Source organism: Strongylocentrotus purpuratus, unplaced genomic scaffold, assembly GCF_000002235.5.
Source record: "Strongylocentrotus purpuratus isolate Spur 01 unplaced genomic scaffold, Spur_5.0 spur5_scaffold_10, whole genome shotgun sequence".
NCBI lineage: Eukaryota > Metazoa > Echinodermata > Echinoidea > Camarodonta > Strongylocentrotidae > Strongylocentrotus > Strongylocentrotus purpuratus.
Window position 1 is genome coordinate 11,551,405 of NW_022145595.1, and position 72,089 is coordinate 11,623,493.

At 36.5% G+C, this 72,089-nt stretch overlaps 1 protein-coding gene and 1 long non-coding RNA gene across 2 annotated transcripts; both read right to left on the minus strand.

Annotated features, from left to right (window-relative positions):
* Nucleotides 1-453: 453 nt before the first annotated feature.
* Nucleotides 454-9,992, minus strand: LOC115921676. Its single transcript, XR_004063033.1, has 4 exons — nucleotides 9,884-9,992; nucleotides 6,557-6,692; nucleotides 6,173-6,250; nucleotides 454-633 (listed from the first exon to the last, which is right to left on the minus strand). It is a non-coding gene; the product is annotated as an uncharacterized LOC115921676 (long non-coding RNA).
* Nucleotides 9,993-13,081: 3,089 nt separating this feature from the next.
* LOC115921849 (muscarinic acetylcholine receptor M3-like) lies at nucleotides 13,082-28,182 on the minus strand. The gene is made up of 2 exons (XM_030980104.1): nucleotides 27,279-28,182; nucleotides 13,082-13,176 (listed from the first exon to the last, which is right to left on the minus strand). The coding sequence occupies exons 1-2, from the start codon at nucleotides 28,180-28,182 to the stop codon at nucleotides 13,082-13,084; spliced, it is 999 nt and encodes a 332-aa protein (XP_030835964.1).
* Between the last annotated feature and the right edge of the window lie 43,907 nt (nucleotides 28,183-72,089).

The following is a 72,089-nucleotide window of genomic DNA, read 5'->3' on the forward strand; positions in this document are numbered from 1 at the left end:
TATCTCTATTTAGTATGCCTGCTCCATTGCTATTCCTCCCTCCTCCCTCCCCTCTTCTCTCTCTCTCTCTCTCTCTCTCTCTTTTCTCTCTTTCTCTCTCCTAATTTTCATAGGTACCCCTTTCACAACATGAACAAAAGTAAGTTAACCCGAGGAGGAATTATTACGTCATTCCATTTAATGAGACAGTTTTGTGCACAATTTGTCAGAGAATAAAGCAGCTGATTAAAAATTTGACAATTTACAACTTATCAATGTATACCCCTCAATGGTTTCATTTTCACGTTTTATCTACACAGCCATGAAGAACATATGTACAAGATTGCACTCTTGAATGCATTATATCAAAACAATCAAATTTCCAGTGAATTGACTAACCTGTTGTCAACACAAAACTATATTGGGCTACATGTAGGCAAATTGTACTATATATATTTATTGAATGTTTATATTTTAGAGACAAGGTTATGAATTCGTTGGGGTTAGGGTTAAGGTCAGTGATGACTGATCACCGATGATTGTTTTTCTCGCATTAATTTGAAAAAAGTCTCAACAAACAGAGCAGACGTCTGACCACATGGAAAAGATCCAGCTAGTATACTTTCCGATCTTCTCGAAGCTACTCTTCCCCTACTGTTGAATTAAAGCAAAGAGAGAATATAAAGATTTAGTAAAAAATATTAAAACAAATTCTAAGGAATTTTGTTGACAATGTGCATGCACCGATTGCATTTCAGAAACAGTATTGTTATGTGATATGGTGTGATTCTGCTAGTGGGATAATGAAGATGTGTATAATTATGTGCACTCTTAAAGCAGTTTACAGTTGGGTACAATTTTGCAAAGAGGTTAAAATGGGAATATGCATGTTTGTTGGATGAAATGTACCCAACCTTGGTTGATTACCCAGTGTTGGCAAACTCTTACCCAATGAACTAACATGGTTCCTTTCTTCCCCTCTTATGTGTAAAATTTCACGCAACCCTAACAATTATGAAGATACATATGGGAAAAATATGGATTGGGTAGAGCCTGACTTCTATAGAAAATAAGCATGCCCTTCATAATGTTTTTAAAAAAAATGTTATGCAAAGTCTCTTTGATCGAAATTATGCGCACTTAAAAGCCTTCTTGTGTCATGATTGTTAAGTACTCCTTAATTTGTATTCTTTAAAACAACAACACATTCATTTAAAATTACAATGCCAGTGATCATGACCATCGTAAATATTACCAATAAAATTGTTTATGTCTGTACTGCACATCCACGAGTCATATATCAGCGTTAAAAGTATTGCTATTATCAACCTAATCATTACGTTCACAATGGCATTGATCATTTTGAGGCTGGTAACAGAGGTGGTAAAGATAAGAGCGAAAGAAATATATTGCCGACTTTTCAAGTTTGTCTTCCTTGACCTTTCTCATTTTCATAACTATGTGATAGAGGTGTCGTATCGAAAAATGGAGAGGTGGATTATTATCATTCATAGAAGGAGCATTCTATTTCTTATGCATTTTTTTTTAGATTTGGAAATATTGTTCATGCTTGACTTACGAAAACAACCTAGTCTAACTTTTTTTTTAAGTGCGTACACTCTATGATGCAAAAATAAAAGATTAAAAAATGATTAAAACAATAATAAATCAATAAATCAAATCGAATCAAACAAAACTTGGTTGGTAACTAAAGTTATCACGAAAGATCACCGGCAAGGATAATAAATGATAGAAAGTATTTGGTCGGATTATGTCGAAAAATCATTGTCATGTTAGCACATTTCGATAGGTAACCGCACAAGCATTTATATACGACTCTTGGAATTATAGTGCAGCGGCTTAGCAAGAAAATTGTGCACTTTTTGATAAAAGCATGAAACTTCTAGCATAGTTTGCTTTCACCATAAGATTTATTTTCAGATGTGGAGGGAAGTCAGATTTGACCTCTGATGACCCTGAGAGGTCAAATCCAAAATGGCCGCCAGGCCGCATGGTCTAATGTACAAACATGCTTAAGTTTTGAACCAAATAGTCCAGAGAAACATTTAAGGTGTCATTTCCAACTAACTTGGGGATGCCAATTCATTTTGTAATACTTTTAAGATCGCCTGAACTCAGGGTTTTGCATTTAGGTCAAGGTCAAGGTCAAAATTGACTAAAAATAGCAAGTTTTGAATGGTTACAAATGGTTAAATCTCGTTTATTTGTCATTTGTTCTCAAATTTCTTTAGGAATGGTTCCCCTGCATAGTCCTCCACCTTAATCCTTTTTAGGTAGTCTATTTCAGTTTGATTAGACCTCTGATGAAACTGAGAGGTCAAATCCAAAATGGCTGCCAGTCTGCAAGGGCTAATGTATAAACGCAGTAACTTTTGAACCAAATAATCCAGAAAAACATTTAAGGTGTCATTTCCAACTAAATTGGGGATGCCAGTTCATCTGGTAGTACATTTGAGATCGCCAGAACTCAGGGTGTGGCATTTATGTCAAGGTCGAGGTCAAAATTGACTAAAAATAGCAGGTTTTGAATGGTTACAGAAGGTTAAATCCCCATTATTTGTCATTTGTTCTCCCTAGCTATGTTCTCAAATTTATTAAGGAATGGTTCCCCTGCAGAGTTCTCCACCTTAATCCTTTTCAGTTAGTGTATTTAACAGTTTGATGTGACCTCTGATGACTCTAAGAGGTCAAATCCAAAATAGCCGCCAGTCCGCATGGTCTAATGTACAAACGTGGTAACTTTTGAACCAGTGTAGAAAAACGTTTGAGGTGTCATTTCCAACTAACTTGGGGATGCCAATTCATTACGTAATACATTGAGATCGCCAGAACTCAGGGATTTGCAATAAGGTCAAGTTAAAGGTCATATTAGGCCAAACAAGTGCTGTTTTCTTTTTTAAAATAAACTTTGCCTCTATTTTGACACTTAAGGTTTCATTATTTTAAAAATTAATAAAAAGACCCGTGTACCACCACTTTGACTATCCAGGGCCAAATTTCATAGAGCTGCTTATCGGCTGGTTCTGTGCTTACGTATTAATTTCTACTTCAAAGCACTGCTAACCGAAAGCACACGAAAATGCATTAACCTTACGCTGCTTACTGGACGAAAATGAATTTTGTAACAATGCAATCCATTGTGAACGTACAAGGTGGACGCCTTGTTTTCTTGCTAACCAAATTTGTCTGCTACAGTTATAGCACGAAAATTTGCTTACCGGTTAGCAGCTTTATGAAATTGGGCCCAGAAGACAAAAAAAGCTATTCCAAATACGACCTAAAACCTGTTCATAACCACAGCTATAGATATTTACATGAATTTAGCACTGTCCACAACTTATGCATATCCTAATGATGGTAACGATCAAAATCTAACAGTCTCCAGAACAAGATCACAGTTCAGTGCATCCTTTCTTGCAGCGACAGTGGATTATTCATGCCACAATTTTTATGCTTCCGGGAGAGTGGTCCAAAGAGGCTGCCACCCAGTTGTTTCGTTTGTCCAGCCCAAGTCAGATGGCTCTGCATCTCTGGATTCTTGGCCAATATCTGGTTTCAACAGTTGGCCTGGTAGCAAGTGCGCTTGAGGTGCTGCTTGAGTGCTGCCTGGGATGGAGGAAAGTTCTCCAGGTTTCTAGACTTCTGTGCGAAGAGCTGTTTCCTGGCATCATTCACTATCATGCTCTCACTGGTTCGGTCGTATTAGCACCACAAATCGCTCTGGCAGTAACATTGATCCTTCACTGACCTCCCTAGGCATGCACAGGAGTTCATTGAAGGAATCATTCACCTCTGGGAAAGACTTCTAAGTTTTTCCTGTGAATGTAGAAACAGTGTGACACCCGGTGAACATGAAAGATTGGAAGAGTCATACATTGTGTCAGACTCATGGTGGCAACTATCATGATTTTATGAAAAGCCTTGTACCGAAAGCTTGATCTGACACCAAAAGCGATCCCCAGCATCAGGAGCTGTCTTGCTAAATGAAGCCACGGCCAGTTCAACCGCATCAGTACCAACAATACGTATGGATACCCTTTTACACCCATTGGACAAGGCCTGCCAAGTGTGACTCAGCAGCAGAGCAGACTACTCCACTTCAATCTGTTGCATATTATACAGTTCCTTGCCCTGTGGTAGAGGAAGGTAAACGGCTTCGCGTGACATGAAATCAAACAATTCGGTTTTGTTCTCATTGAATCGAAGGAAGTCCTTCCAGCTTTCTGGCAGCAAAATAGAAGGAGCCACCCTTTTTCTGGTGCCCTTTCCCTTTTCCTGCCCTATTGAGGCTTTCAGGCTAGCAGGTAAGTATACACCATAGCCAAGGTCGATGCGGATGCGGATGCTTTTCTCGAGTTGAGCAAAGATGTATGGGGCAAACACTTTTTCTCCATACTCTTGAAATGTTCTTGATGTTCCAGGGTTGAGCATTTGAACCACAGCTTCACCATCAATAATTATTGCTTGGGCCACAGGTGCACTATTGTTTTCGAGCAGATTTGATTCCAGGCAGCGAAGTAGATCTGCTTTAACTCCAAACCGCATTTACCTCCAGTTAACAAAGCTGGCGGGACTGCCTGGTTTTCATGAGAGAAGAAATTGTCCATATCTCCATCCCTTGTCTGACACGAGATGTAAATCCTCAAAAAGTGACCACAGTCACTCTTAAGTGCTGCAAGCTGTGCCTTCTGTTTTAACATATATATATATAACCTTCGCCGGCTGCCGACTGAAAAATGGCAACTTGTTCGTATGAAGTGTTTGTGTGACAGCTAGGTGTCGTACACTGCTCTAGCCTTTCTGTCACAAACTTTGTGTACTGCTCACCTAGGGTCTCAATCCTTCTCCCCGTTTCAGCCAATTGGATGTCCATGATATGTCGCTTGTGCCAATGACTAGTATGTCTTGACTTTGTTCTAGAGATGGATTCCCCATCTCTTTCAGTACTGTCAGAAGTTCCCATGCATCCCTCAAGAATGCTGCCTGCACTCCAGGTTGCTGGTCAAGGTGATGTTTGTATAGTGTTAGCAGAAACGTTCGTTTGCTTTATGGCATGTTCCTCAAACTCTGTAGCGATTATTTAAATTACTTAAACCAAATAAAACACAAAGTAACTTAAAGAACATCTTACCAGTATTATTGAGCAGTAACGGAAAGGAGCAGTTTCCCTGACTTGAACTGAGGTTTGTACCGTATACTGCCTAGCTGCCCACTGATATGGTCAGTTACAAGACAACTACTGGTTTGGTGCTATAATTAGTGAAATAAACTAACTGACAGGGATTACGATGGAGACTATGCAGGGCCGGGAACCACTCCTAAAGAAATGTGAGAACATAGGGGGACAAATAAATGGGAAAACTTTTTGTAAACATTCAAAACTTGCTATTTTTTTAGTCAATTTTGACCTTGACCTTGACTTCATGCAAAGCCCAGAGTTCTGGCGTACCCAAAAGTATTACCAAATGAATTGGCATCCCCAACTTAGTTGGAAATGACACCTTAAACGTTTTTCTGGACTATTTAGTTCAAGAGTTAAGCGTGTTTGGACAATTATTAGACTATGCGGCGGACTGGCAGCCATTTTTGATTTGACCTCTCAGGGTCATCAGAGGTCAAATCTGATTTCGCTCTACATCTGAAAATGAATCTCATGGTCTGCAGGGGAACCACTCTAAAAGAAATTTGAGAACATAGGAGCGAACAAATGACAAATAAATGGGATTTGTTTCGTTGTAAACATTGAAAACTTGCTATTTTTAGTCAATTTTGACCTTAACCTTGACCTAAATGCCAAAGCCCAAAATCTGGCGATCTCAAAAGTATTACCAAATGCATTGGCATCCTCAATTTAGTTGGAAACGACACCTTAAATGTTTTTCTGGACTATTTGGTTCAAAAGTTAAGCGTGTTTGTACATTAGACCATGCGGACTTGCGGCCATTTTGAATTTGACCTCTCAGGGTCATCAGAGGTCAAATCTGACTTCCCTCCACATCTGAAAATGAATCTTATGGTCTAAACTAACTATGCTAGAAGTTTCATGCTTTTATCAAAAAGTGCACAATTCTCGTTATATGGGGAGCTAATCCGCTGTACTATTATAGGTCGGTCGTTTTGTAATTATCGTATTCGTTTAGTTGGTTGACAAGATTAGAAATTAATTGCTTACTTCTACTCCTGCGGGGAGTATAAGGCATGTCTTCCTCGACATCCAACTCATTATCATTGTCGATCTCATCTTCCTTGACTAAAACAATACCAAAATAAAAGACGAAAAATGATCGAAAGAATAATAAATCAACAAATCAAATTAAACGAAATTCGGTTGGCAACTCAATTTATCACAAAAAATCATCGGCAAGGAAAAAAATTGATAGAAAGTATCTTTCTTGTCAGTGCAAACTTTCTTAAAATCTGGTCGGATAATGTCGAAAAATCAATGACATGTTGGAAAATTTTAATATGTGACCGCACAAGCATGAAATTACTTGGTCGGTTGCTTTGTAATGGTATTCGTTTAGTTGGTTGACAACATTAGAAATTAATTGCTCACCGCCTTTGACGTTTTTCTCGACATTCAACGCATTAGAATTGTCGATCTCATCTTCCTCGACTAAAACACTTGCTGCCACGGCCAAGGCAATCAGAAAGTAGAGAGCAATCATGGTTTTGGACGCCATTTTTAAAGTCTAAGGAAAATGGAATAAACATGAAATACATTTTTGAGTCGGTACATAGCTACGGTGAAATTGCAACACGATTGAGAATGTCAGCATAGATTCGCGACGTACTGAAACTTTCCTTTTACCGCTCATCAAGAATGAACACAAGATAGATAGATAAATAAATAAATGGTATTTATTGATTCATTTCCATGTATCGCAGTTACAAGTAACTGAATTGTGCATGAATAAAACATTGATGGTGAAGACAATTATACATTTCAAGTGATATCACAGTAAAAAGTAACTGAATTGCACATGAGTAAATTGCTGGATAAAAGCAAGTATACATTTTAAAATGTCACACTGCAATCTACATAATTATGAAGAGCGTGAATATACTATATACCATTAATCTTTTACAATATTTCAATTTAAAAATTTGAGTTAAAAAGAAAGAGAGATGGGAAAGCAGGAGAGAGAGAAAGAAAAAGAGAAAGAGAGAGAGAGAGAAAGAGAAAGAGAAAGAGAGAGAGAGAGAGAGAGGGGAGAAAGGGGACAGATGGACAGAGAGGGAAAACAATTATGTACATGTTGATAAAATACAAAGATACATTGCAAGACAAATATGAATATTATAAGGTGAACATTAGAGATATTAAAATATAAATATAGATATATATATATATGCATCGCATTCTTCATGTCATAAAAAATTCATTGACTAACCAAGCCGAAATCGAACAATATGAAGTTATAACGGAAACTAAAGGAACAAATTGCGCTCAACTAAAGAACGGGCTTCGAGACGACAGGCTGCCTTAAAATACGGGAATTGCGGGTAGCTCTGATCAATGCAAGGGGAAGGCTTCAGAATGTCTTCATTCAATCATATTCTTTGCTTTCTGAAATCATGGACCTTCTATCAGTGGCGGATTCAGGAGGGGGGGAGGGGCTCCTCTGAGAAAAAATATAGTTAAAACACATAAATTTTACCCTTTTGTGGAGATGGCGCTCAAGGGGGGGGGGGGGTGCGATTTTTCAAATTATCGAGGGCCCCCCCCCCCCAAAAAAAAAAAAAAATTGTTCACATCCCCCCCCCCCCCCCCCCCCCCCCCAAGGAGCACCATTATTTTTTTTTTTTTCCAAAATAAATTGAAAATTGTGCCGGCCGATAATTTGCTCAGTCATCAATAACTGAGAAAATTAAAGTTTATGAAATTGTCGGTACAGTTGAAGAGGGGGTCGCAATATACGTTACAGTGTTGCCAATTTGTGTTTTAGTGATGACAACTTTAGGAAGGTACTTGTAAGTCTGTGTAATGGGCCCGTAATGGGTCGGTGACGACAAGTTCAGAAACAAAATGAAAACGAAAGAAGCTCGGATATACAGTTGAAGTCCACTTTATTATTTATAAAGTCAGCGGAAGCTCCAGTAGTTACAAACGAAGATTAATTATTTAAGAACATTTTGAAATAGCTGATTCTCTCAGAGGCTGGGCGGCCCTATAGACGAGTAAAACTAGCAGCATATCCTAAACATGGTAACGGAATGAAATAAAACTCAGCTACAAAATCCCGCACATATGGCATTTAAATACTCCGGCACCCGACGAGGCTTAAATATCACATGATAATATTAGCCAATCAGGAGGACCCTTACGAAGACAACCAATTACAAGATATGATATATAAAATAACCCTTGGGTCATCCGACCTCTAGATCAGTTCAATCCACCAATTAAAGATGAAGTTGAGTTCTGGTCATGCGATTGCATTGTGAAAGAAACGGTGTAGAATCAACCAGAAAAGGTTGATCATCCAGCATGTAAGAATTTGTGTGTATTGCAAGGTTCTGGAGTCATCAAAATGATAAGAAATTTGGCCAAGTCTTGGTAAAGTTACAAACACTGTACACAGAAAGATGTATATGGGACTACACGAACACGTGGCGTAAAAATCATACCCTGGAGTTTTACGATGTTACATGACATATTTAGAATATGAAGGCATTTGAAGAGCCATGCTTTTCAGGGAACATGTCTTATCTGATGTTCTTCCACACTTGAATGATAAGAATGATAATGCTCACAAATTATTTTTCACCTCTTCCCAAAACTCAACCTTCTCTTTAAGAGAGGAGTATTAATTAAACAATGACAAAGCATAATAGATAGAGTGACTTGAACTAGGCACCGACGAAAATGAGAGGAGTCTATAGCTTCGCGAGAATGTCAGGTCCCCAGAAAAACAGTCTATTGTCTAACGTAATTATCGAAAATGAACACCTGTAATCTAATGCAGGAATTCAAGACCAGGGGTTGTTTACCCGTTCCCGGCATACTATCGGGAACATAATTAATGCTATTCAACTTTTAGATGTATATAAAGTCAAACTAATAACCGTACAATTGATCAACTCAACCCGACTCCTATATTGCTATAGCGCCCCCTTTATTTCAATGTGTTGCCTAAATTAGCGTACCACTACATCTGTGTAAGCAAAGAGTCAGTGTAATAACTCAAGGTGAGTAATGAGGATTAATGCCTTACCAAAGGACGCCTATAGCGCCCTTTAGTGTTACGAACCCGGGACCTCCCGATTACGAGGTCACTGGGCCATCGCACCCCTCAGAGTTGCCAAAGCATAGCTCCTGATTAATGTGCACTAAAAGCCCGCTCAAAAAGAGGCGAAGAAATGTCTGAAGAAATGCAGGCAACAACTGAATATACATTAGTTATTCCCAAATCCACACCAGTCAACCACCAAAAAACACTATACAGTTGCTGCTTCAAAAACATAGAACAACATTCCCCTTTCCATCAGAGAATTAAGCTGTCTCGCCTCTTTCAAAAGACTCATTAAACATATTTCTTCTCTTAGTAATAAAGTTTGATTTACCTATTTTTGAGTTTTATGTTTCTCATCACATTATGTTACTTTGTATAGAGTAGCTTACGATTGCACCATGTGAGAGGGGGGGGGGGGGACTGGGGAGTCCTAAAAATGATTGTCGATACTCTTTCTGTCTTGAGTGTGTGTAAGCCTACTATATCTACATCACCAAGCAAGCCGATACTTAATAAGTAGCATCGAAGGTACTTTTCGTTTTAGCGCTACTAAATAATCGAAATCATTATCAATACAATTACAAACTGACGAAGTCAGAAAGACGTCTCATATGTAACAGACATAATGTAAGAGATGTTGGGCCTACCTGATTTGGATGCGGTGTTCGAGTAGATTTCGGTGAAATGATGATATGCTTTCTCGTAGCTTGATGTGACGAAGTGTCTCTATCCAGCTTCCTGTTGAAGTACTGTCAAGATAGCTTCTAGTTTTATAAAATATCTAAGCCTGCCATGACTATCTGTTCGTAACCGACAAATCACCGCAATTAAATATAGTGTTCAATTCAATTCAATTCAATTTATTTTGCCAAGCAATAAACAAGCATACAGGGTGAATAAAACAGTATACCAGATACCACACAATTACAATTAATAACAAAGTTGAACCCAGAAGAAGAAAAAAAAAATCCATTTACAAACATCAATAAATATCGTTAAAAATACAAGGAAAATTGATTAGCCTGGTAGCAGTCAGAAAAGGAGGTGGTCCTTATAATAGTAATAGTGAATAAAACAATAGACCAGATACCACACAATTACAATTAATAGCAAAGTTGAACACAGAAGAAGAAAAAAAAAATCCATTTACAAATATGAATAAATATCGTTAAAAAAAGAAGGAAAATTGCTTAGCCTGGTAGCAGTCAGAAAAGGCGGTGGTTCTTATAATAGTAATAGTGAATAAAACAATAGACCAGATACCACACAATTACAATTAATAACAAAGTTGAACAAGGAAGAAGAAAAAAAAATCCATTTACAAACATCAATAAATATCGTTAAAAATACAAGGAAAATTGCTTAGCCTGGTAGCAGTCAGAAAAGGAGGTGGTCCTTATAATAGTAATAGTGAATAAAACAATATACCAGATACCACACAATTACAATTAATAACAAAGTTGAACACAGAAGAAGAAAAAAATCCATTTACAAATATGAATAAATATCGTTAAAAACACAAGGAAAATTGCTTAGCCTGGTAGCAGTCAGAAAAGGAGGGGGTCCTTATAATAGTAATAGTGCAAATTTATAGAGCGCACACACCATCCCGGGACGCTCATGGCGCTAGCTCAGCAACAGTTCTCTTTGATACAAGTAAAGTAAATAATTTTGCAATATTTTTATAACCCATTTGAATCCTCTGCTCTGCCCGATGAGGGCCGGTGCCCTCCAACTGCTCTGTTCACTGACAATTTAAGGGACTAGCCCAGTCAGCACATTATTCACAGGAGCTCTAGCATCTGAGGCCAACAGGCCCCACACGGACAGCCAATGAGACTAAAGGGTGATAACTAATTAATTTCAGATGTATATACAAATAACATATAAATTATGGATTCATTAAAATAAACTGATACAACTTACAGATGGAATAGGCAAGTCTTAAGATGAGTTTTAAAGGTGGAGTACGTTGCAACACAGCGAAGTGATGAGGGAAGCTTATTCCATAATTTGGCTGCTGCATGCGAAAAAGCATGGTCTCCCCATGAATGACGGGTACGGGGAATTTGCAGCAAATTATCACTTCCAGATCTTAAGGTACGAGTTGGATTGTAGGGGTGTAGTGAGTCTTTAATATACTGCGCCGAAATTCCAGGGAGAGCCCGATAAACAAGTAACATAATTTTGATGTGGACCTTTTTCTGGACAGGTAGCCAGTGAAGAGAGCGTAATATAGGCGTAATAGAAGACATTCTTGGTGTGAAAGTAAGGAGTCTTGCACTGGAATTTTGGAGGGATTGCAGTCTGTCTTGCTGCTGTTTTGTGAGTCCAAATTGAATAGAATTACAACAATCTAAGCGAGATGAGATTAAAGCATGGATTAATTGTTCACATGCTTTTGAGTCAGAGATTTTCGTATGAACCCAACAAGGTTCCGCAGTTGATATCTCACAGACTTTGATGTGCTAGATACATGTTCAATAAATGACATATTATTGTCAAATATCACACCGAGGTTACGGACCTTTGAGGCTGGCTTTAGAACTTCGCCACCTACATGCAAGCTTAAATGAGGTTGATTTGCTCTCAGTAAAGAATTCTTAGAGCCCAACATGATAAACTCAGGTTTATTTTCATTTATTTTAAGACCGTTGGAATCCATCCAGCCTTTCATGTCATGAATACAGGCTTCTAAAGTTCTCCTAGCATCGGCAATTGCATCTGAGGAAGGATGTACAGAAATGAAAGTTGAATGTCATCAGCGTAACAATGATATTTTATATTATGCTTTCTAATTATTGTACTAATTGACTCAAGGTAGACAGAAAACATTAACGGGCCACCAACAGACCCTTGTGGCACACCATATGAAAGATAAGTTTTGTCGGATTAAGAGTTATTTACAGAGACATACTGGGTTCTTTTATGAATGTATGATGAAAACCACTGCAACGCAGTGCCTGTTACCCCTAAGAGACTGTAGTTTCTTAACAAGTATTGTGTGGTCAATAGTGTTGAAAGCACTTGACATATCAAGTAGCACAAGAAAAGTAATGTTACCTTTATCCATTTCAGAGAGGATACTGTCCACAGGATTAGTTAGCAGCGTTTCCATACTATGGTGTGGGCGGTAGGCAGATTGAAAATTATCAATTAAATTATGTTTTAATAAGATATGTGCGAAGACGTTAGAAAGCCACTCGTTCTGTGAGTTTGGATAGATATCAGATATAAGATATGGGACTATCCATATAATCAAATATAAAAAATCTTATGATTTAATTTAAGCTGTAATAAAAAGTAAAACAAATAACAATCACATGTAAAATATCATTATATAACAACCATATTGAAATTTTTAGCTAGCATCAATATAGGTCCATCATTTTTTTTGGTATTTACATTTAAAGTGTTTACAACATGCTGGTGAATGAAACTGTTTAAAACTGTAATAAATATGACCTCAGAACGTAATTTACAGGTGTCTCGAAGAAAGTGCATGGTACATTTGATTTTTATCTTTCATCAAGAAAATTAAAAACTCAAAATGTAAACTATAGAAAAATACATCAAAAATCAAGTATGAATTCACACCTTTTTCCAAAATACGCACGCACGCACACACGCACCACTACACCCCTACATGCACACACACACACACACATACACGCCTATCGATGCCTATATCTAAAATTACTGGTCTTGCTACTACTCGCTCTATAAAAAAGGCAAATTTCTATCACCGTTCTGAAAGTCCAGATTTTTATACAACGGTCCTTGAGCACCCCCACACCCTCCTTCCCCGCTCCCGAAGAAAATAAAAATCGAAAGGGTAGATCTGTCTAGAAGTCGCCGGCTCTAAGAGACAGCAGGTTCCTGTTACCCTGGAGACATCTGAGGCTCAGGATCCGTATGAATCCATCCTTGAACGCCTCGTCTGCAAGAGCGTAACAAATCGGGTTGATCAGGCTGTTCATATAGCCCCAAAATATCACCACCTGCGTGTCAAGAGAGAGTGCAGGAATGAGGGTGAAGCATAAGGATAATGATCAGGGGGGGGGGGGGTGTTTCACAAAGACCCTAAGTTGAACTTATGTCTAAGTTGGGCTTAACAGTTATGGAAAGCCGTTAGCAACTTTGCAAATATTGTGTAAAAGTTATTTCAAAAGGCATGAAATGTTGATTCATATCATTCATATTTTCTATTATCATGGGAGATTTCATGTTCTTGATGAAGAATTTATGAAAAGTCTAAAATACTTGAAATTTTGCTTTTGAATATATTTTATTTTAAGGCTACAAATGCTCTCCATAATTTTTAAGTCGATAATGGAGTTAAGTTCGACTTAAAATCTTTGTGAAACACCCCCTGGATGTGTGTGTAGCGCTCAGTAATAAATACCGTCTCTAAGCGCTTAAAAAATGTTGTTATTACCGAATCGGATTCATTCACGAACAATGAGCACCATCTCCACTACCTTGGGAGTATTCCAACCATATGGTTTCATAAATTAAATGGTAGAAATAAACATGAATTATATTAACAGGGACAAACAGAAGTTACGACATTATATAGATTTGTTTGCATGCATTTAATTATAAAAAGACTGAACTTAACAAAAGATTGAATTGTGGAGGGTCATATAGTAAACAAATTTACCATGCACTGAGAGGCTCTAGTTGAAATTATGGATCGAGGTGGCAGGAAAAGCACTATTTTCTGAGGGGCGTAGCCACGAAGAAAATAGTGCCATTTCTGTCGCCGAGGAATCCAAAATGTTAACTAGTGGCTTGAAAAAGTGCATGATATATTTGTTTTATATTTTTCAAACCAACCTTCATAACAATAATAATAATCATGTTAAATGTCACTGAAGTAGTGTAGAGTGCAGTGAGAGCAGCACAGACGACAATACCGCTACCGCGACCGATAGCACATTGATCTTGATCGATCGAATATATACGACGTCATCCATGGTATAGTGCCATGGTATAGTGTACTATACCATGGATGAAGTCACGGTTACATCATAGCAATGTTATGTTTTGTCGCATGATGCTATGTTGACGAATTACTGAACATGATTTTCATTGATCAAAAATATAATAAAAACTATGCTTGAGAGTTATAGGCCCAAAAGGATAGTTAATTTTAGTATAGTCTTTGAAAATAGAGGGAATGAGGAATTAATGCCAATCCCAACTGTACTATAATTCGTATTCCAGAAAAAAAGGCATGAATTTTTGCGTCACTGTAATTATAATAATTCAACATTTGGAGAAAAATAAATTACATTACATATTCAAGCCTTTACATCTATGGATTAATTTTGAAATAAAAGTCAAATATCTCGTATCATAAATGGCTGACAAAATTAACACGGGTTATCTAAAAAGAAAATAAGTTGTGACGGAAGAGCAAGTCTTCAAACTTTCGATATTTAGACTGAGCTTTTTTTATTTAAAAAAAAATATCAAAATTTGCAGTCTGAAACTGGAAAGACATTTTCAAGCCTGAGAACAAAAAGTATAATTCTTTATGGAATATTTGAACTATATTATAGCTTCTGCTGCCTTTTCTCAAAAACGTTTTAGTGAGAAAGCAACGGTACTCAGGATTCTTTTGATGAGACCCGTTTATACGAAACCATGTCCTGTTTGCCGTGGACATAATTCCCCAGGGCAATGAAAAAAAAAGGCTTAAGATGAGGCACTGCCTGTGTCTTGTTTCTTGAAGGTATCAACATCAATTTATCAATTTTTTTTATGAATCTAGTATCACAATCAGATATATCTAGATTATGAAAAGCAAATGCTTTGAAGAGATCGCAAGAATAAGTTAGTAACAATACCATATATGAGAAGAAGAAAAATGTTAACAGTTTTAATATAGCACAAGGTTTATTGAACAATAAAACACTCTCTCCGTGAAACGTAGAACTGATGACAAAGTTAGCATGTATGTATTGGATTCTGATGCTTGCTTGATAATATTTGAAATTGTTATTTTTTGGCATTTAGAAGCAGATTCCATCTTTAGCGGATACCATCCTTGAACATGTTGAAAAGATCATAAATGGATGTGCCACAAAAAAAATCAATCGAAAATGTATTCAAGAATATTTTTCCGGGCGAATTGTCGTGGGCGTTGGATCTTTCACTCGGCATAGAAATGATTTTTTTTTCAATTTATCAAACCATCGCCTTGCCCCATGAATAAAAACATCGATAACTGAACGACAGATCTGTGGCTTGGTGAAAGATAAGTTTCCTATTATAGTTAATATAGTACTACGGTTAACTTTGGTTTTAGAAAATTTACAACGCAAAAAAATACTTCGCTGGAAGAAATCGTTACTTTTCTCTTTCCTTTTTTTTTCTTCTTAAACGAGGCCTTGTGAGACTAAACAAAATGTATCAATTGCCATGCTACGATAGGGGAGAATGAACGAAGCAGCAGTCAAGACAACAGGAAGTAAACCAATGAAGAAGTTGATAAGCTCACTTGATCAACTGAACTCTCTCTGAATTTTGCACAATCGACTTTAAAAAAAATCAATCCAAGATTGAGTACCTTGGATATCAATTTACTGCATGCACCATGATGTGAAGATGCTTTTCCTGGTATTCCACATGCATCTTTCTTTGGAACTTTTTGAACTTTTTGAAAATTTTAATATTCATACTGTACAAACTATTAACAGTTATTGTGTGTTTTGTGTGTGACTGTGTGTGATTTCCACTGCTCGTGTGTGATTTTGATATTGTTGTTATACTTTTCTTTTGTCTTTTTTCTTACATTGTGAAATGGTTAATTATTGCAAGCTATGTAAAGCTCACTTTAACTCATGTTTTCAAATATCTACACATGCATCTTTCTGTACCCAGTGTAATGCTGAGATATTCCCATTTAACAACTGTTTATCAGACAATGAATTTCTCTGGAATCTATATAGTTACTTTAAACTGAATCAAAATATAGATATTGAAAGACTACAATGTCTATCAGTAAACCCTTTTGAAATGGACAATGATCTCACCAATTCTGACAATATCTTAGTTGATACTACCTTTCAATCCGAATCTGATGACTATTTTCCAGAACGTAACTGTAAATACTTGTTCCCAGATAAATTTAAATCGAAGTTTTAGAACTCAAACCAAAGTTTTTCAATTTTAAATGTAAATGCTCGAAGTCTCCCGAGAAATTTTGATGAGTTACAGTTGTTATTGACAAGTTTGAATCATGCATTTACAGCTATAGGAATAGCTGAAACCTGGTTCAGAGAAAATACTGTTGATAATATGTTTGCATTGGATGGTTATTCGCTTGTCAATACTGACAGATCTGGAAAATATGGTGGTGGTGTTGCCATTTATATCAATAATTCTTTTGAATTTGCAATTCGATCAGAACTTTGTAAAAGTACATCATACTGCGAAACTGTATTTATTGAATTACCACAAGAAAAAAAAGAAAACGATTGTTATAGGCTGTGTGTATCGGTCCCCCAGCACTGATATAACTGAATTTACTGAGACAATTGCCTATTATTTGCACAAGTTGTGTAATGAAAAAAAAAGAAAGTTACTTACTTGGGGTCTTTAATATAAATCTCCTAAATTATTCTAGTGATACTAAAACGTATGATTTCTTAAATACAATGTATTCACACTACATGTTTCCTCTGATCACAAAACCATCACGTATTACCCCAAATACAGCTACACTTATCGATAATATTTTTTACTAATTGCTTACACAACGACTTACAGAGCGGTCTAATTTATTCTGATATATCAGACCACTTCCCAGTATGGTGTGTGAACAATACACAGATTATTGAATATGCAAGTGTCAACACCACCCCAATGGTAGACTTATTAATAATAATCAACTTTTACAATTTAAATACAAACTCTTGAATGTTGATTGGACTCCAGTTCAAAATACTATAGATGCAAACAAATCATATGACTTATTTATTCATATATTATCCAATTTGTATAATGAATGTTTCCCTATTGTTCAGAGGCGTAACTCTAAATTGAAGTGTAAAAGACCATGGATTACAACTGGTATATCAAAATCAATTCATGTCAAACAGAAATTATATCATAAATACTTGAAAAAATCTGTAAGTAAGAGAAAATATGTAAAACATAAAAACTCACTTACTGCTACTATAAGATCTTCTAAAAAGAAATATTTGTATATTATGTTTCATAAGATAAAAGGTGACATGAAAAAAACTTGGATTAATATCAATGGACTTTTAGGGAAAAGGCGTCAAAATATTCCTGCGAAAATGTATCATGAAAATGTTCAGCTTTCCTCACCTCATGTTATCTCAGATTCCTTTAACCATTATTTTGTCAATATTGCTGACAAAATTTCTCAGGATATACCTACCTCTTCTCATATATATTTCGTGACTTCATGCCTGTTGATAGGAGCTACTCTTCTCTATTCCTAAAACCTACATCTGTATATGAAATTCTAAAAATTGTTTCTTCTATGAAATCATCTAAAGCAAGTGGGTCTGATGATATGGCCCCCAACGTTCTTAAGGACTCTATTCATTTAATTGTTGCTCAGCTTTGTATAATATTTAATAAATCTCTATCACAAGGGATTATACCTGACAGACTCAAAGTTTCCAAGATTATACCTGTGTACAAAAAGAAAAACCCTCAAAATTTGGAAAACTACAGACCTATATCATTGTTACCATTTTTTCCCCAAAATTTTAGAAAAAGTTGTTCATAAAAGATTGTATTCCTACCTTCAAATTAATGACATCCTCATACCTGAAAAATTTGGTTTCGGTGAAAAATTTTCAACTTCTATGGGTGTATTAAATATTGCAAATTTTATATCACAACAAATCGACGAAGGCAATTACTGTATTGGATTATTTATGGATCTGTCAAAAGCCTTTGACACCATTGACCACAACATACTCATACGTAAACTAAATGCATATGGTGTTAGAGGGCTAGCTTTAGATTGGTTTAAAAATTATTTGAATAATAGGTATCAGTATGTTGTGGTCAATGGTGTCCAATCTCAACGTAAACTTACTAAATATGGAATTCCACAAGGCTCTGTACTTGGGCCCCTCCTGTTCCTTGTTTATATAAATGATATAACACAATCTTCCAAATTATTTCGCTATTCATTATTTGCTGATGACACGTGCATCTTAACTTCTCAAAAGAATATCTATAATTTAATGTCCGTTACTAATAAAGAAGTTAATAATTTATATGATTTGTCCTGTTGCAACAAACTCTCATTGAATTTTGACAAAACAAAGTTTATGATTTTCAGAACGAGGAATAGGAGGGTCCCGAATGATCTTAATAATTTTACTATTGGTGGTCATGATATATCACGTGTGGATAATGTACAATTTTTAGGTATTACAGTCAACGAATTTCTCTCATGGAAACCGCATATTAGTAGTATCTGTACTAAAGTATCAAGATGTATAGGAATCATATCAAGGCTCAAATTCATATTACCACAAAACATACTCGTCACTTTATTAGGTGGTCTGTTGTCAACAGACCACCTATTGTTTTCGTCAGAATTTTCTTTCTTTATTTATTTATTTATTTATTTATTATTCTTTATTTTTATTTCTTCCCGTTTTTTGTTTATCGATTAACTCAAGATCGGTTGTGTTAATTTCTTTCAATTTTGACACAGTCATAGGTCATTGTCATGATACGTGACAGGAACATTTTCAAGGTCATCAGGTCATCGTGACGTCATCCAGGCGCCATTTTGTGAAATCACGTTATCCATCATATCTTCGTGATGCATAAGCAAAGGTCATTCATATTCATATCACATATACTTCAGGTCAAGGGTCAACAGGTCATGTTCATCAAAGGTCACATAAAGGTCACGACGCGCACGTACGCGTGCGTCAAAATTTACAAATGCTCAAAATCACTTAACTATTAAAGGAGAGTACGAATCAGGTCATTTTAAGCATTTCAAAATTTTCCGTCCGTAAGTGTCCCCGCGCGCGTTGCGCGCGCTCATAGCGCGCGGAAAAGGTCAAATTCAAAATTTTTACATGATTTAGATTCCTCTTACCGTAAATGACAATTTACATTTTTTTTCAGTCACCCTTGACCTTTCATAAGGCCGTGAGCGCGCGTCAAAGTTCAAAATCCGCGCGTGCTGCTATGGGCAATATAATGCAAATTTGATCAAAAACATCCCATTTTAAAAATCATAATAGCTCTTCAGATAGTCCATTGACCCCAACTTTTATATCATGGTTAGAAAAAGCATGAGTTGGAGATATGATTCCATGTCTCATTTGACCCTCAATTGACTCATGACGTCATCATAATGGCCTCCGAACTCAAAATTTCAATTTGCATATTATGACGTCATCATATTTTTGGAAAATTGATTGTATCTTTGTAAATATTGATTAATTTTCTTCCAAATTTTGATATGTTCTACCTGAGAATATTGTCTACAAATGCAGTCACCACGATATTTCATTTTGACAAGGGCATCATGGCGTATTTTCGCGATTAAAGGAGGCATGTCAATTTTTCACATTTTGCGTGTATTCTCTATGGGACATGACTTTTTCTCAAAACTGGATTCTACATTCTCGTCTGTCGCGAGCAATATCTCTGTCGTTTTATCTTTGTTTACGCTGAGCTTTGAGTATGTTGTAGCTGAGACAATAAGCTATCACAAGTGTGCCATTTATTTCTCGATTAGATGACGGGATCATGCTCATATTTCACTTGCAAAGTGGGATTTGAGAATTTCATTTTCCGTTTACGTGTATTCTCTATGGGAAATGTTTTGGTATATCGGTAACGCGCTTGACTTCCGACCTCGAGGTCCCTGGTTCGAGTCCGGGCGTCTCCAACAATTTTTTTTTTTTTTTTTCTTTTTTGACTTTTCAATCATAAAATTGAAAACAGACCACCTAATTCGTCACCATGACGAATTCAATTTCTAGTATTATAGTTTAATCTTGCCTCACCTAACATACTGTAGCTCAGTATGGGGTCATACTTTCAAAAGCCATCTTTCTAGATTAATAATACTTCAGAAAAAAGCAATTAGACTGATTACATCATCCCCATATTACTGTCCGAGTATGCCATTATTTAAGAAAATTAATATTTTACCAATCTCTGAATTAATTTCTATGAACTCTCTTATTTTTATGTATAAATACCAGTCTGGATTTTTACCAAAAATACTTGAAAATATGTTCACCCTTAATTCATCTGTACATAATTACAACACTCGCCAATGTAAACTATTTCATCAACCTAAGGTTTCCACTTCCATGGCCTCAAAATCATTCCGTGTAAAATATATTAAATTGTGGAACAGCCTTGATCACAGTATTCAACATAGCTCAACTCTTTCAAAATTCAAATTTTCTATAAAAAGACTGTATCTCACCAATATTAATACGTGCTAAGTAGATATATAAAATGTATTAATGAATTCCAATTTTCTTCTCCTATTTCATGAGCTCTCTCCACTCCTACAATTTTCCCTTTCTCTTTTCTTTTCACCATGCGTACTCATTCTAATTATTTTCTTCTGTAATACTGACTCCCCCTCTCTTTCTCTCTCTCTCTCTCTTTCTCTTTCTCTTTCTCCTTCTCTCTATGTATTCCTTCCCTATGATATTTTGCTCTATCTCATCTATCTTATTGTGTGTGTATGCTAGTGTGTGTTTGCTAGGGTGTTTGTATGTCTGTGTGTGGACGTGTACCTGTATCTGTCTATTTATAGTAGCTGTTAAGACGATCACAATTTCCTAATTTATATTTAATTTTTGCTGTTTTATAATTTTCTCAAATGTTTAGATATTTCTCTAACAAAGTTATACATTTTATATTGTATACCGGGGCCTTGACTACAAGCAACCTGCTTATTAAGGGTATACCTCCATGTTTATGTTTATATTGTTATTTTAATACAATGTGTCAATACTATGTTATATTGGTTCTTTTTAAAGATGGAAAATAAATAAATTGAAAATGAATTGAAATTGAAGGAAGACTCTAAGAAAGCGAGAAAAGCAAGAAAACTCTTAGTTTTCTTAAAACCTTCTCTTTCTCCTCCTCCTTTATTTATTTTATTTTTATTTATTCGGTTTCAAAACATCAACACGTAAAAAAACTCAGAAACTCATAATGGTTGATCTACAATGAAATTGAATAGTGTTAACAAAATTGAACCAAAATCTCTCTCTCTCTCTCTCTATCCCACACTCTCTTTCAGTCTCTATGTCTCTCAGTCTCTCAGTCTCCCAATGCCTCACCGAGAAGACGTCTATCCTTTCCGTGTCGCAAACTTTCTTGTTTGTGCGTGACTGTTTTCTGAATATTTGTTTTGAAGTATTAAAGTGGAGCCTTCTTCATTCAGCACTTTGCAATTTTTGTTTATCATTGTGTGGTAAGCTTACGACAACTTCTTCACATGTTTATCTATGTTTGTCTTCTCTAATATCTAGTTTCTCTTCATCCAAAAGAAAGCCAACCAGAGATTTTACTTTATTAGGGTAATGAAAAAACTTAAGAATAGAGTAGATAGTAAGTTGATAGAACTGTTCTTTAAGTCCCTAATTCAGAGTGTCCTAACCTTCAACCTAATTTGCTATTATGCAAACGCTAAAGTTGCTGCCAAGAAACTATTCGAACGTCCCAGAAAGGCAGCAAAACGTATCACAGGAGCCGATCTAACATCCATAAAAGATCTGTATCTGAAAAATGCCTTTTCTAAAGTAAAACAAATAATGCATGACCCCTCGCACCCACTGAATGAGCACTTCAATTATAACAGATCTGGAATACGCCTGTGCACACCACGAACCCAACGTGCACGTTTCCGAAGATCCTTTATCCCCGACTCTATTCATCTTTTCAATTCCAAAGCAAAACGTGTTTGATTACTATGAACCTACCATGTAATGTATCAATATAAATGTATATGCCATGAACACTGCATCCAACTATCTACCAACGTTTGAGCCAGTAACTACAATCTATGTGTCATCAATAAACTTAACAATTATAACGATGCCGGTATTAATTATACTACTGAAACTGATAATCGATTATAATAATTATAATAATAATAATAATAATAATAATAATAATAACAATAATAATAATAATAATAATAATAATAATAATAATAATAATAATTTATGTATTTATTATCTTTTTAAGATTTACTATGGAATAATCAATGAAAATTAAATAATTTAGCTTCATATTTTGTAAAATGGAATCTGATATTACCTCTATAACCACCATATATACCGTGGCTTACTCACATATTATCTCATTCATTTTGTATGTTTATCATAATGTTTATGTTTATCACTGTCCTGTAATATTTCATTTATATATTTGTATTGTAATACTCTGTAACCAGTGGAAAACAAATTTCCTGTAAAAGACAGTAAATTATTATACTTATACTTATACTTATTTCTGCCATACTGTTTTTAACTGGTTTGAACTACCCCTTGGTAAACTTAGAGTGAAGCAGATAGGTTCTGAAGCAATTTTACACAGAATTTGGCTAGTACGATTACAGTGGGTAGCAACATGATTCATGCCTTTTTTTTAAAGGCAATCTGGCAACAACAAAATGCGCCATATATCAATCGATGGGAGGCGATCAGCATAACTTCTATGTATACACATTTTTTTTCTTTTGGCAAAGCGTTTTCTTTCGTCTATTCTATTATTTATTTACTAAAGCTTTCTCTAAAGTCAGGGTAGTCCCGCCCGTTCAAACCCGACAGGATATCTTTAGAGATAAAGTTGAGTTCTGGTCATCCGATTGCATTGTGAAAGAAACGTTGTGGAATCGATCAGAAAAGGTCGATAATCTAGCATATACGTATTGGTGTGTACTGCAAGGTTCTGGAATCATCAAAATGATACGAAATTTTGCCCAGTCTTGGTAAAGTCACAAGCACTGGTCACAGAACGATGTGATTACAAAAACATGTGGCATAAAAATCCGTCCCGATTGTATAATGTTACATGCCATTTTTAGAATATTAAAGGTAATACAAAGTTTTGGTATGGGGTCATGAATTTGGTTCAAATGAACATATTGGGAGCATATGCGATCCTACAATATTTAGTGATCGTTTTCGCGGCTGAAATCGAGTCTAAAGTTATGAAATTGTAAATAATAAACTCTTTATGATGTATAGCTCCCTCTCAAGGTCAAAAAATTAATTAAGCTATAAACAATGTTTTTGACTAAAATCGACCGATTAGCTGTTCCCGTTTGAAAATTATATATCACAACTACATATTCTGAGAGTTTCATGGTCGCAGCTACCATTGTACAGCCGTATGCGCTTTTTGAAATTAATCAACAATTACCGGGAGCACCGGTAAATTTTTATATTCAATTTTTCTCAAAAGCAGAATTGTTTTAGGGGCTAAATTTTCTAGTGCTTATAATACATCCACAGGGGCATCCAAATATATCAAAAATTGTTAGAATCACGATCCACCCAATTTTCAAAATTTCCCAAAACTTTGTATTACCTTTAAGGCATTTGAAGAGCCATGCTTTTCAGGGTAGCTTTTTTTCTCTGATGTTCTTCCACACTTGCATAATACAATGATAACGCTCACAAATTATTTGTCACCTCTTCCCAGAACTCAACCTCCTCCTTAAGCAGCTAAACCATGGAGTTCTTTCCTCATTATAAAATACTTTACGAGAAAGAAAAAATACATATACATGGAAAGTGACCTAAATTTAATTAAGTAATAATCTTGAGCGGATCAGCGCGCGAGCTAAAACTCAATTATCAATCGGTTACCATGGCAACAAATGTATCTTTACTCACCGAATAGACGATACTTGGCACACATGTTTGGCAAAGAGGTGACATCACGGTAACGATGATTGATGGAAACCAGGCAATGCACATCGCAGAGACAATGAAAGTCAAGATACGCACGCCTGAGGAAGATAAGTTTTAGATGAAATATAATATTTGGTGGCACGACCAATATAGGTTCTTTTGCCTTTTGTTAAATTTGTAATCGATTTTTCAAAGCGCGTGTTTTGTTGTTATTTTATTCTTTTACTTCTGACTTTCTATTTATTTAATTAAACAGATGGGTCAACGATGTTAAAATGCTCCAGCTGAATAGACAATATTTGATAATAATTAGTAAATTAAAAACGAAGGCAATACAGCGGTGGTTTTCCCTACATCTCCCCTTTTTAATTCTTTTTGTCCGAATTAACTCAATCCAAGAGCCGCTGGAAAATTTACTCCGCGGTAATTCATAAAAAAAAAATATCCATTGCATTTAACCTTACTCAAAACCTAACCCCAAGCTTAAACATAAATTTGACCTAAAACACGATTCAACCCTAACCCTTCTCGATAATTTTGACTAATTAAAACTTTCAATAAATGTAGCCGGAGCCTTTGTCGAAGCACCGGAGAGGCACGAGGGTCACTTTTTTCCCTCCAGGCACATACGACTCTGAAACCCATGAACCAACAGATCAGGGACAGTTTAGTCGGGACAACTTTATAATTTCATAACAGTCATTAAAGGTACTATGTCCCTTTTGCAGCCAACATCAAATTCTGTAGAACTTTGCAGGAATTGTGAATATGTCATGTATGTCCTATCTGTGAAATTTAAACGTTAGCCGTGTCCTCATATTCAAATTATGCAAGGAAATCCGTTCACTTGCTAGACTTCACTGTCTGACACTATTGAGTGACTGACAGGCTTTTTTTCTTCTTCGGTAATAACATCTATAAAATGAGCTGTAAAGGGTACATGAGCATTTGTCTACATTAATAACCCTTTATAACCATTAATAACTTCCTGTAATAACCAAAATTAAACTGATTGAATATTTGCGTAGTCTGAAAATCAGACTATTACTTATTGGCTCTATAGCTCTTATGTCGATTCGACAACTAATACTCCTTGTTTTACCACTTCATGAAATTTTCAAGCCCCCCTCCCCCTTTTTTTTAGGGAAGTTCCAAAAATTAGTATTATCTTTCAAATGCCGTTGGAATTTAACCTTTTAATTTTTTTGGCCTGCAAATGGGACATAGTACCTTTAAAGGGAAATCCCAACCATGATAACATAATTCTCTAGAGGAAAGCAAACTGGTGAAAGTTTGAATGAAATCGGACGAAAAATAAGAAGGTTATGAATTATAAAAAAAAATGTGTTGTCACTCTAGGCTGAGTCGGTAATGTCTCTGTGGCGGACACATTCCCGTTTGTTCCAACACACAAAATGACTACAACAATGAATGGTAAAACCTTGATAACTCAGGAGGGTCTTTTCGCTTTCGCTTTATTACAATACTGTATGCTATCCACTGTATATTTTGAATAGTGCCCTATGTGAGAAAGCACTTAAGAGAAAAAACAGAAATGTATCTTTATGTTTTTACACGACAAACGGGAGAGTTATACTCGACCACGTCACAATTCACTGATACGGACTGTTAACTTGACATTTAGTGATATCATATTTCAATCATTTAAATGTTTTTCTTTTATTATTGGTCTGATTTTTTTCTTCTAACTTTCACCATTCTGTTTATCTTGTGTTTCTGCTTTTGGACTGGGTTGGCTTGCCCTTTCAATTGCTCCTTGACAGAAAAGGGTAGTTTTTTAAAGTATAAATTTACCATTATCTCCGTCCCTGTCTTTACATCTCCTGCAAATCTATAAGACTGATATCACCATTTATGTCTGCTCGCCAAAACAGTTTTGAAATTACTTCGGTTGGTTGCATTTCTTACTATTCATTTCAGGTAGGAAGTATAGTCCCATGATTAAAAACTTGGAATGCTGCGCAATACAGTGAAATGCCGGTTATGCAAGGTTGTTTATTCTGGATACAATGTGTTTATTCTGGGTCAAAATATCAGGATGTATTTAAACAGTGACGATCATTAATAAAGATAGGCGGACATTCTTAAAGCAAGGGAGCCCTTTTGCAATTTATTACTGTTCTTCATTTTGTTTGTTTTCTTTCCCTTATTCATTCAAGCAAACTGTTTTCAACTGATTACTATCGCGATTCAATTATCTAAGTTATACAATGTCTTGTTTTTTTTTAATGAGTGAATTATTGTATATTTTTTTGGCTTCTAACCCGTTTGCACCCTGGAATGCATTTTCCAGATGAAAGATTTATCAGATACACGCCCTTCATTGGACCTATTGAAAAGTGAGTATTGAGTCTCATACCCCTAGAATGCCATATAAAAACGTGTCATCTATACCTTCATGACAACATTCAGTTTTCAATTGTCAATTAAAGTCTCACATTTTGTAATGATTTTTATGTTATACGCCGAGCGAAAGCCACTTATTTAAATTATTTCATCATTGTTACATTTTGAATTTTTTCAAGTAATTACACAACGCGCCCTCGTAAAGGGGTACTTTTTACGCAGCAAAGTCCGGCTCGTAACACACACAAAATCGGCCCGTATTGACTTTACACACACGGACTTAGGGGGTGTTTCCAAAAGAAGGGAACATGCATACGCGTACCCTAAATAACACTGGGGGTGGGACGTGAAGGTGGGGTTTGCCCCTTCCACCCAACCTTTAATGAAGGGTCGACACCAATAAAATGTAAATTTTTATTTTACCTGATAAGAGTGGAACTCCTCACTCACAATAATATTAATACATTTTAAACATTTATTTTCCTTTGGCTATAACACACGGGGTATTCCTTTTGATTCTTAAATGGCTGATAATTTCAATGTCTTTACAATCTATAATAATGAATGATAATAACAATGGTGCTTATAAAGCGCTTACCACCGAAGTCTCTAAGCGCTATAACAATTAAAATACATTGATAAACAATTACATATTAAAAAGACAAGAAATTACAAATAAACCTATAAATTACAATACATATAAAATCTACATCAATGTGAACAGAGTAAGTTAAACATTAACACCTTGTCAACATACCTTTCATGCTCTCTGTACCAATTTCTTTCTTTTTGTTGTCTTTGGCGTTCTCTTCCTTACCAACATCATCCGTCTTCGTAGAGACGGAAAGCGATGTCGTTCGTTCACGAGTTCCGAGGTGATTCGGTGGCTCTACAGAGGTAGTCGGCTGCATGATCCCCAATGCAAGTCTCAGCTGCTTCCGTCCCTTGTAGAATTTCTTGATGACGATGTAGATTCTGGCGCAGAGAACGGCGGTTGAAACGAACGGGATGACGAAGTAAGCGACGGGGACAAGGAACCCAGCAACGACGCTTTGAAAGTACAAAGGTGCGCAGACGTCTTTGGGAAAGGGTCGCTGTTCGTTCCCGTTGATGATCTGCCAAAGAGTCGTCGTTGGCAGCCAGATGATGACGGGGATAATGTAGCCAATAGCTATGATGAGGATCGCACGGGAGCGTCGTCGCCAGTGTTGACGATGCCAAAAGGGAGCGGAGACAGCGACGCAACGATCGAGGCTGATTAAGGTGACGAGGAGCATACTGATATGAGTTAAAGCGTGATCGAGAAAGGTGAAGATGTCGCAGAAGACCTCGCCAAACGGCCATCGTCCCATGATGATGACGATGGCGAACAGGGGCATGTCGATCGCTCCAACAAGCAGGTCGGCGATGGCGAGACCCAGGATGAAATAGTTGTTGTAAGTGCGGAGTTTTGGAGTCGTACAAAACGCCGCGACGACGAGAAGATTACCGACGACGGTTATGAAGATGATTACTCCTACGATGACCGATAATATTATAACAACGTCGGGAGAGTAGGGACTCGACGGGACGATGTCATCGACGCCTTCCGTAAACGAAACCAAAGTACTCAAATTGGTCAGCCAGTTTGGAGCTCCCGTTGTACGCAGTACGCCAGACATGGTAGAATTCATTCCCTTGCTTGTAGACTAATATGATTCACACAATTAGCTGACAATATCAAGTTACTTTCGTATCTTGGCAATCTTGTTCCTTAACAGTCTATTTTTATAGCTTTTTTAGGAACAAGATTTCACTTCTGTATCTTTCACCGTTGGAGGTGCGAGACAAGATTTAAAGGAGAACAAATTACGCATGCTCAGTTCTGAATACGATTTTATTGAATATGTATGGGCCAATCTTGTGCTAAAACCTTGCGCTAAAAAAACACGATCGAGAGCACGGCCCCGTTTCATAAAATTAAACTTGTGATCAATATTAGAGCGCGTGCTCATAGAAGTGGCTCCTACCTCTGCTCCTCATGTGGACCAGATTCTTGTCGTTTTTAATATTTACATTTGATGAGTGCGTGCGCGAACTCATCTAACGTACCAGAAATCAAAAACTCGTGCGTAATTCTATTGTACATATTTGAAGGGTGCGAGCCGGTGCGCACACCACTGAGACATATGTAGAAGAAAGGGGAAAAAACAGGGGAGGGGGGTGTTTAAAAAACAAAGATTGACTATAAGTTGAACTTAACTATGGCAGGCTGTTCATGCCACTGTTTGCTGTCACCGTTTTAAAGATAAAGACCAGTTCTGGTCATGCGATTGCATTATGAAAGAAACGTCGTGGAATCGATCAGAAAAGGTTGATCATCTAGCATACAAGTATTGGTGTGCACAGCAACGTTCTGGAATCATCAAAATGATAAGAAATTTGGCCCAGTCTTCGTAAAGTTACAAGCACTGTACACGGAAAGATGTATATGGGACTACGCACATGTGCGCGACAGGTTCGTATTATCTATTTGGTCCCAATAGATAAACTAATTTACCAAATATATCAATTAGTAGGCGGTTTCCCGGCAATTTTTTTATCATCATGTATTAGTCAAAACATATTCTTTCACATGATTGGTAATAAGAGCTTTCATTTCATTTTTTTGAGAGGGGGGCGTTTCCAAAACTGGTCTTTACCTTTAAATACTGGCCATCGTCTCTCAAGGGACGTACACATCATGGTCACACATCTATTGCATTGAGTTTTTTTTGATAATTCATTATTGAAGGAAAAAATATTATCTAAAGATCATAATTGAGAGACCAATGGTGAGAGCAACCAGTGGCATGAATGGCCTGTCATATTTAGGTCCAACTTAAAGTCGGTCTTAGTCTTTGTGAAACACTACCCAGGACTACCCTCTGTGACAGTATTATGTTATGATTCTCATGTATTTAATGTATTTGTATTGTATTTAAATCTCCCATCTTTTGTAATATATTTGTTTGTGTTCACATATTTGTGGCTTACACCCAGTAAATATGATCGATCTGCGAATGAAAAACAAGTCACAAAAAGTCTTGGAACCAGCGGCAATTGCAATTTCTCCCAGGAAGCATTACATTTATAAATATATTTTATGTTGTCAATTTTAAAATAAATTGTTAGATACTTGTGCACTGTACCAGTTATAGGAAGGAGGGCCTCGGGGCCATGATTATTAAGTGGAGCTTAACCTTTCCAGGCGCTCGCTCTGGAACACCAGTGTCCATGAAAGTGTTGCCATATTTTGTTCAATCAATTGTATGTTTTTTTTTCTTCTATGTATTAAAAACGCCGTATAAATACATGAATAAATGAATAAATGAATAAATAATAGATAAATAAAAATAATAATGATAACAAGTTACAATAACTGTTACAAGTTGGTAATATCGAAGCATTTGATTTGCTGTGAGCAAATTTTTTGTATGAATGTGACACTTGTTAATATTGATTTTAACAAAAGTTTTATGATACAGGGCCCAGAAGAATCTAAAGATCCTAATGAAAGCTGTTGCAAATTACATACATTCAATATTCAACCCATTTTATATCCTCTAAATTAAGATGATTTGGATCCCCATAATTGGAGTCGTCATCATCACTACCACCATCACCGTCATCATCACTACCACTACTACGATTATTATCACCATTATCATCATTATCACCATCATTATCACTACTACCACCATCAACAATCACCACCAAAATGATCATCATCACCACCATAATCATCATAACTACCGCCATCATCATCTTCAATACCACAACTACCACAAACCGTTATCCTCATCATCATCACTACCACCATCACCGTCATCATCACTACCACTACTACGATTATTCATTATCACCATCATCATCACTACTACCACCATCACCAATCACCACCAACATTATCATCATCACCACCATAATCATCATTACTACCGCCATCATCATCTTCAATACCACAACTACCACAAACCGTTATCCTCATCATCATCACTACCACCATCACCGTCATCATCACTACCACTACTACGATTATTCATTATCACCATCATCATCACTACTACCACCATCACCAATCACCACCAACATTATCATCATCACCACCATAATCATCATAACTACCGCCATCATCATCTTCAATACCACAACTACCACAAATCGTTATCCTCATCATCACATCCACCAACACCGGTCAATCGATAACCGTGTTTTTAAACAGCATTATTCTCTCTTAGGTTATCATCGCCCAATAATTTATTAATAATTTTTTTTTTTACAAAAGCAAGTGGAATATTAAAAGCTCGAGTTCTTTCAATACTATTTCAAAATATTTGGTTCTTCTTAATCGTGTACCTTTGGAAGCCAACTAAAACCTAGATTGGAGGAAAAACAATGGGTTGAAAAAAACTAGTATGGCAATCAAATTAGGTGATCTTGTTCATACCCCATAGGAAAAATTGAACTGATGAAAGTTTTACTAGTCTTACCTGGAATAGGCAGCGTTTTTCAACCCTTTCTTAGTCTCGGCACCCTTTTAAGTCGAGCACGGTTCAACGAATCGTCTACTTTCTCTAATAATTTAATGAAACGCCAAAACTTCCGCGCTTTGCGCGGGAGGGGGAGAACTGAAGACAGATTGGATGAGCGCACTAGCATGTTGCACATGCTTTTTGCTTGCTCTAAAAGTATTTGGATAGATTTGATTTTGCAGTATTCGGTTTGCCATGTTCTTCCTATATATCACTGTGTAAGTAGCATCATCTATTGTACAGTGTTTGCCTGGATGAACCTGAACATCTGGATTACAATCTGAGCACAATGGGGTCTATTCATTTGTACTTTGTTTATACACTTCTCTGACTGACTTTGTGCATTGTAAAGATCAGTCTTTTGTGCAGTCTTTTCATCGTGGAACATTCATCAGAAAGCACTTTCTAAAAAGGAGCTCCCAATAAACAAAATCACGTGAAAATCACGTCAATATCAAGGTATCGACTTGAGGAGAGTTACGTTCTTCAAACACCTGACATTTACGTAAATGTGTTAATACGTTTATTGCACTAGGTAACTTAAAACATACGTGCACTAAATCACGCAATTGTCACTGCAATATCACCATTATAATAACGTGATTATCCCTACCTTGGAGACCATGGTTTGTAAACCTAATACTCCCGTGTTTGTTTGGTTATGAAATTACCTCTTCATAAACGAAATTATCGCGTCACAGAAACACGTGAAGCGTTAGTGATAGTTTTAGTCAAAATATCTGCGTGAAATTCACGTGAATATTACGAGGCTGACTTGAGATGGATCATGTTCTTTATTCACGTGAAATTTACGTCGAAGAGGAAGTATGTTACTGTAACCCGCGTTCAACCCAATAATTACGCAAATGTTACACAATAAATGAACCAAAATATTGACGTTTTCATCCCGTTTCTGAACATCGTGTCTTGGATCTTCCATAGTTACGTCCAGGCGCGCCGGAAGCAGTTTGGGATTAGAGGGGGTGGGGGGGGGGGGGGTGGGTGCAAACATCCCAGAAGAGAAAGCTAGTTGCAACTGGTCCAGTTGATGAACCATATAACTGGTAACCCTGGAAATTGAAATGGGCTAAATGATCCAGTTGATCCAGGCCAGTTATAATTCAACTGGTCTAGCTGAGCCATTAAAACCATTTGGTAAAACTTCCAACCAGTTGAACAGCAACAGTGCTTCAATACTCTGTATTTCCAATGTGAAGGCATTGGTAATAAGTAGACTTACATAATTGAATTAATCGAGAAAAAAAATCGTATACTTGTACTTTATTGAAATTATTTTAGGTCATAGTTATTGTTTCCCTTATTCATGTTTAACTAAATGTAATTTATACGAAGTAGCGAAATGTCCTAATAACTGGTAATTTATATTTGTAGTATTTTCGAAATGAATTGCATATAACTAAATCAACAGTAATTAAGAAATATGCTGTAAATTCAGATAAATTGTTTAAAAAACATAGATCTGCACGCACCCCATATTCAATATGCAAATTAATTGGTGTCAGCTGGTTCAACTCGAAATATGCCAACACTCAGTCATCAACTGATGCAACTGGAAATATGCACACTCCAGTTATCAACTGGTGCAATGAAAATATGCCAACAGTCAGTTATCAACTGGTGAACATAGAAATATGCCAACAGACACGGGATTATCACCACGGAACTTAAATGGTAACTGTGAAACCATCAAGACACGCAAGAATAACTCATTTTCACACCTGGAAAACACGGAATATATCAATAATCCGTTTGAGTCACGAGATCATCACCGCGGAACTGCTGGCAACGTTGACTACCATTTAAATAGGTGTTTTAAGACACCTAATGATAACTAATTTTTCCCACCTAAAAGTCACGTATGCCCAGCTTAGATTAATATTCCGTTTGAGTCACGAGATCATCACCGTGGAACTGCTGGCAACTTTGACTACCATTTAAATAGGTGTTTTAAGACACCTAATAATTACTAATTTTTCACACCTAAATATCACGGATTCACAGCTTAGATTAGAAATCAGTTTTAACTACGTGATCATCACCAAGAAAGTTATGGTAACTTTGAAACCATTTAAAAAGGTGTTTTAAGACACCTAATAATTACTAATTTTTCACACCTAAAAGTCACGTATGCCCAGCTTAGATTAATAATCCGTTTGAGTCACGAGATCATCACCGCGGAACTTATGGCAACTTTGACCACCATTTAAAAAGGTGTTTTAAAACACTTAATAATTACTAATTTTCACACCTACATATCACGTATTCACAGCTTAGATTAGTAATCAGCTTGAGCCACGTGATCATAACCAAGAAATTTATGGTAACTTTGAAACCATTTAAAGAGGTGTGTAAGACACCTCAGAATTACTAATTTAATATAACCAGAGATTCACGGACAGAACAATAAGACGATTAGCCGGTGTAAGTAACGTGATTATTACCATCAACCTTGGATAACCTGTGAAACCAATCGATAAAGGTGCTACAAGACCAAATAATTACGTATTTATCGCCACCATCGGATAACGGACAAAAAACCCGTTGCTTGGTCAAGTGGTTATTTGGACATAAACACTTGATTTACAGAGGTAAGTGGAATCACGTTACTCCAGTCGCGTGATAAACTGGTGGTTTTTAGGTTAGATGAAAACGTGAACAGGAGTACCTTTTTTGTTTAAATGAAGGCACGTGTCGATAACGTTTAAATCTAGTTCAAAAGGCACTATACTTTAAAATCACTTAAAATACACTCCCAAAAGAGGTTACTTTTTAGTGTTCTGTTTATTGGGAGAATACCATACAGCTCTAACTGCACTGCCTCCTTTCAGTTAGAACTTTTTCATGCCGGAGATGTTCATCCAAATCCAGGGCCCCATATGCAAGATGGATGTGTTTCTTCCACATCCGCCATTCATCGTGCTACTCATCAAGTTCAACGTTACATCAAGTATACCCCAGCTGAACTTCTGAAATGGAGACATTCCAAGGCACAGCTTCCACGGGATATTTGCGACATCATTCATTCTTATGGAATTCACCGAAATAAAACACGCAGAGGGACTCGAGGTGGCTACGGAAAAGCCAGCATCAGACACGAGAAACAGTCAAATATATCCGTTACACTTCAGCTCTGTACTGTAACTTCACTGATATCCGTGGTCACATCCGGAAGAAGAAGACCAAGACACACCAACGAAGATCGGTCACAAGGATCTAATCGGAACAATTTGATATATCCTTCTCAATATAATCCTAATGTAAAGTCTGGCATAACATGTTCTCTTTGGAATGCTCATTCTATAAGAAATAAGACAGTTGATCTGGTTGATTATATTTGTGAACATGACACTGATGTAATGATTTTAACTGAGACGTGGCTAAACAAAAATGATAATGCTGTCATAGGTGAGTGTACCCCTCCTGGTTATACTTTCCTAAATGAGCCTCGTGACTCTAGTACTCGTGGAGGCGGAATTGCTATGTTGTTTAAAACTCCACTTAAGATGCGTATTAGGCGAAATGATGATCTAGTTTACTCTACATTCGAATGCGTACATATCACTAATAGTTCTTACTCAGTCAATTTTATAGTTGTATATAGGCCACCCCCATCACCAATGAATGGATTCACAATCATTCACTAATGCAGATTTTCTTAGTGAATTTGATGATTTTGTAAATGAAGTATCTCTTCTTCCAGGAAAGCTAATTTTACTGGGTGATTTTAATGTCCACTGGGATAATCCCTCTAAAAATGATGTTATTCATTTCTCTTCAACAACAACTGCTGCTGGTTTTGCTCAATGTGTAAATGGCCCAACACATAGTCTTGGGCACACCTTAGACTTGGTGTTTACCCGCTGTGATGAATCTGATAAATCTTTGCTTAAGGATTGTTACATTGATGAAACATGTATGTCTGATCATCATATTGTGTGTTTCACTTTGCAGCTTCCAAAACCTATACCTATGCAAACTGTATCAACTCTTCGCAACTATCGTAAAATCGATAAGAATCAATTTGTTAACTCACTAACTGAGTTGTTATCATCCAAACCAATCAATGTGGATGTTGACCCTTTGTTCGAATGGTATGAATCTGGAATGGAAGAATTGTTAGACACATATGCACCAGCAACAATTAAGACTCGACCTGTAAAGAATCGAATGCCTTGGTTTAATGACTCAATTCATACTGCTCGCCGAGAGCGACGTCGAGCAGAACGAAAGTGGCGGAAATCAAGATCTGATCAGGATCGTGAATTGTATATGAAAGAAAAGAGATATGTCTGTGAACTCACTGAAACCGCCAAAGAAAGCTATTTCAAAGATAAACTAGCTTCTTGTAGTAGCAAGGATGTTTATCGTACTATTAACTCTCTTTTAAACAAGAAATCAAATCATCTTCCATTCTATGATTCTGCTGCTCGTCTAAGTTATCAATTTTCTAAATATTTTGTTGAAAAAATTGATACTATTCGTGATCAACTTGATAACCTTCCTGTTATGCCATTGCCTGACTTAAATAATACTTTGAATGATGATATACCATCGCTTGAAGTCTTAAGACCAGTTTCCCAAAGTGATCTTTTGAAAATCATTACAAGATCTCCTAGTAAATCTAGTCGTTTAGATCCTATACCGACATGGTTCTTGAAAGAGAATATTGATCATCTTCTACCTGTACTCACTAATATTGTGAATATCTCCTTATCATCTGGTATCTTTCCTAAAGGAGCTCATCGTGCTGTAATTAAACCTCTCTTGAAAAATGCATCCATGGATAAGAATAATATTAAGAACTATAGACCTGTGTCTAATTTAACGTATGTAGGAAAACTCATTGAGAAAGTAGCTTGCTCAAGACTAATGGAGCATGTTGAAGCTAACAATCTTGCTGACCCATTTCAGTCTGCATATAGACCCCGACATAGCACAGAAACTGCTTTGATCAAGGTGAAGAATGATATTATGTTTTCACTTAACTCAAACAAAGTAATTCTTGTGGTATTATTAGACTTGTCAGCAGCCTTTGATACCATCGACCATCATATCCTAGTCTCTCGTTTATCAACGAGGATTGGTATCAAAGGCACTGCCCTAAAATGGTTCCAGTCTTATCTCGATGGCTGGTCAACACAAGTAGACATTGCAGGGGAATTGTCTGCGCCTATCATTTCCAAGTTTGGTCTGCCACAAGGTTCTGTAGTAGGTCCTGTTGGTTTTACAATTTACACCCTCCCGGTTAGTGATATTACTCAGCATCATAATGTGTCATACCATGTATATGCGGATGATATACAGTTATATGTTTCATTTGATCCCAAAATACGTGGTGAATTAGATTGTCCATTGTTGTCACTGCAAAACTGCATCTGTGATATAAAGAATTGGATGTCCATTAACAAGTTGAAATTGAACGACAGTAAGACAGAGTTTTTTTTATTGCTGCTTCACCACACAATTTCAGAAAATTGCCAGACATAATTCTCACCATAGGAAATATTTCCGTAAAACCTACAGACACAATTAAAAACTTGGGCGCATTCTTTGATGTTCATATGAGTATGAATTCACATATTAACAATGTTAGTAGAACGGTCACTTTTCACTTAAGGAACATATCACGAATTCGTAGATATATTGATCAATCAACTTGTCATCATGCTGTAAGGTCTTTAATTCTCTCTAGACTTGATTATTGTAATGGACTTCTTTCCTCTCTTCCAAAGTTACATGTAAACCGTCTCCAGCGTCTACAAAACTGGGCAGCACGTCTTGTGTTTGAGGTCGGTAGAAGTCATTCAGCTCAACCATTAATTAATTCCCTTCACTGGCTTCCAATTCAACAGCGAATCATTTTTAAGTTACTCTTATATGTCTATAAATCATTGCACCTAGCTCCTAATTACCTGTCTAATTGTTTAACTTTATATACACCAAGCAGAAATCTCAGATCTTCAAATGATAACCTCCGTCTAAATTATCCAATTACACGTGTCCAAGCCGGGCGATGATCCGTCCAGGAGGTAGAGGTCAGTGGTTTGTGCTGGCAATGTTCCAGCGAGCGAAAATGAGACAACCGGAGCAATATGAGTACCATATTAGTAAATTTTGTAAATTATTGTCAAGAAATACTGCTATAATTTATAAGTTGAAATCCGTGTTCCCACTGAATATTTTACGTATGTTGTACGCAACTTTAATTTTGCCATATTTGCACTATGGTGTGCTAGCTTAGGGCAACTCGTTTAAATCTCAAATGGATAAAAAGTGGTACAGAAAAGAGTAATACGAATTGTTTGTAATACTCACTATCTTGCGCATACAGATGTTCTTTTTTTTTTTTTTATAATAGGAGTGTTTTGAAAGTTAAAGATATTTATCATTTACAACTAGGAGCTTTTAATGTATGAATTAAATGCAGGTCTACTGCCAGTAGCCTTGGCTAGAATATTTATTTAAAAAAAAAAAGTTCATAGTTATTCCACACGACACGCGCAAGCATATCACTTACCTCTTGTAAGAACGCAATTTGCCCTTACTACTTTGGGGTCCACTGGACCTAGGTTTTGGAATTCCCTTGAACCAAGATGGAATTCCCTTAAACCAAGAATAGCGCAATCGGTCAGTATTTATGTATTTAAGCGAAAACTGAAGTTACTTTATTTGAGTCGATATCGTCTAGATTTATAGTTGTGATCAATATTTAAGAAAATTATTTGCTATATAGGTCAGCATAATTCTACTCCCGTTTCTCACATCTATTCATCTGTCTGTCTTGTTTAGTTTTTGTCTGTGTTTCAGTCCTGTTGATTGTAGTATATTCCTGTGTTCTCTTGTTTGTAGTCATTATTTAGTAGTCAGTATATTTTATTGTACTTATTCATGTTTATATTTTCTCAGTTGTTAAGGTAGTTTAGTTTGCAAGCATTTAAATGTACGCATTATTCTTATCTGACGAGTTTGTTCTTTTAGGACATACTCATAAGCTACTAATGAGGGACCTTAAATCCACAAGCCTTGCTTTCAACCAAGGTCACCTTATTTTTCTATTGTAACGCCATATTCTGTTCACTTGTTATATTCATGTCATATTTGTAAATGTGTGTTATAAAAGAAAGATAAATAAAACTTGAAACTTGAAACTTCAACTTCAACCATTAAAATTGTTTATGTCTTTACTGCACATCCACGAGTCATATATCACCGTTAAAAGTGTTGCTATTAAATAACCTAATCATTACGTTAACAATGGCATTTGTCATTTTGAGGCTGGTAATAGAGGTGCTAAAGATAAGAGCGAAAGAAATATATCTTGCCGACTTTTAAAGTTTGTCTTCTTGACCTTTCTCATTTTCATTACTAGGCTATGTGATAGAGGTGTCGAATCGAGAAAAAAAAAGAACAAATTGAGAGGTGGATTAATATCATTCATAAAAAAAGCATTCTATTTCCTATGCAATTTATTTAGATTTGGAAATATTGTTCATGCTTGACTTACTGGGACAACCTATTAGGGACCCACAAACTGCAATACAAAAATAAAAGATAAAAAATGATAAAAACAATAATAAATCAATAAATCCAATCGAATCAAACAAAACTTGGTTGGTAACTAAAGTTACCACGAAATATCATCGGCAAGGATATAATAAGTGATAGAAAGTATCTTTCTAAAAGTGCAAACTCTCTTTGAATCTGGTCGGATTATGTCGAAACATTATTGCCATGTTGGCACATTTCAATAGGTGACCGCACAATCATTTATATACGACTCTTGGAATTATAGGTCGGTTGTTTTGTATTCGTATTCGTTTAGTTGGCTGACAACATTAGAAATGAATTGGTTACCTCTATCTCTGCGGGGCCCGTTTTCTTCCTCGACATTCAACGCATTAGAATTGTCGATCTCATCTTCCTTGACTAAAACAATACAAAATAAAAGATGAAAAATGATCGAAACAAAATTAAATCAACAAATACAATTTTAAAAAATTTGGTTGTAACCAATTTTTAAAGGAAAACTCATCGGCAAGGATAAAAAGGGATATAAAGTATCATTTTGTCAGGACAAACTTTCTTTAAATCTGGTCGGATCATGTCGAAACATCAATGACATGTTGGCACATTTCAATAGGTGACCGCTTAAGCGTATATATACGACTCTTGAAATTGCTTGGTCGGTTGTTTTGTAATCGTATTCGTTTAGTTGGTTGACAATATTAGAAATGAAGTTCTGACTGCTTCTCCCTGGCCCTGTCCTGCGCCCTCTGAAGCCTGTTTCCTTGACATTCAACGCACTTGCTGCCACGGCCAAGGCAATCAGACAGTAAAGAGCAATCGTGGTTTTTGACGCCATTTTCAAAGTCTAAAGAAAATAGAATAAACATGGAATACATTTCGATCATTTGGTCAAAGAAAGGCCTCGCGCGAACCCCCTCCCTTACAAAATTCCCCCCTCCCCTGTTGAACAAAACAAAACAAAATTAGTGCTCACTACCCCCCCCCCCCCCCTCCCTCCCCTGCTTATTTGCCGGCTGATTCGCCGCTAGATATTTTAAGTGGTCATTACCCCTCCCCCTCGCAATGTCTCACTAAATACCTCTGGCTCAAAGTTGGCATAAGAACCTCCTCCCCCCCCCCCCCCTCTTTAAAGAAGCTTGTACGGGCTTGAAAGCTACGGTCACATTGCAACACAATTAAGAATGTTAGCATAGAATATTATAAAGTACTGAAACTTTCCTTTTAATAATCATCAAAAATGAACAGAAAGCCCAAATCAAACAATATTTACTAATAACGAAACTGAAGGAACAAAATATTGCGCTCAAAATATCGGGCTTCGAGACGACAGGGCGGACAGGCTGCCAGAAAATACGGGAATTGCGGTTTGTAAGTGATAAGTGCAAGGCGGAAGGCTTCAGAATGTCATATTCTTCGCTTTCTGAAACCAAAAACTAATAATGTTTTGAATGCCCTATTGAAAGAGGATGTGCCCGGTCCATTTCTGCACTGCTGTCAGTACATGCATTTTACAGCTTAATCCCACCCTCCTTAAAGGTAATACAATGTTTTGGGAAATTTTGAAAATTGGGTGGATAGTGATTCTTAACAATTTGATATATTTGGATTCCCCTGTGGATTTTTTTTAAACACTGCAAAATTTGGCCCCTAAAAAATTTCTGCTTTCGAGAAAAATTGAATTAAAAAACCTACCTGTGCTCCCGGTAAATTTTTAAAGAATTTCAAATGGCGCCTACGGCCGTACAATGGTAGCTGCGACCATGAAAATCTCAGAATATGCAGTTGTGATATATAATTTCCAAACGGGAATAGCTAATCGGTCGATTTTAGTCAAGAAACATTGTTTTATAGCTTAATTAATGTCTTGACCTTGAGAGGGAGCTATACAACATAAAGAGTTTATTATATACGATTCCATAACTTTAGACTCGATTTCAACCGCGACAACGATTACTGAATATTGTAGGATCGCATATGCTTCCAATATGTTCATTTGAACCAAATTCATGACTCCATACCAAAACTTTGTATTACCTTTAAGTTTTATGTTTTATACACCCACAGCCGGGACCTCCCGATTACCAGATCACTGGGCCATCTTATCCATCAGAGTTGCCATATCAAAGCTCCTGATTTGTTTATATATTTCATTTTTTATTGAAATATATTTATTCAGGATAACAAGAATCAGATATACATTGTAGATGCAAAATCTGTTTTACATCATGGTCCTGAACAGGATAAAAATGTAGTACACGGAAATATGAATAATTAATATCACCAAAGCTCACAAGCAAAGGTAAGAACAGTATAAAACTAAGATATAAGAATAATACGCATTAAAAGGAGTAAAAAGCACAAACCAAAAAAACAAAAACGACAATGTAATAATTGAAATTAACAGCGGAAAAAACATCAAATCACTTTAATAAAAGGCATTAAAATATCATCAAAAAAATTAAAAGAGGTGAAAAGATATAAGGAAACTGGAAAAAAGTAAAGGAGGAAAGGGGGAACGAAAGAAAGAGGGGAGAGGAAAATGGAGAGAGATTAAGAGAGAGAGAGAGTGAGAGAGAGAGAGAATAAGCCATGTCAAGAGCAATAAAAGAATCGGCTTTGTATCACACAAGTTTAAAAAAATTGTCCTCGTACATACGTTCAAAAACATCGATAGATTTAGCAATTTGAAAAGCAGAAGGTAAACTATTCCAGATTTTACCATCAGCGTATCTAAAACAGTTCTTAAAACATTCAAGATTAGGCTTGGGTAAAACAATATTCAGCGTATTTGCAAGTCTAGTGTTAAAACCATGTCTGTCAAAAACCATTTCCAATTCATCGTATAATCGCATTGGGGCTTATCCATGAATACAGTTGTACATTATAAATGCTAACAAATAGTCCCGTCTAGTATCAATGGATTGCCATTTTAATGAATTCATTATATTCAAGCTATTTACATCATAATCAAAGTTCCTTTCGACAATACGTGCAGCTCTTTTCTGTAGTCTTAAAAGAATATTTCTGTTTTGTAAAGAACAGTTCCCCATACGGAACAAGAATAATCTAAGATTGGCTGTATGGTACATTTGTATATTTTATTCACAATAGAAGAGCTTAAAAATTTACTGAGCTTTATCAAAGTAACAATCTTATAATTTAACGATTCGGTAAGAGATTTTAATGTGGATATCCCAAGATAGTGTATCATCAATTTCAATCCCTAAATATCTGATACTTCTTACTTGTTCTATTGTTTCAGTATCAATATGCACCTTCAGACTTAATTCATCGTTACCTCGTGTGTTACTACTACTCAACAGCATAACATTACTCTTATTAGTATTAATACGTAATCTATTTTTACAATACCATTCATTTATAGCATATAAATCTGCTTGGAGCTTAGATGTAATGAATTTAATATTCATATCAGAAACATATAAGCAGGCACGTAGCCAGAGTTGGATTTTTTTTTTTTTTTTTTTGGGGGGGGGGGGACATACATGTAATTGATCGAGGTAAAAAAAAAAGGGGGGTTTAAAAAATTTCAATCGATCTTGGATTTTTTTTTTTTTGGGGGGGGGGGGTGGGGGAGGGCACGTGCTCCCCCCCCCCCCCCCGTGGCTACGTGCGTGCATAAAAGACAACATCATCAGCATATTTAACCGTAAGCAATCAGTAATCATTTATAAAAACAAGAAAGAGGGAGAGGCTTAAAATACTCCCCTGATGAATTCCTATAGAAGTTCATGGTCAAAACAATCAAAACATTTTGAAATATCAAGAAAACATGCACCAACTTTTTCCTTTTCATTAAAAGATTCGTACCAATCGTCAATAGGGACTTTTAGATTTACACGACGAGAGCGTGAACTGCCGCGTGTGATATTGTGTTAAGGCACTGGGCCGTGCCCGGCATTGCCTTAAAAGGACGTCACATTACCTTAAAAGGATGTCACACGTGGCGGTCCACGTTCACGTCGTGTAAATCTAAAAGTCCCTAATGACTCTATGTAAACATGTATTAGTTGTATGATTTGGCAAGAAAGCATATTGGTCAACACTAATAAGATGATTAGTCTGCAATTAAGATAAAAATTGAGACTGAACTTCCTTTTTTTAGGCAGTTTAGCAATTTGACATACGACTGAGATGGGTCTATAATTTGAAATATTATTCTTATCACCTTTACCTTTATAAACAGATGTAGTTCTAGCCAGTTTCCAATCATTAGGTAAAAATCCACGATTTAAACTTTCATTAAAAAGATAATAAAGAGAAACATTAGTAAAAGGAGCTGAGATTTGAAGTAATTTTCTATCAAATTCTAAGATATCAAGGCTACTCTCTTTCGACAATAGAGAGAGATTATGTTTAGTTTTCCCGGGACTGATTGATTTTAAGACGAAGGTATGTATACTTTCATGGTGGTTTCATGGTAGATCATGATTACTGAAAGTTTCTGAAATCTTTTTACCAATATTTACAAAATAATCGTTCAATCTACTGTCTAGGTCAGATGGTAAAACAGAGTCTTTTTTCCCCCTTTCAGTAATTTTGCTTAACTCCTTCCATAACTTCTTACTATCATTACTGTATCTCTCAGATACTGAGTCAAAATATTCTCTCTTCTCTTTTCGTATGAGCTTGGTGACTGAATTCCTGAGATTTTGATATTCAGTCAATAGATATGGAAATTTTAGTCTATCTTTTTTTTCTTTAATGCGCACTAAAAGCCCGCTGCACAAGAGGCGAGGAAATGTCTTAAGAAATGCAGACCTACGCTTAACATCAATCAACGTCAATAATAAATTATTTCATATTTTAATATTCCTGCATTCGTATCCATCACGAATGAACACGTAGTAGGTAACTTAAATGTTTGTTTTGATGAATTTCCTTCCGATTTCTTTCTCCCTGTTCTATGGTAATTAAATGTTTTTCGGGGGAGGGGTATTTTGTCGTTGGTGGAGTTGTTTTGGAATGTTTTTTCTCTTTAAAAAATAAAATCGAATACATTAATTGCACAATTAAGATACAAAATAGTGCAAAATTATATAATAGACTTAATAAATTTGTACCTATATCCTCATCAATACAATCTATGAAAGAAATAGCTTACATTTAATACATGTTTAAAAGCACAGTAGGTCATACTTCAACAACGATTTTTTTATTACATTTTCACGTAGAATAGACAAAGCCTATATTTGTTATTGTGAGAAAAAAATATATTATTAAATCATGTATTTGTCAAAAAGAAGAAGAACTTAAGTCCTATTAAAAATAAATTTATATTCAAGAAAAGGAATATGATGAGACGAGAGATGTATCGTTCCCCTCTCCCTTCTAGCTCGTCTCATACATTCCCCTACCCCCCCCCCCCAAAAGAAAAAAAAAGAAAAAATTATGCCTCACACACATCCACACACACGTTCACCCATGCTCGAACAAAAGGCTACATGAACACATATGCATCATTCTCATAATGGCTTTGAGCAGCGACAATGGAACTGACACCTATCTCCTCAACTGTCTATAGAAATGCAAATTAAATTTAAACCATTCATGAAGCAGAAACCATAAACACAGCACTCCGTATTAAACAAGTCTATCTTTTAATTGCCGTCTCCCTAACAACATTCCATCTCTGCCAATATAATGCAGACAAAGATAAGTACTGTATTCATTACATTCTTGATAACTTAGGAATGAACATTCTCCGTTATCCCTTATACAGATAAATTTTCTTGTTTGCCACATTATACTTCTGACATAATCCATTTCACCACATAAAGCAAATTCCATCTTGTTTTTAGTCTGTATACTCTATAAAGAATATACACTATCCAGATATCCCAATCAAAAACCAAACCCCTTCACCCTGGCATTATATTTACATCTACTACAAACATAACAAAGCATTACATCTTTATTTCAACAATCATTTAAAAAGGTCCACCCAAAGGTGAAACACAAAGCAAAACAAAACAGTAAATACACGAACAAGCAAATATAGGGCTAACAGAGGATTAAACAGACAAAAAACCGACAAGAAAACATTGATCCCTGTTATGATCGTGTTTTTTTCTACTTTTGTATACTATAAAAGAAAATTGCATATAAATCTTTCATCCCCCAATTGCCAATTTAACTCATGTAATGAAGTGACGATGTGACAGCATTAGGGTTATTCTTATTTCTTTTGTCGATTCTGGTATCATTGAATGTGTCAGATTAAATTTGGCAATATGACAACATGAGGGTTATAGTTCCCTTTTCTTTTGTCGATTCTGGTATCATTGAATGTGTCATATATTAAATTTGGTAATATGACAGCATGAGGGTTATTCTTTTTTCTTCTGTCGATTCTGGTATCCTTGACTTTGTCAACTTCAGAGTGCCAACAATAACGACTCGAACATCACATTTAGCATATTTGAAATGACTCCGCAGAATGAAACATTGACCATTAAAATCGCCACTAATTTTTGGAAAGAACAAGATTCACAATAAATTGGAAATAGCGTTGAGATGACATACTTCGTCTACTGCTTTGACAGATTCCCCAGGTTTTCCACCACATTTGAATGTGTTTTAATCAAATTGAAGAGCATAATCCTGACAAATAACAATCATTTCGTTCAAGGCTGACACATTTGGTGATATAATAATCGAATCGTCAGCATATGAAAAAGCATCTGCAAATATTTGACCCATAAAACATAGCTTTCCCAAGTACCTTCAAATTGTGAAGGGGACCATCAATATCCAATTTAAATAATACAGGGAGATAAAACCCCACCTTGTTTAACACCGTGGGTAACCATGACAAAATCAGAATAAAATCCCTTCCATCTGAGGGAAGGGAGAAAATGTTCCCGACACTTTTTTTTATTCAATTTAATCCTTTTTTTTTTATTCGATTCATCCCGCAACTTCCTAATCTTGCACTTTTCATAGTCAATTTCGTCTTTGGTTATTCATTCTTTTAAAAACTTTGTCCGATCGATTATATTTACAGTTGAATCCACTCGGTTGATTCCACAGTTAGCAGAATTTAGCAGAGAGACGCAGAAGTGAACATTCTCACGATTAACGATGGTGTATTGTTATTTTTATTTGTTCCCCGTCTCTACAAAGCTGTTTGAATGTCTAACAACCATATGTGTCAGCCAAGCAATGTTTGGCTTGCAGCCAGTAGATCACACTTGGTTTATTCTGAGGTGTTAACAATTACAAGATCGAACACGAGAGCTTAATATACTGGCTGCAAGCCAAACTTTGCTTTACCTCAATATATTGTGGTGGTACTATTTGATATAGCGTCACATTGCAATCGCATGGCAGATAAATTCATTAGTACCATGTTAAATAACTTTAACAAAAAAATGAATTTGAACTATATAGTCAATGATCATGATGAATATGCTAAAATGTGGAAGCAAACCCAATGAATGCATTAAAATGATGCCTGTCTGTACACACATACTGCGTGGGTCTCATTTGTTTGTCGTTTTGGCCAAACAGAGAAGAGAGAGCACCAATTAATGGTAAAGATCAATGGTACCTGCATATACCCCCATCACCTTTTAAATTCCAAATTCTCCAGAAAAAACAGTTTATGCATTGCAGGAATGTCTCAAGTTCTATGACCTACAATATCAGTAACTTAAAAAACACATGCCTAGCTTGAAACATCGTGGTGATTGTGCAAATGTTGTGGAAACAGTACCCATTGAATGCATTAACATGATGTCTGTCTATTTACTTTACAATTAACCAATTGCATGGATATCTCAAGTTAATTTCCAAACGGATGGCGGCAAGCCCCGCACCCCCCCCCCCCCCACTCAGTGTTATTTAGGGTACGCATATGCGTGTTCCCAGCACCCCCCTTTTCTGAATAGACCAGTTCACGGTTAGCACCTTACTGCAATGACCCCGAATATCCACAGATCTTCAAAACATGAAGTGGTCCCACTTTGTACATTTTGAAATAATCACTCCTACAGCGATCGAGATGCTTTATAAATAGCCTTTGTTCCCCCTTTTCAAAGAATACTTCCACCTGTGCACCATGGAGTGCACTGAATGTGCATGAATGAATAATGTTACATAACTTTCATGAGCACGTATCCAGTATTTCGTCTCCAGGTATTACAAAATTTGTTCTGCAATGACCTTTATCTGCTCATGCTCAGACTGCAACCGTGAACTGGCTGATAAGTCCGGTGTGTAAAGTCAATACGGGTAGATCTATTTCTTTTGTTATACGAGCCTTTTCTGCACCCCCCCGCCCTTTTCAGCATAAGTCCGGCGTTTAAAGTCAATACGGAAAGATCTTTTTCTTTTGGGAACACGCATGCGGTTCCTCCGTTCCCGGGGTAGAGGGGGGGGGGGGGGGGGGGGGGGGGGGGAGGGGGCGGCAAGCTAAGCTGTATAGCTCCCTCCGTGGCAAACAAATCACCTTCTTCTTTTTTTATCCTCATTTTCGCCGGATTCTATACACGAGTATCCCCTGAAATTCCACCCAGATAACAACCCAAAAGTATAGCATGGAGAAATAATCACCAGATAATTATTGCAGATAAGAGCGTAAAATAAAAACTAAGAATCTTGCCAAATTTACTTCACATGAGTGTGATTACTTTTACCAATAATGACATATGAAGGGCTCGTGGTGTCCATGCGTGACATAATACTGCATTATATTTTGACATTTTAAACATTTGGACATCTATATAAAAACCGATGAATCTGACCATTTTCCTCATATCTTGTTCTGCCTTCAAATCATAATTATTCAGGTTTATCAGGCCCGGCAATCGATTCGTTCTATATATATATATTGTTGAGTATTCATCGCAACATGTCTTCTTCTGGAAAGCTACTTGGTCTCCTCTCTCTTCTCTTTGGTAAGTCAAACCTAGTCCATGTATTCATTGTAGGTCAAATGAGTGCATTCTTGTATGAGTTACTGAAAGTGATCAAATGATTGGTTTGAGGATGGCCCCTTGACTTACATATCGCCATTGGTATTACAGACTCCATGATCATACGGCGTTAACAAAATTTTAATCATAGAATTTCCTTTTTTGTTTCAGGGAAGTTTGCTGTCCATACGGTATAGATATAACGCCATGTTTAGCTCGCAGAGACTTCACACATCGTTGGACAGTGAAATGCTTATTTCGATTTATAATTGCGCACCTGCAAGAGGAACCCCAATTAGCTTTCGTATATTGTAAATCCCTTTCGAAATACGTGTGTGCATACCATCAATCTAGTTTCATTCAATCCACATTGTAATAATCATTATCATAAAGAGGATTTGTAAGAATATATTTTCAGATATACGTGGGACCCCTAATTGACATTTCTAATTCTATTAGCTTGTGATTACACATTGAACATGAATACCATTTCGCTTTTCCTTTTCAGTAGTCTGTGTAATGACTGAGGCAAGTCCAGAAACTTTAGCGGAGAGCAGAGTCAATGTTCCTCAGGAGAAAACCAGCATCAACGTCCCAATGAATCAGGAAATGGATGTCGAAGGTTCAGATGATGATGTGGACAGTACCAGTACCAGTTCAGAATCATCCACTTCATCAGAAGTCGACACGGACTCTGATACGGACACCGACACCAACGATGCCGCTACCATGTTGAACGCAGACGGGAGCGGGAACCAAGTTGGCGGGAATCTTCTACCCATCTCGTCGGGAAACGGAAAGCACTTGCCCCATACTGGAGTCCGAGACCAGAATCAAATGGTCGGCAGGGTATCTGGGGGTTGGGGACAGAGAGTTGGGATTGCTTTTGTTGTTTTAGGGCTGGTAGCTCTGATAGTATTAGCAGAACGGGACACTGTAGTCTGATGGTTGCTAGGAAGCAACGAAAGCAAGGTTGACACCTTGAGGGGTTGACATTTAATGCATAGCCATCATGTGCTCTTCAAACGATGTGAAGGGAATACCTCTACTACCTTTCTACCTATACTACCACCCTACCCCGGTGCGTACGCAGAGGGGGGGGGGGGTCAAATTTGTTTTGTGTGTGTATTTTGGAGGAACCCCCCCCCCCCACATTGTTTTAAAAATACAAAATAAATAAATAAAAAAAATTATACTAATGGGTGACCAAAACAAAAATGTACTCTTACCCCCCTCCCCCCCCCCCCACCCCCCGCTTATTCAGCGGCTGGCTGAATCGTTGCGAATTTTCCGACACGTTGTTCAAATTTTACCCCCCCCCCCCCTTCCCAAAATCCTGCATACACGCCTGAAGGGATAATATATCCCCCGGTTCATCCATGCGGGTAGATATTATTTATTCATTTCCGTTTCGATATATGAACATATTCGAACATGTACAAAGTACTTATAAATTCAATAATGTCATAAAACAATGTCATAAGGTTGCATTTAAAGATAAGGAAGACATGTGAAGTACTGAAAATAATAATGTAGTATTGTCAACCTAAATGTATACATTTCGGCTAAACACGTAAGACAAATGTCATGAAATGTAGTTTTCGCTAAAAACATTGCCCCTTTTAACAATTTTATCTTGAATCTCCTGATTATTTCTGGTAATATTAACTAATTAAATGTCTGTAGTATATAAATGTTAGTTATAATTGCTCTTCAATCTATTCAATAGAGTTAAATTAATCAGATAATTCGATATCTACTTATTTGTTATATTGTTATTTATTTATTTATTATTCATTTATTCAAACATACTTATACAGGTACACAATATCAGAAGTAAATCTGTTTTGCATCTTGGACCTGGTATAAAACGTCATATAAAAAGGAGTTAAATAACAAAGTAAAATACACAATACATCATAGTAATACAAAATATGATAGTATAATAATTCAAGGTCTTACAACAGTGATTCTAAATATAAATGAATGCTACATAATAATGTCAACATAAAATAGTCATATAAGAGTATGCAAAGGTTTCAGATTAGAGGTTGAGGTAATTTCAATGGATTCGATTTTGATTTTTTTTTTTGTACAATAATTTGAAAATTTCTAGAGACTGAGCATTTTGAAAGTTATTGGGTAATAGATTCCATACTTTAGCACCGGCATATTTTAAGGACTGACAATCAAGTTGAATGTTTGGTTTAGGCGGCACAGCATTAAGGTAAATTGCATTACGCGTATTTAGTCCATGTCTATCAAAATACATTTCGCACTCATTGCATAAACGGGATGGGGCAATACCGTGAACACATTGGTACATCAGTGTAGATAAAGAGTAACCACGTCGATCCTCAATTATTTGCCATGATCGATTTTTCATCAGGTCAAGACCAGGAGTATCAATATAATCATAATTGCCGGTTACGTCTCAATAGGGGTATTTTCAATTTATTAGGACAGTTACCCCAAACTGAGACACTGTAATCAAGACAAGGTTGAATAGTAGATTTATATATAGTATTCAGCAGTGTCATGTTTAAGAATTTTCCTAATTTTCCAAGGCAATGAATCTTGTATGCAACTGACTTACATAACTGTCTTAAATAATCATTCCATTTCAGGTTTTCATGAATAATAATACCTAAATCCTTAGAGTGGACTTGCTCAATGAGTTCATGGTCAATGTAAATATCCAGACATGCTGATGACTTAGTCGTAATAAGCATTGTTTTGGTTTTACTTATATTTATCTTAAGACGGATAATACCAATCATTTTCCATTCATCCATCTTGTATTGATTTGTCAGAAGAGAGAAAAAAACACTTCGCTTCATACTCCACTTGTTAAGATGAGAATAAGACAAAAAATTAACAAGAAACTACGTTTGCTTTGTCGTTTGCCATATGTCATGTATTCGGCACATTCACAAAATAATCAGTATTAACAATGTACTAATCTCATCTATAGTTTTACACTTTAATTAATTTAGTACAAACAAGATATCTAAAGAACACATTAAATAGACTATATCGTATTAAAGGCATCATTTAACAACCTGAGATTCATGACCCTACGTGTTATCAGTGTCCGTGATACAGTGTAATATTGAAGCCCTAAACAAAAATACGCTTCAAAATGAAAATGTAGTGCCTCAAGAAAGTAAATATCTTTGAGTGACCAGTTTTACCATATTCGTTTTCCCCAATGGACTGTAGTGTTATGAAAACCGTTAGGAAGACGCAAAATTTGGTTTCGATTTCCAATCATAAATATCTTAAAAATCAGACAGGCGATCGGCTTTTACTAAAAGTCATGGGGTTCCTGACTAGGCTGACTGACTTAAAGGTTTATAATTATCATTGCAGCATGAGCTAAATCCAGGATTTTGTTTCAGAATCTGAAACAAAGTTACCGGATGCCTTTGAGTTATATAATGGGATAAATTCATCATATTCATGAAATTTGAAGTTTAGTCTAACCGATTTTATGCGGAAAATTGCCAAAAAGAAGGAGAGTTCACAACATAAAATATTTAAGTTAGCTCAACAAGCCAAAGCATTTCCAATATTCGAATTTAACTTTTGAAACAATATTATTTTGTCCTTAAAAAGCCATCGCACACCGTGCGGCTTAAATAAGACTGGATAAAATGAAAATAGAATAAATTTAAGTTAAAGGAAAGAATTTGGAACATTAAATTCAAATTCTTTCTAGCAACTGTCAGTACAAAGAGCAATTCATCTATCAAGAACCAGAAGGGCGTTAACTCTGTGCTCAAGTATAGGAGTTAATGCCCTTCTGGCCCCCAAACAGACGACTTGCAAGGTGTCAATATTTGAGCCTTCAGATCGGAGAAAAAGGCCCGATTAGCTAAAAAATCTTAGCGACGGTATACCATGCAGTCGTACGAATGGCCGCCAACTTGAAGCCGATATAGCGTTTTTTCTGACTTAAAATACAAAAAAATATATATCAATATCCATTTAACCATCTAAAGAGATCACATATATTTGTAATGATAGTGTAATTATAAAGCCTTTATGAGGAGAATTAAATTAAATGGCCATATACACTGCTTTTCAGATAATATCATTCATCCAGGGAAAGTCTGGTATGAATATACACTGTCGCTCATATAGTTGGAATATTTTTTTTAACCCCAATTTATGGAATTATTTTGACAATGATTTATTCCTAAAAGATCTAGATACTTGATTACATTCTAAGATTTCATTGAATAATAATTTGCCAGTGTTTGTTTTGCGTGACTGCTAAAGCATGTGTATGCTACTATGCTTATCAACTAGGGGACCTACGCCCTTAATTCATAAATGACAGTAATGAGGATTAATGCCCCACAAAAGGGCATTAATATGGCACATCAACACAGTTTGATCCTGGGACCTCACAGTTACGAGGCCATTGCTTTGCCACTGAACCATGACTGTACGCCGCGGGGGCTAGGGTAGGGGACAGTTCCCACAAATAAAAAAAACAAAACAAAGAAAATGCAATAAATTATTCATAATTTATTGAATCCCCCCCCCCCCCGGTCCCCGACATAAAAAAATCCTCTGTACGGCCATGCATTATGGCTCAAGGCATGGGCACAAAGAAGATTTTTTTTCTGATTTTATGTATTTTGTATAAAATGGACAGTAATTGCTCCAGTGTGGGAAAAGCTTGCTGATTATATTGATAATATGACGTAGGATACAGCATTGTACTGTGAGTTCGCTCATATTTGGTATTGATATTGGTGGCAGGCATGATGTATGTTTTTTTTCTTTATTCCTGTGCCGCAAATCTTATATTATTCGCTGTAAATTTCAAAAGGTAGAATTAAATTCCCAGGGTTTCCTTTCTTTTGTTAAAAAACCCCCAGAAAATTAAATATAAAATAGCAGAGAAGAAAGGTAAATTGAGCCCCCACTTTAGGACATGGTCACTTTCTTTCTTGTAGAATTGTGGTCCCCTGGCATTTAATAAATTGTATACTTCCTTATTGTCAATTATGTTATTCTATAATTAGTATTACTGTATTTCAGTGGAGCCTCTCCTTGACGAATCCATTCTCGGTTTTCTTACATGATATATAACCTTGAGGCATGTCAGGGTGAACCTTAACTCACTAGAGTGAGGCATTGTCTTTGTGTTGTGCTGTTTTGTGTTGTGTTGTCCCGTGTTGTACCGTGTTCTGTATACAACCATTTACTTTATTTGATATGATATTATTGTAAATATGTTATTTCGTTGAGTTTTATTTTCAATTTTAAAAAAATACAAAAAATACAACAACAAAATAAAAAATATGATAAACATGATAGAAGGTAAGTGTAAAAAACCCGAAGGTGCGAAATAGCTTGGCACAATATTACCTTTGATTAACTCTCATTTATCGAGCGGTGGATTTAACGAGGACACTAATTTATCAATCATCCTCGAATTCTGATATGCATTTTTGTCACTAACTTATAATTACTTAAATAAATATACCAAAATGTGATCATCAAATCATTTTTGAACAATTTGTGACCTCAGTTTGATAAATTTTTATTTCAAGTCCAAGAGTTGAAACTATTTCAACCCGAACATTGGCAGTTTAATGTTTTGTTCTAAAGAAAAGACCTCGAATACCGTCACAAACTGAGTTTTTGAACAATCAAAATGTGTCATTTGGAATGTCAGTATTCGAGTATGATTCATACTACCACTGAGAGCCAAAAAGGCGACAATTCAGCAGGGGCGAATCCAGGAATTTCTTACCGGGGGGCACAAAATGGCATGGGGTGAAATCAGTAGCGTACGCAGGATTTTTTCAAGGGGGGGGGGGGGGGGGGGGTTAACATTTTTAAATCGGAAGCCGAAATTTTTGCAACGACTCAGCCGGCCGCTGAATAAGCGGGGGGGGGGGGGTAAGAGGAGGACATCCAATTTTGGAATTCTCTCCCAAAACATGTCAAAATAGTTAAGAATTTTTCACACTTTAAAAGTGTATTAAAACAATACCTAAAGCATGAATCCCTTCAAGAACAGTAATATCAGTTATCTTAAATCACAGTTCATTATGTGTAGCGCATGTTTTTAAGTTTAATCTTGCATAATATACCGTAGATCATTGTTTGCTATAAGTTCTAGAAATTTTTGTTGTTGTTTATGTTATATTATTTATTCGTAATATTCGTAGTAGTTATTAGTTGTGATATTTTATTCTCATGCCGTACTGTACACGTACTTTATAGGACCCCGTTGGAAATAAGCCTTTTCCGGCTTTCATGGGTTATCCTGTCAATGTATCTTCTCGTTTCATTTTGCTTTATGTATGCATTCATTGTACTATACTTGACGAATAAAATCAATCAATCAATCAATCATATATATATATATATATATTTTTTTGGTCCCAAAAAAATCTCAACGACTCAGTCAGCTGCTGAATAAGCGGGGAGTGGGGGGGGGGGGGGGGGTAAGAGCAGATTTTTTATTTTTTTATTTTTTTGCTCCCGAAAATTTGAAAATCGCGCCGGCCATAAATTCACTCGGTGTAAGGGGGGGGGGGGGGGGTTAGTGTACTCATTTAAAAAAAAAAAAAATTGATCGGGGGGGGGGGGCACGTGCCCCCGGTGCCCCCTGGATCCGTCCCTGATTCAAATACTGTTAGAGTAATGCCCTTCTGGCTCGCAGCACTATAGATAATATTTCCCTGTTTATTAAAACTGCACCAACTAAGATTCCTGCGAAGTTTAATTTCTCACCTTTGCATGAGTGTGATTACTTTTACCAATAATGACATATGAAAGGATTATGGTGTCCATGCGTGACATCATAATACTGCATTATATTTTGACATTTAAATGTCTGACAAATTTGTATAAAGCCGATGAATCTGAGTCATTGCGAAATCTTGGGCCTGATTTTAAACTCCCCCCCCCCTTGAAAAAATCCTGCGTACGCCCCTGTGTGACCCTATCGATGATGACGTTCCAACCACTAATATCCTGGGCATTGCGATAAGCTGTGCAGATGTTCATGCCAGTAATCTCTTTTATTCCGTCAGCCCATCGAAATTTTGGCCTACCATGTTTTCGTTGACCCTCAACATGACCTTGGGTAATTAGGATTCTAGCAAACAGAAAATCATCATTTACAATTATGCAAACATTTATTTATCAATATCTTTATTAGTTGTAGGTATTTGTTGTTATACAAATATAACTTTTCTCACTGTTGCCATAGCAACATAAACATTGAAACATGACTGACACCGGTAATAACGTGCAGTTGTAGTCAAATAAGAAGCTTCAAATATGCACATCGACATGCTTACAATGTGTTTAAAACCTTATAAATTACAAATACATGCTTGACATTTTCTAAACTCTGATTTGTTGTTGTTGCTCCGTTACCATATTAATATTATTATTATAAATTTGATTCATTAGCTTTTTCTCCAGAGTTTAAGCAAGCATGCCACGCATTACCCCTAAAATGCTGTCCAAAGTATACCAACAAAAAAAGTCTTCGCTGTTCTCCTAAGTAATATACCTTCAAAATTATTCATGAAATTGTTTGTGATGTTATTTATGAAATTATTTTATGCATTTTACCGGTGGCCTATATCATTTTGCGAGCTCGCAATCTTTAAAACAATTGTAAAACATGTCTATGATTGATGTGATTTAAACAGCCATTTAGCGATTATTCAAATGTATACCTCAATAATTTTCTTCCTTAAAGACCGTCAATACTGCTGGGCCAGAAGGGATTAGACCACACAGAGAGGTCACTGACATGTGGCTATCTCATTAACTCAGATCTCAACTAACATAAGAAAAAGAGGATCATGGGGGACCAACAGGCACCGATTTGGGAAGTTTTCTATATAGAGAGAGCAAGTAGCTACAAGTAGGACAGTGGGGCTTTAAGTGAACAAATTAGGTACTATTATTAATTTTCACGAGAGCCGGAAGGGATATAATCGTGATAGCTGACAAACCAAGTTTCAAACATTTTTTTTGGCATTTCTAGTTCATACCTCGCATACATTAGAGTTGCACATATTATAATAAGGGTTGTACATTTTTGTCCCGCTTTCTCTTTCTCTCTTTTTTTCTTCTTCAAGTGCTGCACGGGGCTTTCCTCTCCACAGATACACCACTGTCAATATTCAAATTGGGTCCATGGGCTATGCGTCGAATAAATAATCGGCCCTAACTTTTTTAGGGGCGTGTGACAACTCCATCCCGACAGACGTTTCGTGACTGTTGTTCGTGTTTTTTTGTTCGTGTTTCTATGGACTCAATTTGGTGCAAGGTGCAAGGTAAAGAAGAACCAAACAGTAATACACGAGCAAACAAATATAGGGCTTACAGATTTGTACAAATTATTTCCTAAAAGCTAAATCATAATTAGTTATAATATGATAATAATTACATAAAGTCAATTATCAGCGTCACATAATTCCTAAACTTAAACATTAAAATAAAAGGAATGAAAGATTTTATAATAGTAGACAAATCTAACAACAAGAAAGAAAAGAGTTATTCATTCATCGGGAATGGGAAAACCAGAGACAGTAGAAGTACAAGAGTTTGTCCACCATCTATCCCAGTCGTTTACCAAAGGTTTCTTTTCTCTGTTTCCTTTTTGATCACGCTCAACTTCCTCGTCTTTTAAAACCCGACGAACAACACTTTCGCAAAGGCTCTGGGGTTCCAAGTTTGAGAACTGTCTATGAGACGTCACAGACCCATCCTTCTTCCATTCAAAATACTGATTATACAGATCATCATTTTCACTGAGCTCCACCAAGAGAGCTGCAAGGTGCGCTATAGATTTAAAGTCTGGAACGAATATAAACGAGTGCGGGGGCGCAACTTTAAGATAATCTTCAATTGGAGCTCCAAACACGATGGGCACCAAACCCAGAGTAAGCGAATTGTACCAAAATTTGTCCGTGATATAATCCTCACATTCGGAATTTTCGAGGGCTAGATAAAACCTGTATTTATGCAGGCCACAGGTATCCGAGTCCTTGCAAGGCTGCGAACCGCATTCGCCATAGTACTTGTCGACGCTAACATATCGCGACAAGGCGTTCACAAAGCCTGTACGATCGTAGAACGGCGTAGAAGGATGACAGTTAGTAGATACCCAAGCGACCATATCAGTTTTATCTGCCGCCCAGTTCCTGGTGTCATTCTCTTGGACCGAAGGTGTTTCCCAATCAAAATGACCATATCCACCATCAGACAGATAAGCATCTTTGTTAGTTGCCCCCGTCCGATATGTCATGATGTAATCATACGTTGTATTGGTATATTCTGGCGGTGGGATTACACGATGAGGGGTGTGCCGTGGGCTCTCCCATGTCCAGAAAACCCATTTCTGCCTTTCTGATCGATGCTTCAGCAATTCGTTCCAATCCCATTCAGTCTTGTAAAACAGAAACACGACATCACTAGCAGCAAGTTTAGTCAAGTTTCGTCCATATTCAATCTGTACACCACATGAGAGGCCGGGGCAGGTAAACCGACCAACTTGCCTGAAAAGGAGATTGACATGAAAGGTATCACGTTCATCTAACCAAGTGTAAACCACTTTATAGCACGGCGGATTAGTTCCTACCTCAGACTTGTTAGTTTTGTTATTTGCACTTCTTATAAGGCTATGAATCACTCCATCGTCGTGATTGGAACAATTAACCAGGTTTGACCAGGGAAGTGAGACGGGAACCGGCTTGACCCGAGGATTAGATAAAATATAAAATGTAAAATGTAAAATGGCAATCCATATCACCAGGCATAAGATTACGAAACATATTTTCCTCTTTGAATGCATCGCCATTTCAGTTACATTTGTTGACAAAGTATCACCCAAAATCTCAGAATGAGAGAAATAATTTCCGTTAAAACACGTTATTCAAGTCCCGACGATCTTTTGGAGCATATTTATATATTATATATAATATCCCTCATAACAATGATTTGTCGATTCTGTTATCATTGACTGTGCATGTCAGATTAAATATGCCTGTGTGACAGCATGAGGGTTACTCCTTTTTTCTTTGCCGATTCCGGTATAATTGATTTTGTCAACTATAGAGTGCCAATATTACGACATCACATTTAGCAGATTTAAAGTGACTTAGCAATGGCATATTGGTTGGAGGCTTAGGGGCTCATGCCAAAAACAGCTCTACGTCGTAACAAAAAAGGTGAAGCTGAAAGAAGAGCACTGTTAATATTGATTATTACAGAAGAACGTCTATCGGAACATTCAAATGGCTGGATATTCTTAGTATTTCATCTCCTACATATATTTCAAATGCAGAAATCTGTTAAAGATACTATGTCCCTTTTGCAGCCAACATCAAATTCTGTAGAACTTTGCAGGAATTATGAATATGTCATGTATGCCTATCTGTGAAATTTAAATGTTAGCAGTGTCCTAATATTCAAATTATGCAAGGAAACCCATTTACTTGCTAGACTTTACTGTCAGACACTATTGAGTGACTGACTGGCTTTTTTCTTCTTTGGTAATAACATAAATAAAATCAGGAGTACATGAACATTTGTCTACATCAATAACCCACTACTTGTAATGGCCCAAATTAAATTGATTGAATCTTGCACAGCATAAAATGTACGAAAATTCGGTACAATGGTCTGAAAATCAGACTATTACTTACTGGCTCTATAGCTCTTAAGTCGATTCGACAACTAATAGTCGTTATTTTCCCACTTAAAGACATTTTCAAGCCCCCTTTTTTAAAAAGGGAAGTTCTAAATTAGTATGATCTTTCAAATGCTGTTGGAATTTAACCTTTTCATTTTTGGGGCCTGCAAATGGGACGTAGGGTAGGTGTAGGGAATTGGAGACCACCGAGCTTTAACCCATCACTGCCTGGCCTTGTTGGCTCTAATATTGCTATTGCGCCATTTGTGGCCTTTAACAACACTACTGCATTATATCCAATTAATTTCGAAGACTACAATGCGTTCTTTCTCCGAGAAAATTGGCAAAATTGACCAAGATCACCAATTTTGATCGTAACATTTTGCTCTGATATAAAAACACAATTTTCACTGAATGTTGTGGTGTATGCATATATTTAGGGGTGGCTCTAAGAAAATAGTTTTAAAAGAAAGTTTATGAAGTGTGCCAACCAGCACAGAAAACTTATGGCCATTGTGTGTTGTGAATGGGTGTTGCAATATACATTATGAATGGTGTCTGATCATAAATGTGTGTAGGCAATGGGGGACACCAGGTCCAAGATGGGGGTCGTTTGTTGTGAATGTCGAGTATGCCGAGGACAGTCAATGACCCGATGCTGGTTGGTTAATTGAAGTTTATATATTTCACATTTTATATTTTAAAAAACAGTTTAAATTCTTTTAAAATTTTTTCAAACAGGCGTAGAAGACTAGATTTAACACAAGAAAAAATTATTAAAAAAATAAGAGATTTCAAATCAAATATAATGTACGGAAAATAAGTACGAAATTTCGAAATATATAGATAAGACAGGCAAGGTAAAAAACAATGTAAAATGTGGGGAACCTAAATAAAAAGCATAGCTTGTATGTGAAAAGCTCCCGAACTGAGTAACACAATATAGTAGGTCTTAATTTAAAAGGAATTATAGGAGGCGAAAAAGGAGTAGTATAGTATGACATTCTAGAGACGTACAAGGAGAGTGAATTGGAGAAGAAAAGAAAAATAGAATAAAGAGTAAAGAAAATAATATAATAATGATAAGTAGGAGTGAAGATATTTTAAAAGAGATTCAACAATTTAATAAGATGATGTATAGTAAGACAGAAGAAAGAGGAGCAAATTATGATGATTATTTCAGAAATGTAAAGTGTTTGACAGAAGAGGAAGCCGAGAGCTGTGAAGGTCTGTTAAAAGAGACGAAATGCTGGAAAGCATTGTCTACTATGAATTTAAATAAGTCACCTGGGAGTGACGGTCTAAGTGTTGAATTTTATTTAAAAAATTGGGAACAGATAAAGGATATGGTGATAAATAGTTTAAAAAAGGGTATGAGAGGCAAGGGCTCTCATTCACACAAGGTCAATATAGTCTTTTGTATAAAAAGGGCAACGAGGGTTCTCTTGATAATTGGCGACCGATTTCTCTCCTTAATATAGACTTTGAAATTGCAGCACGTGTTTTGTCAATACGGCTACAACCAAATATGCCAAGTATAATTTCGGCCGATCAAAGAGGTTTTGTAAAGAGTAGAAGGCAAGTGAAAACATAAGACTTGTACAAGATGTTATTGATTATTGTAAATTAGCAAATATTGACGGTATCATTTTATTTTTAGAGTTCAAAAAGGCGTTTGATAATGTAAATCACTCATTTCTTATTGAGACGTTGAAACGTATGCATTTCAAGGTTTCCTTTATAGGATGGATTAAAGCTTTATACACAAATGCCCATGGTAGGGTGTCACAGCATGGGTGGCTATCTGAAACATTTTTATATTCAAAAGGGCGTTCGTCAAGGCTGCCCAGTATCAGCTTCTTTATTTATTTGAGTGGCAGAAATATTAGCAAATAAAATTCGAGAAAACAATAAAATAAGAGGCATAAATATTACAACCAAAGATATAGAAGTTCAGAGGGTTAGCGAAGTAAAGATAACACAATTCGCAGATGATACCACATTATTTGTTAATTCAAAGTTCACGTTGGAGAAGAAAAGATATAAGTACACAACAATACACACAAAAATACACACAAAAATTAACAACGACAATGTGAAAGTAAAACTAAATCTAAACTAAGCCGCTTTGAACAAATGAGTTTTGAGGGCATGTTTAAAGCAATCTACACTTGAAATATAACGAATATGTTGTGGCAATTGATTCCATAGGTAAGGTCCAGCGTGTGCAAATGAACGATCCCCTCATGATTTCAATGAAAGTGCCTTGGGTCGATTTTACGAAAGTAATCGGGGTCGTATCCAAAGAAATTTGATAGTATAAGCCCATGGTAAGGAGGGCTACTAGGAGTAGGAGTATGAGAAAAGTTCCTATCGTATTTAAGGAAAAATCGTGATTTAACAGATTCCTGCATTTGAAATATATGTGGGAGATGAAATACTAAGAACATCCAGCCATTGGATGTTTTGATAAACGTTCTTCTGGAAAAGTCAATATCAACATGCCTTAGTATGCTCTTCTTTCAGCTTCACCTTTTTCTGTTTTTGTTTTCAGACGTGGAGCTGTTTTTTGGCATGAGCCCCAAAGCCTCAAACAAATATGCCATTGTTCAGTCATGTTAAATATGCTAAATGTGATGTGCGTAATATTGGCATTCTGAAGTTGAAACAGTCATTCAATGATACCAGAATCGACAAAAGAAAAGGGATTAACCCTCATGTTGTCATATTGGCATAAATAATCAGACATATTGAATGATACCAGAATCGTCAAAAGATCAGAAACCCTCAAATTGTCATATTGGCATACAATCAGACACATTCAATGATACCAGAATAGTCAAAAGAAACAAGAATAACCTTCATGCTGTCATATTGGCATACAATCAGACACATTCAATGATACCAGAATCGATGAAAGAAACAAGAATCACATTCATACTGTCACACTGCCACGTCTTTGTCATGAGGGATACTATATATTTAAAGGATCGTCGGAAGTTGTATATCTCATTCTGAAGTTTTGGGTGGTACTTTGTGAACAAAGGTGACTGTGTAATAGAGATTCATTTAAAGAAGAAAGTATGTTGCGTAATTTTATTCCTGGTGATATTGATTGCAACTTTACTGTCTCATCCTCGGGTCAAGCCGATTCCCGTCTCACCTCCTTGGTCAAACCTCATTAATAGCTCCAATCACGGCGATGGAGTGATTCATAGCCTTACAATGAGTACAGATAATAAAACTAACACGTCTGAGGTAGGAACTATATAATCCACTGTGCTATAAAGTGGTTTACACTTGGTTAGACGAACGTGATACCTTTCATGTCAATCTCCTTTCCAAACAAGTTAGTCGGTTTTCCTGCCCCGGCCTCTCATGTGGTGTTCAGATTGAACATGGACGAAACTTGACTAAACTTGCTGCTAGTGATGTCGTATTTCTGTTTTACAAGTCCGAATGGGATTGGAACGAATTGCTGAAGCATCAATCAGAAAGACAAAAATGGGTTTTCGGGACATGGGAGAGCCCACAGCACACCCCCCATCGTGTAATCCCACCGCCAGAATATACCAATACAACGTATGATTACATCATGACATATCGGAAGGGGGCAACTAACAAAGATGCATATCTGTCTAATGGTGGATATGGTCATTTCGATAGGGTAACACTCTCGGTCCAAGAGAATGACACCGTGAACTGGGCGGCGAATAAAACCGATATGGTCGCTTGGGTTTCTACTAACTGTCACTCTTCTACGCTGTCCTATGATCGTACAGGCTTTGTGAATGCCTTGTCGCGATATGTTAGCGTCGGCAAGTATGGCCCATGCGGTTCGCAGCCTTGCAAGGACTTGGATACCTGTGGTCTGCATAAATACAGGTTTTATCTAGCCCTCGAAAATTCCGAATGTGAGGATTATATCACGGAAAAATTTTGGTACAATTCGCTTAGTCTGGGTTTGGTGCCCATCGTGTTTGGAGCTCCAAAGGAAGATTATCTCAAAGTTGCGCCACCGAATTCGTTCATATTCGTTCCAGATTTTAAATCTATAGCGCACCTTGCAGCTTACTTGGTGGAGCTCAGTGAAAACGATGATCTGTATAATCAGTATTTTGAATGGAAGAAGGAAGGGTCTGTGACGTCACATAGACAGTTCTCACACTTGGAACCCAAGAGCCTTTGCGAAAATGTTGTTCGTCGGGTTTTAAAAGATGAGAAAGTTGAGCGTGATCAAAAAGGAAACAGAGAAAAGAAACCTTTGGTAAACGACTGGGATAGATGGTGGACAAACTCGTGTAATTCTACTGTCTCTGGATTTCCAATTCCCGATGAATGAAAAACTCTTTTCGATCTTGTAGTTAGATTTGTTAATTATTATAATATCTGTTATTCCTTTTATTTCAATGTTTAAGTTTAGGCATGACGTGACGCTAATATTTCACTTCATGTAATTATTATCATCATATTAAAACTCATTATGATTTAGCTTATAGGAAATACCGTGTACAAATCTGTAAGCCCTTTACGTGTATTTACTGTTTTGTTCCTCTTTTCCTTGCACCTTGGATTTTTTTAATTGATTAGTGAAATAAAGATGTAATGCGTTGTTATGTTTGCAGTACATGTACATTTAATACCAGGGTGAAGGAGTTTGATTCTTGATTGATTATCGTTGTTTGTGAATATACATGTATTGTTAAAGTCAATAAAATCCTGTCAACAGAAATTTCCTATTCGAAATGTTTGTGTTCAAAGAAACTGTGCTTCACCTCTAATTCAACATATCAATTTTGCTTGTTTTGGGGGATTCAGATTCGTATAGTGTTTATGTATTTTGGAAAGAAAGACAATAATTAACAGTGGTCTTGAAATATGCGGAAAATCATCTTTAAACAAAATAAAAGAAAAGGAGCGTTACTCAAAAGCGGTTTCGCTACAGTGCCATGTAATGCCAAATAAACTTTTTATTTCAGGCCTCTCGACGGTATAGATGGGCTCATCACTGTGAGTGTCTTTGCAATAAAGGGCACTGTGGTGGAACCTACATTGTCCTTAGAGAAGGAGTCCCCAAAGGCCCAACAACCCCCATGGATTGGGTCCCCGTTATTTCGACCATCTCAGTCAATTATTCTTAAAAGTTGTCATATTTACCAGAGCCGTCAGATTTAGCTCCCATACCCCCACCCCTTTCTCGAAACAGACTCATAATCCAGTTCCACTCATTCTAGCACATGTAGCAAATTGAGTCCATATAGAAACACGAACAAAAAAACACGAACAACAGTCACGAAACTCTGTCGGGATGGAGTTGTCACACGCCCCTAAAAAAGTTAGGGCCGATTATTTATTCGACGCACAGCCCTTGGACCCAATTTGAATATTGACAGTGGTGTATCTGTGGAGAGGAAAGCCCTGTGCAAAACTTTTGAAGAAGAAAAAAAAGAGATAGAGAAATCGGAGAAAATAATGTACAACCCTTATAAAAAAGAAAACTTGTGTACATGATCACATTTATGTCTTATTCATCTATTTCTAATGTTTTCTTAAAGTTTTCAAGACTCTACATCACTTGTGTCAATCATAGTTTTATCTAGATTTATGTTTCATTGTAATTTTAGGGAAAAGCAATTTTAGCAAGCATCGATTGTTACTGGATATTAGCAATTCGAAATAGTAAAACACCTGTTTTCATTCGCTAATCTTATTTCTTTACTCTAAGATTGGAAATTCTTATCAATAACTATTTATATTCAGTTTGTTCGATGATCGATAGATAAAGAATTAATACAAAATTAATAGATGGTGACGCTATTCTTTAATAAAGAAATTAAAAGAACTTCCCCCCAAAAAATATCACGTCACTATATAAGAAGGTAAAATATTACAAAAACACATTTCCATATTGTTTGGTTCCATGATTTTTTTCAATATACAAAAGTAATGTTCCCTGATTTGCTACTGGCCGTTCTTTGGTAATAAATTTTTCATCTACGCGAGCTGGAAAGGAAAGAGAGAATGTTCAGATTATCACGAATATATTTTTTACATTATATTTCAGTCGAAAGAATTGCAGTCTGTTCCTATCTGTATGATAGGATGTAAGTGAAACCGAGGGGTACACTAAACGCAAAAGAAAACTTCAGATGGTTTGTACATTAAAAGCTAGAGCATTTTCTTTTTCTCACAAATTTTAATTTCTTATACCTTTTCAATCACTAAAAATATGAGGTGATTAGCATTTGTTTCATGTTGTTGAAAACAATTATTTTTTCCAGTATTTTCTAACATTAAAAAATTAATTACCATGGTAACGGCCTAGCGGTCACATCCATTACCTACTTTATGGCAAACAGACGGAGGGTTCTCATCGTCGTCCTACGAGTCATGACTGACCCTTAGTGACCCTATTCATGATGACGTTCCAACCACTTCTATCCTGGGCATAGCGATGAGCTTTGCAGATGTTCATGCCAGTAATCTCTTTTATTCAGTCACTCAGCCCATCGAACTTTTGGCCCACCACGTTTTCGTTGACCCTCAACATGACCTTGGGTAATTAGGATTCTAGCAAACAGAAAATCATCATTCACAATTGTGCAAACTTTTATTATTAATATTTTTGTTAGTTTTAGGTATTTTCTGAGCCCCCCCCCCCCCCCCCCCCCCCCCCCCGCCACCAAAAAAAAAAAAGAAGCAAATTATATTTTGAATTAGAAAAGTTGCACAAACATTTCGAATAGGAAATTTCTGTTGAAAGGATTTTATTGACTTTAACAATAAATATATATTCACAAACAACGATAATCAATCAAGAATCAAACCCCTTCACCCTGGTATTAAATATACATCTTCTACAAACATAACAAAGCATGCCTTCTTTACTTCAACAATCATTTAAAAAGGTCCACCCAAAGGTGAAATGCAAAGCAGAACAAAACAGTAATATAGGGAGCAGTCATGTGCAGGAATTGATGCACGCTCATGATGGTCTAGTACTTAATTTATATTGGAAATCTTGCTCAACAAGCCTATCTTTTCTGAGATTCCCTTTTCTCCCCTCTCAGTTAGATCAATCAATATATTAAATTTCGATTGCCCTTAGATGATCTAGTGCTCATTTACTGTTCATACATTAGGCCAGTGTTGGAATATCGTGCGCTTGTTTGGAACTCCGGTTTGTCTGCCAAACAAAGTGAACAAATAGAGAGAATTCAAAAGCAAGCGTGCCGCCTCATGTTAGGGTCACGTTTGATCTCGAATCAAAATGCTCTTCAAATGTGTAAAGTGTCTTCTTTGAGTGAACGCAGAGAGTGTCCGTGCCTCAAATTTGCAAAGAAGCTGCTCGAGCCTTGGTCAAACATTAAACATTGGCTGCCCCAAACACGTGGGGACTCCCATTCTCGAAAACTTAGAAATTAAAGCAAATTCACTGAAATGTCGGGCAAAACGACACGGTATAGAAACAGTCCGTTGCCATGCATATCTTGTCCGATTGTTAAACGCTCATAGTACTTATTCCCTGATTCGCAACTCAAACGTGAATAAATTATTTTCAATTTCGCCTCCCTATCCTTGCATAATCTGTAAAACAATACATGATGTACATGTTATATAATAATATACCTGTATCCTGGTGAGCACCAAGCTTCAACGGCAAGACAGAACGGACGTGCAAGAACTGTACAGATGACTTACCGATAGATGGGTACGTACCCACCCAGCCTCACCGGAACGATTCCGCATCCTGATGTTCTCACCAATACATCCCTTCCAATCTTCCGGTCGCCATCTGATCCTCCCGACCTTGCAGACAGTTCTGACAAAACCAACCGATCATGATCCAATATCCAAATTAGACGTCCGTCCTGCAGCGTGTCGAACTAGGTCAGTGAGCTCTGCAAGCTCATCGCAACTGAATACTCCGAAACGCCACCTGTTAAACATTCTTATGCGAATCGGTTAGCTCTGCTAACAATTAAAAATATATTGAATAATTTCACCACTTTCACTCTCTCAATACCCCTTTGTTCTCCTCTCTGTCAGTGCTCTCTGAGAGGTGCTGCGGAGCGGGGAGACCCTCTCCATGGCTTTCTCTTTCTCTCTCTGTCTTGTTACTTTCATTCTTTGTCCCCCCCCCCCCCTCTCTCTCTCTCTCTCTCCTCCCCCTCTCTCTCTCTCCCCTCCCCCTCTCTCTCTTTCTCTATCTCTCTTCCTTTCTCTCTCTTTATTTTTCTGATATATCTTCCTAAATATAAGGGTGACATGCGAATGCTTTTTTGAAGTATATTACTAAAGAATTTTACTTTGTTAACTAAATCAGATTTAATTGTAAAAATTCCTGTTTGACTTTTTAACAATTCCCAAGATGATGCACATTATATCGAATATAACTAGGTATAGCACACCAAAAATAATTACAACAAACACATGTTATTTGATGGTTGCAAATGATCAAGCTTTATGAAAGCTTCAAAAAACAAAAAACAGAATTGAAATCGGTCAATGCGTTGTGATTTTATACAGATTTTATACAGAAAAACCTGCCAGAAATGGTCAAATTGTCAAAAATGGCATAATTCGACAAAGTTGACAACTTAATTCATCACTTTCTTGGACAAAAATAATACATTTAATTATCAGACACCAAAATATCATCTTTGTGGTAAAAAAATACAAAAAAGAAAATTCATATATCTATTACCGTTTTCAAAACAGAAGCCAACAAAATAAGTAATTTTTGCCATTTTTGCGAATCTGCAGATATAAAAAAGTTGTGAAAATAACTAAGTCCGCCTAATTAATATGCGCATATGTAATCAAATCAAAACCGAACATGATACATCAGTGAAACTTATGTATATCAGACAGGTATGAAAATATTTCATTTGAAATAAAATAAAATCATGAATATTCATCAAATATGCAAATTAGGAAAGTCAAACTGTTCATTTTTGGGGCATTTTTTAAATCATATATTCATAGATCATATTTACACCAAATATTTACCATTCCTAATATTTTTGCAATGCCAATACAATATGGCGATGGAAATTACTTGGATCACCGTCACAGCTATTTCCTCATATGTTTCACAAATTATTCAGAAAAACCGACCACATGATAAGAATCTGTAGACTTTCAGCTACATCACAGTATAGTTTTCTTTAAAAAAAAATAATTAAGGATTTATAACGATTTTCCGAAAAACCATTCAACAAACCACAACATTCCACAGGGACTGAATTTCAGAGAAAAACAAAGTTGGTGATCCCAGTACAGTTGTGGCTACATTGAGTGTAAATAACAAATTGATTCAAAGAGTGAAACACGTGAGGATATTGCATTTTTGTAGGAGAGTTTTATACATTGAGGTGCATTTTTTTCACCACGCAGAATAGCAGCGCGAGTCAATGGGCGATCAGCGGGCCATGTCACACATGGCCAAAAAGACAATATTCTAATTTAATAATTAACATATTTCCCACATGCCTATAACAATGAAACTACATAGAATTGTAGTTAAAGGTATGCTTGAAATATATGTGAAATAAAAATTTAAAAATATTGTTTAGTTTTTTTAAATACATTTACAAAAATTGCTATTTCTACCAACTGACTGCTGTTGTGTGTGTGTTCGCGGGGCAGACTGTTTGCACAGGCAGTGTGATCACCCTAATATTACAATGGCAACCTTTTACCCATGTTTTATGCGGTCCATGTTTTTATGCAAAACTTAGTTTTATGCAATATTCTACCTTTTACTAAATTGGTCTAAATACAAAATGTTCTGCATTTTACCGACAATGTATAATTTGTTTAAATCATTGTAGCATCTATTTGATTTTAAAAGTCCTGGATTTGGTTTCTCTTGTTGTCTATGTTTCTGTTATTGAAGAAAATACCATAACCATACCATACCCAACTGGCTATGCATTTTCTAACCATAACATTTAATTATTTCGAATTTCAAACAAATTTATTATTAATCATATATTGTTCAATATATAATTTTATTGCAAATATGGCAATAAAATTCAGATTTCTGTATATGTACCAAGCAATCTTCCATAATGTGCAACGATGGCAACCCAATACATGTTCTGGCGGCGGGTGCTCCAGGCTTTAGTTCATCAGGAGTTTGATTAATGTACTGAATTGCCGCTGAGTAATTGGCACCGGAGCAGTGTCGTAGAAGCACAATTATATATTATATGTACAAAAAGAATTGCAATTTTACTACCATAATGTTACTATGCATATGTTTTACGTGCACGTTTACTTTGTCACTGATGTATAGTTTGTAAAAGAAACTGCAATTCGGCTCTCGGGCCTCGAATGTTTTTTCAAGAAATAAAACATTTAAAATAAATAATATAAATAAAGTCAAATATTAGCGTCACTTAATTCCCACACTTAAACATTAAAATAAAAGATATAAAAGATATTCTAATAATTAACAAATCTTACTACAAGAACGAAAAAAGTTATTCATTCATCGGGAATGGGAAATCCAGAGACGGTAGAAGTACAAGAGTTTGACCACCATCTATCCCAGTCGTTTACCAAAGGTTTCTTGTCTCTGTTTCCTTTTTGATCACGCTCAACTTCCTCATCTTTTAAAACCCGACGAACAACACTGTCACAAAGGCTATGGGGTTCCAAGTTTGAGAACTGTATATGAGACGTCACAGACCCTTCCTTCTTCCATTCAAAATACTGATTATACAGATCATCGTTTTCACTGAGCTCCACCAAGTAAGCTGCAAGGTGCGCTATAGATTTAAAGTCTGGAACGAATATGAACGAATTTGGTGGCGCAACTTTGAGATAATCTTCCTTTGGAGCTCCAAACACGATGGGCACCAAACCCAGACTAAGCGAATTGTACCAAAATTTTTCCGTGATATAATCCTCACATTCGGAATTTTCGAGGGCTAGATAAAACCTGTATTTATGCAGACCACAGGTATCCAAGTCCTTGCAAGGCTGCGAACCGCATGGGCCATACTTGCCGACGCTAACATATCGCGACAAGGCATTCACAAAGCCTGTACGATCATAGGACAGCGTAGAAGGATGACAGTTAGTAGATACCCAAGCGACCATTTGGGTTTTATTCGCCGCCCAGTTCCTGGTGTCATTCTTTTGGACCGAAGGTGTTACACTGTCAAAATGACCATATCCACCATCAGACAGATAGGCATCTTTGTTAGTTGCCCCCGTCCGATATGTCATGATGTAATCATACGTTGTATTGGTATATTCTGGCGGAGGGATAACACGATGGTTGGTGTGCCGTGGGCTCTCTGATGTCCAGAAAACCCATTTCTGCCTTTCTGATTGATGCTTCAGCAGTTCGTTCCAATCCCATTCGGTCTTGTAAAACAGAAACACGACATCACTAGCAGCAAGTTTAGTCAAATTTCGTCCATGTTCAATCTGTACACCACAAGAGAGGCCGGGGCAGGTAAACCGACCAACTTGCTTAAAAAGGAGATTGACATGGAAGGTATCACGTTCATCTAACCAAATATAAACCACTTTATAGCACGATGGATTAGTTCCTACCGCAGACTTATTAGTTGTGTTATTGCTATGAATCACTCCATCGCCGTGATTGGAACTATTAACCAGGTTTGACCAGGGAGGTGAGACGGTAACCGGCCTGACCCGAGGATGAGACAGTAAAGCTGCAATCAATATCACCGATATCCCATATCCCAATAAGATTACGTAAATACGGCTCTTTAAATGCACCGCCATTACACAGTAATATTTGCTGACAAAAGTACCACCCAACACTTCAGAATGAGAGATACAACTTCCGACGATCCTTTAAATATATATAGTATCCCTCATGACAAAGACGTGGCAATGTGACAGTATGAACGTTATTCTTGTTTCTTTTGACGATTCTGGTATCATTGAATGTGTCTGATTGTATGCCAATATGACAACATGGGGGTTGTTCTTTTTTCTTTTGACGATTCTGGTATCATTCAATATGTCTGATTATTTATGCCAATATGACACCATGAGGATTATTCTTTTTTCTTTAGTCAATTCTGTTATCGTTGACTATATACGTGTCAGATTAAAAAGGCCTATACGACAGCATGAAGGTTATTCCCTTTGCTTTTGTCGATTCTGGTATCATTTAATGACTGTTTCAACTTCAGAATGCGAATATTACGCACATCACATTTTGCCTTTCTGAGTGATGCTTCAGCAGTTCGCTCCAATACCAGTCGGACTTGTAAAACAGAAACACGACATCAATAGCAGCAAGTTTAGTCAAGTTTCGTCCATATTCAATCTGTACACCACATGAGAGGCCGGGGCAGGAAAACCGACTAACTTGTTTGGAAAGGAGTTTGACATGAAAGGTATCACGTTCGTCTAACCAAGTGTAAACCACTTTATAGCACAGTGGATTATATAGTTCCTATCTCAGACGTGTTAGTTTTATTATCTGTACTCATTGTAAGGCTATGAATCACTCCATCGCCGTGATTGGAGCTATTAATGAGGTTTGACCAAGGAGGTGAGACGGGAATCGGCTTGACCCGAGGATGAGACAGTAAAGTTGCAATCAATATCACCAGGAATAAAATTACGCAACATACTTTCTTCTTTAAATGAATCGCCATTACACAGTCACATTTGTTGACAAAGTACCACCCAAATCTTCAGAATGAGAGATACAACTTCCGACGATCCTTTAAATATATATAGTATCCCTCATGACAAAGACGTGGCAATGTGACAGTATGAATGTGATTCTTGTTTCTTTCATCGATTCTGGTATCATTGAATGTGTTTGATTGTATGCCAATATGACAGCATGAAGGTTATTCTTGTTTCTTTTGACAATTCTGGTATCATTGAATGTGTCTGATTGTATGCCAATATGACAATTTGAGGGTTTCTGATCTTTTGACGATTCTGCTATCATTCAATATGTCTGATTATTTATGCCAATATGACAACATGAGGGTTAATCCCTTTTCTTTTGTCGATTCTGGTATCATTGAATGACTGCTTCAACTTCAGAATGCCAATATTACGCACATCACATTTAGCATATTTAACATGACTGAACAATGGCATATTTGTTTGAGGCTTTGGGGCTCATGACAAAAAACAGCTCCACGTCTGAAAACAAAAACAGAAAAAGGTGAAGCTGAAAGAAGAGCATACTAAGGCATGTTGATATTGACTTTTACAGAAGAACGTTTATCAAAACATCCAATGGCTGGATGTTCTTAGTATTTCATCTCCCATATATATTTCAAATGCAGGAATCTGTTAAATCACGATTTTCCTTTAATACGATAGGAACTTTTCTCATACTCCTACTACTAGTAGCCCTCTTTACCATAGCCTTATACAATCAAATTTCTTTAATACGATCCCGACAACTTTAAACAAAAATCTACCCAAGGCATTTTCATTAGCCTTGTGCATCATCTATGAAGATGAGCAAACAAGACAAATGATTTTTATAAATGTAATGCTTCGTGGGAGAAATTTCAATTATTTAAACATATTTGTGGCTTACACCAAGTAAATAAGATCGATTGATCGATCTGTATTGAAAAAACAAGTCAGAAAAAATCTTGGAACCAGCGGGACTTGAACCTGCCATCTACTGCTTGCCGGGCAGTGACTCTACCACCAGGCCATCACTGGTCCATGGTACAGTCACGATGAGCTAGAAACAAATACGTAATGAATGACTAATGAATATTTATAAGTCAGAATGAATCAGGAGAGCTTGCATTGGTATTTGTTTCTAGTGTTCAAGTCCCGCTGGTTCCAAGATTTTTTGTGAC

Excerpts from the sequence above, each read along its gene's own strand:
- LOC115921849 (XM_030980104.1), bottom strand. The coding sequence starts at position 28,182 with ATGTCTGGCGTACTGCGTACAACGGGAGCTCCAAACTGGCTGACCAAT. Across the intron at positions 13,177-27,278 it reads TGGTACAGAGAGCATGAAAG|ACGAGGCGTTCAAGGATGGA; the intron begins GTATGTTGACAA and ends ACGCTCTTGCAG.